A 72,089-nucleotide genomic window follows, 5' to 3' on the forward strand; every position below is an offset into this window, starting at 1 on the left:
TAATCCTATGAAGCCTGCTCTATAATTATCTCCACTGCCTTGCTTAAAAATCTGAAACATACCAAAATGTAGAAATTAATTCCAGTCACATTGTTAGGAAAAGGCAAGACAAAATATAAATGAAAAGTCAAGACCGCCTAAGTTTAGAAACAGTTCTATAAACATTGTGCTTACTCTACTAACTCTAACTGGAGAGATGGCATCGCACTTGCAGCGTGGAGTAATGAAAAATACATAGGATATGAAAAACTTCGCCAAGAAGGCTAAATGACTGCCTAGACAAAGTAGGCCTTCTGTGAACTCACTAAAGCTATTTGAGTGATGATATTTAAAGGATATTCAATCAACACATGAAAAACAATTTTAAATCCCAAATACAAAGAGTAATAGCAAGTATATCATACAACCTTAACACACAAAGAGGAGGCCTTTGTCCACAGGCTCAAATACTGTGACAACCTTGGCTGGTAACCCTATAGCAGAGAAAGGCCCACAGTTATCTTAGTGGGGTATATTCCCTAAGATCAACCCAATCGTTTTACTCTGGTTTGACTTCGCTAAATAAGTGTTTGATTAGTGTGCATATAAAAAGGCTTTGAAGATTTAAGTAATTCAGTAATTTAATAAAAGAAGGATTCTAGATGACTCTTCTTTTCTGTTTATTGAGTATGTTTGTCTCCTACAAATCTACTCTGCTCTCAGCTAACACAAAATCAGGTCTTCAGGCTTGAAGGCCAGGCACAGATAATCACACTCAGAAACTGTGATTACAAAGGCTATGTATCACAAAGGCTATAAGAGCCAACTGGTCAACCTGCATTGGTTTGTTGGGGAGGGGAAAACACCTTCATTCCCATAGACCAACTGTGATTTACCTAAGCAAAGGCCAATAGACCATTAGTACCACATTCCTGGTCTAGACTAGAGCATTGTAAATCTTTAGTCCTTAAAATGGTCTGCCTTCAAATTAAGGTGGATGAAGGTAAGTCTTCACATGAGTATTTATGGTTTCACAAATCAGCTATGGGTCAAGTCAAAGTAGGGACAGGAGAGGGAAAAGGGAGAGAAAGATGGAAGGGTTAACATTGGACAAGATCATTGCACTCGTAACCCCACTTACCAAATTGTAACCTCTTAGGAAAGCTATATAATAATAATAACAATAATATAATAGAGTAGAACTTAGTTCTTGCTAACTACATGGCATTGCACAACTCATTTAAATACTCTGGTCTTTAATTTCTTCATGTAATAAAGCATTGTGGATTAAATATTGACTTCACTCATCTATATGGCCTTATAAGCATTATGATTGAATATGAATTATCCTCCAAAGTCTAGTTGTTTGATCTTCAGCCACTGGTAATGAAAACATTCAGAACCTGATCTACTTTGAGGAAGACAGTCATTGGTAATATATCCTTATTTTCTCTGGCCCCTCTTCATGTAGCTCCTTCTCTCTGTTCCTGATTACTTTGAAGAGATTAGTTCTTTTCTACCACATACTTCTGTCATGTTTTGCTTTGCCACAGTCCAGAGAAATAAAATGAGCCTAACATGGACTGAAACCTCTGAACTGATGAGCCAAAATTGAACTATCCTCTCCTTTAAAGTTGTTTTTTCTAGTATTTTGTCATAGTGATCGGGATCAAAATCTACATGAACCTTTTCTATACATTTTTAGGCTACTCTCCAAATTGAAAGCCTGCCAATGTGAATTTCATATAGTCATAAATATCACTTATACAACACTTGGAATAGTAACTGACATGTGACAAGTATAATGAATTAAATCATTTTATCCTCACAATAATCCTGAACATGAGAAGGGGTATCAAGGTTCAAGAAGTAATGCACCCATTACCTGACAAATGTAACTGTAAGCCCTCTATACATTATCCCGACAATAAAATACAATTTTAAAAAATCCTGAAGTAAACACTGTGATATGTCACCAAAAACTGACCACAGGAACAAGACACTCAGAAACCTAAGACAATATTTGCATCTGACTTTTGTGAACTTAATAGTTCTCTAAAAATTGTTTTAACCAAAAGGAACTGTTTCATCCATTGTTGTAAATTTTATCTGGGGGTTCCCATCTAGAACCACTAGTTGTAGATGGAGAAGGGATAGAAGTTTAACCTGTCACAGGACTAATCCATAGCCCAGCTCCTCATAAGCTGGGCCTAATGCTCTGCCACCCTTGGTCATGGCCCAACTTCTCCCTCTACTAATCCTACTCCTCCTACTCACTTATAGCATTGTTCTTCAAAGCTTGCCTTAGTGAACTACCTTAGACTTGTTTTAGGGAGTACTAAACTTAAGGAATACACTGAATGTTGTTATTATATCCTGATCTTCAACAGGAAAATCATTTGCCTGAGTTTATGTAGCTAGTCAATAATGGAGCTAAGATTTGAAATCAGGCCACCAAGAAAATGTTTTGACTCTAATATTCTGAACAAGAATGTCTCTGAGTAAGTGAATGGACTGTTTGTATCAGATGTGTACTTTAATAGCTGGGCTAGAAGCAAAGTCCAAATCCTGGATATTGGTGGATGCCATGACTTCAAAGAAAGGGTAAGGCTACTTCGTAAAAACAAAAACAAACCAGTGAGACTGTAATCTGGGGCTAATACCCAGGATTGAAGAAATAAGGAGATTGGAAAAAGAGAGGTTGATAGTTCAATTGAAGGTGTACTATGAGCTGCAATCCTTCTCCATGATATACCTCCACTAGATGTCTTCAGTATTATGTACCCAGCTTGTGAAACATTTGGAGTTGTATTCATGTTAAAGTCACAATATCAAAGTACTTTATACTGAGTAACTTTAGCAGCGAAGATTTATCATCATCATTCTTGAGGTTACAAATCTTGGATCAAATTGTTGGAAAGAATTTATTTTTTTTCTGAGAGTTTAAGGAAAGGTTTTTTTACCCATGCCTCCTCTTCTGCCTTCTGGTAGTGTTTGATATTCCTTGGTATACACAAATATCACCCTTATCTCTTCCTTTTCCTTATATGGTTTTCTCCATGCCTCTGTTGATGTCCAAAGTTCTAATTTGTATTAGGAAAATAGTCATGTAAGATAAAGTGTCCACCTTATTCCAGTATGAACGCCTCTTAACTATGCACATCTGAAACAACTTTATTTCCAAATAAAGTTCCAACATAGAGGTTTGCCCAGTGAATTTTGTGATACATCATTCAGTCCATAACTAGTACTTCTTTATGGATTTCTTATGAAAACTTACGAAGAGATTAAAATTAGAAAAGAGACTATGTTACTTGCCATGACTTGGGAAAAGAAATTTTGGAATGGCCTAGAACTTTTTCAACTTGAGAATCCTCAGTAGAGACAAACATACTCACTCATACCTCAAATGAAGCAAACTCAACTGAGACTGAGATATCAGTGTTGTAAAATAAATCAGTGCTATTGCTAATGACCATATGTATATACTACATATGACCTTAAGATATTATAGAATCAATTCCAGCCTCCAAATCTTTCCCTTATAAGAAAAAAAAACAAAGCAAAACAAACATTGTCAACTCTTACGAAATTTCTATTTTATTTAGAAGGAGTATTTCATCTACTTCTTGTATAGGCTTTAATATGTCCAGAACACAACAAATATCCTGTCAAGATACTGATTTCTAGATTTCTGCAGGACAGGTCACTTCATGGCTATATTATTACATATAATGAAAGAAATATAGAAATGTAGTATTGTATAGGATAGAAATTTCTTACCAAATTGACTAAATAGCCAGCTTAATCAGTAATAAACTTGAGAAATATGTACCTTAGTTCCAAAATTGATAAAAAGGAATAATAAGTTTCATATTCATGAAACCTTATGAAAATTAAATATAGTAAAATACTTAAACTCATTGTAATAAGTTCTCGGTAAATGGAAGCTGTACTAATATAAGCACAATATTAACTTCCTTACAGAGCATTAAAATGTTATGCAATTAGAGCAATTAAAAGAGTCAAATTAATTATAACACCTGAAATTAAGTTCAGCAGAACTGTTGAATATAACTTAAGTCATTAGGCTTGAAGATAGATAGATGATAGATGCATAGACACACAGATTCCTAGATACATCATTAGATACATAGATATGGTCTTACTGTGCTTGTAAAAATGGTTATTACTTCCAAATCAACACTAGATACACTATTTAAAAATTAAAACAAATTGAGCCAGCATGGTGGTACATACCTGTAATCCCTGGAGATGGAAACAGGATTGTGAGTTCAAGGCTAGCTAGTCTGAACCAGATATTAATATGTTGTTTAAAAATAACAACTCCAGGGGCTGGGAGTTTGGCCTAGTGGTTAAAGTGCTTGCCTAGCATGCATGAAGACCCGGGTTCGAATCCTCGGTACCACATATAGAAAAAAGCCGAAGTGGTGCAGAGGCTCAAGTGGTAGAGCTCTAGCCTTGAGAAAGTCCAAGGACAGTGCTCAGGCCCTGAGCTCAAGCCCAGGACTGGCAAAAAAAATAAAATAAAATAAAAAAATAAAAAAAAAATAACAACTCCAGGGCTGGGAGTTTAGCCTAATGGTAGATTGCTTGTCTAGCATGCATGAAGACCTGGGTTTGATTCCTTAGTACCACATACATAGCAAAAAGCCAGAAATGGTGCTGTGGCTCAAGTGGTAGAACGCTAGCCTTGAGAAAGCCCAAGCCCTGAGTTCAAGAGCAAGGATTGGCAAAAGAAAAAAAACAACTCCAAGAAATGGCAACAGGAGGGTTTTCTTAGTTGCTTTTTTGTTTTCTTTTTGTCTTTTCTGTTCATTTATCTTTCTTTGGGAGGGTAAAGGGAGGCACCAAAATGAAGGAACAAGGGATAAACAAATTCAGCAGTGTACTCACCAGACATTGTGGAAAGTGAACTGTACAATTTGTGGGTGGGGATAGGATGGGAAAACTGGGAGAATATGAGGAAAGGGGTGACATTGTCTAAAAAGAAATGTGCTTATTGTCTGACTTATGTAACTATAACCCCTCTTTATATCATCTTTATGGTAACAACTTGAAATTAAAAATAAGTTAAATAATTTTCTGATTGAGTGTAATATACACAGAAAATACCCATGGTCTTTCACTTAGGATTTCACAGAGAAGTTTTATATTTTCTATATCTGCTTATTCTCAGGAACACCTTTGATGGAAGGCAGGAATCTATACTTACATCTGTTTATAAAGAATATGACTAGAGCTCAAAGTATTGTACATATATGAGTATATAGCAAAACTAGAAATAGAATGTTCACTTTTCTTTCTCATCTCAGATCTTGGCCTGGTCTTCTAGACTTCTTTTAGGAAAGGAATGTAAATGTGTTTTACCTTGGTCTTTCATGTCTAAACTTAGAATTCTCTTCTTTTACTAAACACAGCTTTCTGTTACCAGTAAAACAAAAATAAGACCGTCTATCAAACTTCTTTCCCTTCTCCCAAAATTATAAAAGAAGTAGTTACAACTTATGAAACCCCCACAACATTTCACCTATTATCTTCCAGAAAGTCTAAACTAGTAGTCTCTTAATTGGGTTAAAGCTGAGTATTCATACCTTTTAGGTATGCTGCATATCAAATCACTCCTAAGCTAAATGGCTTTAATGAACATGTATTATTATTGCTCAGAAGTCACTGGGTCAAATGAGCAGCTCTGACTTCAGCAGAGCTCATTCACACATCTGTGGTCAGCTGTGGGATGGACAACAACTTTGTTGTTTGGGGGTTGAATTTCTCCACATATTTATGCCATGACTAGAAGTAAGCTGGTCAAACTTGACCTCAGTCAGGAAAACTCTTTCTTCTTAGGATCCTTTATTCCCCTCTCCCAGAAGATGCCTCCAGGCTTGTTCTTATAGCAGCAAAAAAGGAGTCTGAGAAAGAAAAGAAAAAGTAGGAAAATCCTTTTATGCTCTAAGTTTATAACCAGCAAGTAGTTCCTTCTTCTGTATTCCTCTGGGCATAGAAAGTCACAAGACCAGCCTAGAGTCATGTTTTGATGTGACAAACAGCAAATTAGGTTAGCCCAATATGGAGAAAGCTGTAGATGTGAGATTATCTTTGCAAACATTCTACTGTAGCCATTGGTATGTGATGGCTGAGAGAAAAGAAAGCTTCTCTTAGCATAGTGATACACAATGTCGTCTTGAGAGCAGGTTAATCAAGCAAGGGATTCATGAATGGATTACAATAATCTACTCATCTCTGCATTCCCAGCATGGGACTATACATCAGGCAAATGCAAGAGATTCTATAAAGAAATTCATGATGGTGGGAAATTGCTGCACTAGAAATCCAAGAGTGAAGCACAATTCAAGCATGCCAACTTCCCTGTGCAACTTAGGTCTGAAGGAGTTCAGTCTGGTTACATTTGTGAGAGACACAGATTGGACATCCTCTTTGTTCTATTTTTCATTTCAAAATATTAAGACTCCAAGAACCTTAGAAATTTTGTCACTCTAACTTTCTCATTATACAGTTGAGAAGACTAAATCTAGAAAAGCCAGTTACCTGGCTTAAAACATGATTAACTGATGGTTAATGTCAGAGAGTTGAACTCAGAGCTCAGGGCTTCTCAGAATTATTTTAACTCAGAGCTCAGCCTTCTCAGTATTATTCTAACACATTGCTGCTCAGACAGGATCTCCTGGGATCTTGATAAAAATGTAAAAATCTCAGACCCTACCTCAAGACTACTGAATCTTACTTAATCTGGATTTTTAACAAGATCCCCAGATAATTCATACTGGAATTGAAGATGGAGAAGACCTGGGTTTCTACTAAATACCTAGCACTGGAAAGTGAAAATAACTTGTATAGTTAGGCATAACATTCCTTTGGATAACTTAACACTGAAGGTGTGTACCTGTCACAATTCATGTACCAAATGACTCTGGAGTGTTGATTCATAGGAAGTGTTGTAAAAACACAAAGAGCAGATCCTTGCTCTCCCAGAATTCTACACACCACGGGGAATCAAAGCCCCTTTCTCCTTTCCCAAACTCCTCACTGCCCTGGTGCCCTCTTTTTGCCCTTTTCTTCCCAGCCTCCTTCAACTCTTCATTTTAGTGATTCCCTGATTGGCTCATGTCTGTTGGTTTAAGAGCAAAGCATTTTATTCATTTGAAATTCTGATTTCAGAATACTGAGTTAAATTATTGAAATTTTTTGGCTTCCATCCAAGTAACTAATATTATAATATCAGCAGGACCCTATAACTCTGAATAAAGAGGATTGAGACACTGAACAGTTTGGGGCATTGTATCTGAACACAGCATATGTTGGTTTTTTTATTTCTTCCTAATGTCCTAGTCTTGTCTCTAAGAGGATAAAAGGGCGGAAAGTCAAGATGCAAAAACAAAATAGAAAGAGATCATATTTGTTCACAAATATTCAGATCTAACACATCTATAATTAAATTTTTTTTCCATTGAGGAGCAAGGGAAAAATTTTCCATAGTAAGAACTTAATATGAAAGAGACAATGAAACAGAAACCTGATAAATTAACTAAAAAAATGCGAGGCCAAGTTTTTACATGAAGCAATTAGATCACAAATCATGGTTACATGTGTGGTGTTATTTTAATTCTCGATACATTATATGACTACTTTTTTTTTGCCAGTCCTGGGGCTTGAACTCAAGGCTAGGGCACTGTCCTTGGCCACTTTTTCCTCAAGGCTAGTACTCTGCCATTTGAGCCACAGTGCCACTTTGACCTTTATACATGCTAGGCGAACATGCTCCCACTAGGCGAAGCTCCCAGCCGTGGCTGCTATTTTAAGTGGTATGTTTGAAAGTATTACACCTTTCTTTCCTTCATACTCCCTCATAGCCCTGAAAAGTTCTAAATTCACTTCATTCTTCTTTGTTCCCTTTGTCTTCTCTCTTCAAAGACATTCGATGATGATTTTGCCTTTCAAAATCAAGACTGCTTGAACTTTAGCAGAGAGAAATGAAATTTCCATCTGACACACAATAGCAGCTCCAACCTCTCTCTGCTCACTTGCTGCAGTCAGAATAGCAACTGTCCAGCATGAACAGCACAACTCCTTGTCACTTTTGAGAAGTGGCAGCTGCTGAACAACAGCACCTAGGAATAAATAATTTCTTAGCAATCCCATGGGTGACAATGCTTATTCCTTATCACCCAGGCTGCACACAGCTGGAACTTGATAAGACACCCAGCAAGAAGATAATGGCTGCTATCAAGCTGTCTAGGTAAAAATAATCATCATCATCTGTTTATGGGGGGAAAGCAGCTGTCCTATTGTTTTGGCTTTCACAAAAATCCTAGAGCAAATCCTCTCTCCCATGCCAGGCCCATCCCTGGTCTTCATGCCAATCCAATCACTTGGGAGATGTAATGATGGGCATTTTATTCATGATCCTTTGAGACAATAGACAAGGATGCACGGAAATTTCCCCTGACAGTAATCAGTGGCAGGATGGACAGAAGAACTGAAGAAGAGACCCTTTTATAGGAAGACCCACAGGCTGAGATGTCTGAAAAAAAATATAGTGAAGTCCACTACCTCTTTTTTTTTTTTAAATCTGCACAATACTTAGGGGAAAAAAAACTCTAAATGATTAGTTGAGTACTCATTCCAGGCTGAAATCTTAACCCCCAAATTTCCAAAGGTAATTCTTAAATTCTCAGATTAGAACTCCTAAGAATACAGGTCACTTCCATATTTCTTGCTTTTCATTAACCATGAACAGAACTGCCAATACTCTCAGCTGATAAAAATCTGTATCCATTTCTTTGAGGCCGAATGGCTCCTGGCCGCAGAATGGTTCTAGCAGGCTGAGAATATGGCCACCAGTTCCCCAGTGTTCATGGAGGAGATCTGAGGATGTAACTTTTCTTTGTTTATCCATCCACCTCTGTGGAAAGGACTAAGCAGACATGCTCTTCCCAGATAATAAACACATGAAGAGAAACAAAGACATCAGTCCCTTTTCCCTCTCCACACAGTACTAAAAATCAGCAAAATCTGCATTTCATTCCCAGACAGGGAAATGCCCTCATCCACAAGAAAATGAATGCTTAGGATCCAGTTTGTCTTCACCTCTTCTGTGGCTTCCTTGGAAGCCACCATCATTCGCAGAGTTCCCTTTCTACTGTGTCCCCCCTTTCATAAGGGTTGGAATTGGCCAAAAAATAACAAAAAGGAGAAAGATCCAGGAACTTTAAATGGAGAACCTATCTTGAAGCGTTTCCTGTGTTTCCTACCTATGTATTCATCCATTCATTATGATAGGGTTATCCCAGAAGCGAAGATACTACTGGCTCTGGTGAATACACTTACTTTTCTTCCTATATTCCAAAGGCCCACCCAGCTGATGGACCTCTCCCACTGTCTGTCTGTCCTGATATAGATATGTCTTTGCCCTAGAGATACTGCTCAAGTACTGCTTTTTCTGCCACTGCCCTCTCCCAGCTTCTCCCACGCCCAAGAGAATTTGTGGGTAACTGTAGATCCTCTTTTATCATTCTATAAAAAGGAGGTTAATGTCTTTTTTACTTTTGATACATCTCTGGAAAGCAATTTAGAAAAGCAAGTATGGAAATGCATTTTGTATCAGATGTATCTGAATGTAGTCCTAGCTCTGATACTGACTCCCTGACTTGGGGGAGGTAGTGGAAGAGGGAAGAGGGGTTAAATTTGCTAGGCAAGCATTCTATTACTCTGTTACACCAAGTTCTGGGGCTCAATTTACCCACATGAGAATTGGGGTTATTTCATACAGTAGGGTTTTTTTTAACACTAAATGAATTAAAGCATTTTGGGGGGAGGAAACACATTTAGCTGACATACAGTAAACCTAGGATAAAATGTTGTCATGTGAATATAATCCTGTGTAATTTTTATAAAAATATACATTGTCCTATAAATCTGCAAGTAAATATACTGCGTGGTAAAAGACAAAAAATATACTTGGACATGATAAATTATACAGGACTCAACATTCCCATAGTGAGACCCAAGGAGGATATTCTTAGGAGTGGATCACAAAGGCTCAATAGTTATATGTATATGATCACATTAAAGGATGTTTATTGAAATGGACTCCAATGGAAACAAGAAGCTTTTTGTTACATTGCTTTTGGTTTGTTGTTGTTGTTGGGGTTTTTCTCTCCTTTTTCACTGTTTATTTCTGTGCTTTTTATTTTGTATGTTCATTTATCTGTTTTGGAGTGGGTAACGAGGTTCACAGAAATGGTGGGACAAAGGATAAACAAACCCAGCAGTGAAAGTTACCAGGCACTGTGTTAAAAATGAACTATCTAGCTTGAAGTGGGAGGTGGGGTTGGGAAAACTAGGAAAAAATGAGAGAAGAGGTGGCACTATTCAAAAAGCAATCTGGGATCCCTCTATACATCACCTTTACAATAACAATACAAATGGGGAAATATGCAAATATATTATAGAGAGAAAGAAAGAAAAAGAGAAAGAGAAAAGGAAGTGTCTCCATAAATATATAAGATAAAATACACCTTGGATTCCCATCGGAAAATGGTTCCCAAGAGACCCCCAACACCCACTGAGGAAAACCTGTCAATGCTCAGGATGCAAAGAGTTCAGTAATCTAAAATTACCGGTTCATCTATACAATAATCACACTTATAGTAAGTCTGAGTATCCATAATTGAAAAAAATTCATGGAGTAGACTATGTTATCATCGCAAAACTACAGTTGTCCACACTAATTCTGCTCAGCCCAACGAGGTATCATTTCCTGATCTTTATGTTCAGTGCTGCTGATGCTTGATTCATTTCTCTCACTGCATCACACAATTTCCACTAAAGACATGCTGCTCTTCAAATATTCCCTTTAATGCTTCGGTTAATCCCATTAACGTATACCTTGTTTTGGGTTAAGGGTACCATTTCCTGTATAGAAGGCAAACTTTCACAAGAAAACAGTAGATCACATGAGGATTTAAACACAGCGCTCCATAGCATTGTTCTCTTCAAACACAAAGCTGTGTAATGTATGTGAAGGAATTCAAAAGATTCAATTTTGGAATTTTTTGCTTTTTTTTTGAAATTTCCTTTTGACTGTGCTTGATCAAAACCATATATAATAAATTTTATAACAAATACATAAGCATATATATACAAAAGTATTAACTAAAATATGATATATACAATGGATAATTCCTTTAAGCTTTAACACAGAAAATAGCAGAAAGCTGGAACATGTACTATTGAATGGGAGGGGGGCTGGGAAGAGGGTTTGAAGGTTTGAAGTCGTGAGAGGGGTCAGATGAATGAATGGAGAGAGGAAAGATGGGTGAATACAATCATAATATTCAATTGTACACATATGAAATTGGAGTAGGGAGAATGATGAGAAGGGTGCTGATCAAGATGCATTGCATTCAAACTGACATGTTGGATTGAAAGCTCTTGTACAACTACTTAGGGATAATAAATAAAGCTAAGAATAAGATGGGCTTAATGTATATGCACTGGCTACACACACAAACACCACAATCCTCATTCACCTACCACCATTCTACCTCTATAAATTGTACTGCTCCCTATTTCTCTGAGATCTCCATATCTGCCCACCTGCAAGAGATACAAGAGAGAGGAGGTATTTGATCACATGAACTTAGGGCTACCTATTTCAGAAGCTTTACTGTGAGTGGTAGCCTCCAAGAAATCACAGGCTTGCCTCTGTAAGTGTACATTTTGGCTCTGTTCCTCTGACATGGACACAAGCAGACGGGAGGCAAAGGGAAGAGCAGAGGCAACAAAGACCATGTCCTGTCCACTTTCCAGAATGAGTCAACAGTAGAATTCAGGAAACAGCAGCTGTGGCCTTTACTTCCTGCTCTCAGTAGTGATTGTAAATTGAAAGGTCTCACACCCTAAGTGTCTGGAGACTTGTGGAAATATCTGGATTCATAGTTGCCCTTTCTTCCCTGCAATAGCAAAGGGGTTAATGTCTGGCCAGTAATCAAAGTCTGGCAGTAATCACCCCATACATAATAGGCATTGTTGTTCTTGAGAGTTTGTCTGTTTTTTCTGGCAGTCTAGAATATTTGGAATGGATTGTAAGGAAAAAGTCAGTCTGCTTTTTTTTTTTAAGTACACATGCGACAAAACATACTGCTGATCACAGAATGCTTGCTTTACTGGATTTCTTTCCAGAACACTGGTTCCATACTATTCAGATCAGATGACTTGTCAACTTAAACTGCATCTACCTCAGAAGGGAATTTATTTATCCATGTATGTAGGGCCTACATAATATAAGAAGGTGGCTGCTTTCTCTCAGATAGAAAGCAACACATTACAACTGTATTATCTGATAAGCAAACCGTGGCATCCTACACATCTGCATAGAAAACCTATCTGAACAACATTATTAATGTGTGCGTTCATCAACTTTCCAGGGTCAATTGCTATCTCAGTATATGTTTGTCATTCCCAGATGGGACCCCAGATGCTTCCATCTAAAACCACACAAACACCTCTTACTAGTAACCAATACAACAAAATCCCATTACAAAACACCACATCGCATTCTAGCAGAAAAGGCTAGATCAGTGGGATATCTTTTTTCTATTCTGTCTTAAGTCAACACTTTTGCAAAAACCGAAACTATAACCTTGATTTTTCAGTAGCAGATTACTATAGAATTAAATTTCTTTCTTTCTTCCTTCCTTCCTTCCTTCCTCCCTTCCTTCCTTCCTCTCTCTCTCTCTCTCTCTCTCGCTCTCTCTCTCTCGCTCTCTCGCTCTCGCTCTCTCACTCTCTCGCTTTCTTAGGCCTTCCTTTCTTCTCCCTTTCCTTCTTTTATTTTCACTTTCTTTTGGAATTTGTATTCAAACTTGGGGACTTTAGCTTCCTAAGGAAGCACTTTATGATCTGAACCATTATACATGTTTCTACATGCTTACTTTGTTCTACCTTGTGATGAACCACTTTGCCAATATTGACTCTCATACACAGGAGGCCTGTAATTTAGAGGGGCGTTAGACTACATATCAAGACCTTTTCTGGAAAACAAAAGGAAAGTTCATGTTCTAGTAAGTAAAGATAAAAAATAAGCAAAGAAATACATATTCCATTGAGTGTGGGGCTTAACTATTGGATGAAAATTGAAACCCAGTGAGGGAATAGATATTGACAAGGAAAAGTTTCTCTTTTATGCAAGTCTTCTATTTTGTCTTCACCAACTAATATATGTAAACTTCAATAGAACTATACTCTCAGATGTATCTAGTAGGTGTCAACACATTCATAGATTACTTTCCAGTATTGTTTGCCTCCTAGGATGTATAAGAAAAGAGATTGAAGAGACTAGCCCATTTACTTCTGTTATAAATACTTTCAGAGCAACTACTCTATGTTAGGTACTGTTTAAAAACAAAAAACTGGGATAATGTAAAGGCTTACAATGTGAATAAACAGATCTTAGAAGCCAAAGAGTATAATGGAGAAAAGACACTCCAGGACAAGGAAATGTACATGTAGAGGAGAACAAGACAGACCATAATTTATGATAGCTAAGAAAAGTGTTCTCTATTGGTAGCAGGCGACTGAAGCTCCACCACCCTGCACATGAAGCAGTGAATTTCAGTTTACTTGTCATTACAGGCAGTGTGACATCATGAAAGGGAACACAGGATGTTTTGTGTCCAGTGTCCTATTTAAGTTTATAGAATGAAATGTTATTCTTTCAAAGTCATTTTTGCCCTTCCCTTTCCTTGCTTGGGAGAAAGGACTTGCTTGAAGGACTGGCAGCTGAAACAATGTAGGGATGGGAGAGGGAAAAGGAAGGAAAAACCATGGGCCAGCATTCACACCACTGCTGTCAGCAGCCCCACCCTCCAAGGTCACACCCCTGCCTTGTGGAGAAACCAGCACAATCAGTTGCCAAACACCCTGCATTTTGCACTAAGTATGCTTTTACTTTTTCAAAAAGTAATGAGATGTGAATATAGTTTGGAATTTTAATCAGATCCAACATGGGAACGAAGTGTTTGCCTTCAAATGTGAAGCTTCAGAGCTTCCAAGCATTCAGAAAAATGTCTTCCATTTAAAGGCTAACTACTGTTTTACATATAAAACTGCCATTCTTCATTGGTTTTCAAGAAAAAAATATGTCAGTAAAATGAAACATTCCTACAAAAATTTCTTAAGAACTATTAATTGTTTCTGAGGGTGCATTTTTTAAAAAATCATTCTTACAAACTAAGAAATATGTTTGTAAGCTTAAGGCAAGGATTAGGGGATTTCAGCTAGTGCATGATGAAAATAGACATAAACTGAAACATATTTTTTCAGTATTATTAGTATTAACTTATGAACTTAAGAGATCTCAATACATTTAAAAATATTACGGAGCTTTAGTGCAAAGAATACTGATATCAATAATTCTGTCAGAAATCCAAAGCAGTTCAAAGTCAAGTCTAATTGTCTGTGAAGAATGTACCTTGTAATTCTCATATTCTGCTACCAACAGCTATTCTGTACTAAGTATTTTATTCAATGTTTGTATGTGATATTCTTTAATAAACTCTTATTCTTTCTTTGAAATATAATTGGTACATATTTTCTACATATAGTTGATTCAATAATCAATTTATTCTATAAATGAAGAGTAAATTTCTTTGAGGTACTATGGAGAAGTCTGAGTCTCAAGGAGTCTGTTCCACTTCTTTTGACTGAGTCAAGCTTGTTCCTATTCAAACTAGTCTACTCAACAATTCTTTGGTTAATAGAGCACACAGAAATTTCTCCTTATAGCCCATCTTTTTCTTTTTGGCTTGGGGGGTCTTGAACTCAGGGCTAAGGCACTGTCTTTGAGCTTCTTTTTGCTCAAGTATAGCATTCTACCCCTTTGAGCTACATTGCCACTTCTTATTTTTGAGTGGTTAATTGGAGAAATGAGTCTCATAAGGACTTTCTTGCCCAGAATGGCTTCAAACTGGGATCTTCAGATCTCAGCCTTCTGAGTAGATAGGATTACAGTCATGAGCCACCGTCTATTTCTTTATACCAAATCTCATGGGAATTCATTGAAATCCACTAGAAAAAAAATAGGAAAAACAAAGTCAGAGCCAGTGGTTGTTGGAAGCTAGGAAGTTAGGGACAATAATTCCTTAACTCTCTTATTCAACTCATCTAAACATAAGCTCATAATACACAATTCTATTATTCAGCATCTAGAACAATAGGAAAATATATTGAAAGGAAGGACAATTATTTAAGAAAGGATTTTCCACATTAAAATATAGAACTCTCACATCATCTTACAGAGTAGGTTTCCTGACACTCTGAAACGCTATTGTTTTCCATCTAACACATGGCAGCCAAACAGGCTGGTTAAACTAAGCATGCTGTCGTGAAGGCAGAAGAAAGATGTATATCAAAGAGGTTAGGCCCCTCTCAAAACAGCTGACCCAAAATAAAGAAACAACTCTCTACATACATAAATTCAATAAATGTATGTTTTTAAATGATATATATCATACGAAAGTCTTTTTAGGTAGTAAGCTTGACTATTTCTATCAGTGGGGATCTCTCCCTGTGATTGCAGCATTCTTGTAATTAGTCTGTGAGTGCAAAATTTGGTTATACTAGAAGAATAGTTTTCAATAGTTTTCAACTTCTATAACTTGGCACCACAGATATATAGTCTTGATGCAGTAGGAATAATCCAGGCATCTGCACTTTAACAAGAGCCTCTCTAAACCAGTCCACCATCCCACATATATAACATGCAAACACCACACACACACACACACACACACACACACACACACACACACACACACACCCCACAGAGAGAGAGAGAGACAACTCTGAATCACATCTATCTCCAAAAAAAAAACCCTCTGAGATAGAGGAAAATGATGGGAAACACCCTCAAATTGAAAGAGATAAAGAAAATAATCCACAAGAAAACTACAAAACAAGATCTCAGTCCTACTTTTTTCAAGATGTGAACTGAAAAAGTATTTCCAGCCTTGCGAAAATACACTGAAGACTAAGCCTCTTTGGTATGATATACTTGGCTTCAAAGTAAAAGGGTGACTGGAAGGAATCAGACATGCTGCCACAGGCCGATAATCCCAGTACCAGAGAGGCTGAGGTAGCAGGATCAAAAGTTCAAGATCAGCCTGGACTACACAGTGAAATATGTCCTTGGAATTTATCTCTTGAAACCATCATTTTGTCTCTGTTTCTGCAATGCCTTTGCCATCCCACAGTTTCTAACACAGAATTTTGGGTAAAGATCAATAATAGATACTTGTATGTAAAATAAGAAACTAAAATGTGACGTCCCTATTGGATGCTTGATACCCACAGCACTTCAGTGCATTGTATTAGTCCATTTTCCATTGCTCTAACAAAATCCCTGAAGCCAAACACTTTGTCAAGACAAGGGGTTGATTTAGCTCACAATTCCGAAGTCTGAAAGCCCAAGATCAGGCAACATCATCTATTCACCCCATGGTGATTAAACTGGTGACAGATCAGCCCAACGTCAATGACCTTTGTGGAAGTGACTGCCAGGTGCAATCAGAAGCCAGAGGGACTCAAAGGCCAAGTTTACTCTTTCATTAACAACTCACTCTCACAGAACTAACTTCCTTTGCAAAACCAACGCTAATACTCATTGGCATAACTCACTCTCACAGAACTAACTTCCTTTGCAAAACCAACGCTAACACTCATTGGCATAATTAACTTGTGTCGAGCCCTACCTTACAGTCTTGAAACTCAAGATTACCTTCTCGAGAGAGCAGGCCTCCAATACTCAATCCTGCAGGAGACATATACAAAACATATGCAAGCCTCAGGTACTGCAGGTGGCTGTAGCAAACCATTGGTGACCTAGTTTAAACAACAGGATAGAAAGATCTCAGTCAAAGTCAAGTAAATTCACATTCTTGTAAAGAGATCTCTTCCTGGCTCACAGATGGTTTCTCACTGTGTACCAACATGGTGATAGGATAGGGCGGGGGAATTCTGGAATCCTTTCCACCTCTTATAAGACACTAAACCCATCATGAGGTCTTACCTTCCAGACCTTATCTTATCTAATTATATCCCAAAGCCCTTACCTCCAGATAAGTCGCAAAAGAGATTTTAACATATGAATGATAAGGGAAAACAAGCATTCAGTTATGGCATGCACAATTCTTCAGAGAGGCCACAAACATCAACCTAACCACTGATGTGTTAGCTCACTGGATCATTTCAAGTGAAAATGTCAATTTATTTAAGAAAATGTGAATCAATCATACTTTCAAATAGAATGACATCTAAGTAGCAGTGATTGTATATAGAGATTCCCTTCTTGAATACTTGTTTGTAAAACACGTCATTTGAAATATGATATAAAAATCAATGTTAATAAAGTCTGTAATAAAACAAAAATAAAAAAATAGAACGATAGTCACATCCTCTTAGTAACTGAGAATTCATAGGAACATAAAATGATAAAGAGCACAGTTCAAGAATTTATTAAGTATTTGATAATAAATGCTTTGTTAGTGACATTAACTACTATCAAGATATAGGTAAGAATGAAAGTTATGTATCCATACACCTATGAATTGTATAACTCTGTCCATGAATTATTTACTTTGCTTCATAAGAATATCTTTTGGAAGATATTCCATATTTCTAACTTCTTGTCTCTCTTGCTGTTCAAACATATTATCAAAAGTGTTATATATGTGTGTGTGTGTATACACTTGAGATATAGTTGTACTTAGGCAGGCCACAGATTTGACAGTTTTCCATTCTTCCTTTATTTCCACTAATGAATACTGAAAGACTGCTGAACTAGGGTTTGTCCTGTTCAACCATCATGGAAAGTATTGAGCCCAGACACACTATCAGAACCGTCCTCTTGGAAACAAGGAGTATGTATAGTGAATAGTAGTCACATTCTAATTATATTAATTCAGACTGCAATTTCATTGAAATGTAAAGGACCTGCTGTTGGGGTGGATGGACAATGGAGGCTGAACATGTCAACAACATGACAAATTCCTCGAGCAGAGTGCCAGATGTATTGTTGCCCAAGATTCTTTTCTAAGCACAAACTCAGGAGGCATGATCCCTGTCAAGTGTGAAGTAAGGAATTGGTTCATTTGTTATCTTTCCAAGTTTCAGGTACATCTGCCAGAAGAGCCTGCCAACAGATGAATTGGTAATTAAAATCATTTCCGTGGTCAGAAGGGGTGATTTAGAAATCATTCCTCTTTTATTTCTTTCTTTCCCTGTGTAGGGGAGAGAATTCTTTGATGAATTTTGATGAGCATTCACCATGGATGGTGCTAGAACTATGTGATTCACTAATGCCTTACTGTTCACGTTAGCATGTGATAAGCTCCTGTACTGGCTTTTTTTCTTTTTTTCTTTTAAGCTTTCCAGAAGTTCTTTCTTTGCTAATGCTGTATCTTCCTTTGTTTGGTAAAAATTCTTTACAAGCACTATTTTGTAACTCAATTTACAAATAAAGATATACCAGGTACTGTGTTTGAGTAAATAATAAAAAAAGGAGGATCAATTTTTCTGGGTTTATTTTACTTCTGATAACTGTGTGTGGGCGTGTGTGTGTGAGTGTGGGGGCGTGTGTGTGTCTGTGTGTCTGTGTAGGTGCACGTGTCTGTAAGTATCTTCTTATAGATACTTCCAGTCAATCATTGTGAAATAATTCTTGGCAAATATGTACCATTTTGTGTTTGTCATAACTGATAGAGGGTATAGCATCAAGACACTCTGATAAAAAGATGGACTAGGAGAGATGATGCTGCAGCAAGGCTTATGGAGTTATGGGGTAGATGGGAAGTGTAGGTATTTTACTTCATCTTTCTATGAACCTGGAACTACTCTAAAAACTGTGTATTTTCAAAAATTATTAACTTAATAAAGATGAAGTAAATTTGAAGTGGGATAAAATGCGGATGGTAACACTGTTCAAAAAGAAATGAATTCATTATCTTTCTCGAGTAACAGTAGTCCTTCCTACACTACCTTTAATTTTTTTTAATTTAGATTTTAAAAAATTCAATCAATCATTCCCCTAACAGAAATGGGATTATCTGCAGTACAGACATTGCCTTTAAGTGCTTTTTTTTCTTTAACATGTAGTGCATTTATAGCACCAGGCATACTGTAGGTAGTTAGTTGACCACCCTCAGGGCCCACTTTGATCCCCTTGCAGTACTGACTGGACTTCCAGAGCTGTTTCAGGAGGGTTGGCACAGCTGGACAGGGTAATAAGGAACAAGGTTGACTGTGTATTCAGTGGCTACCCTTACAGCTACTTTAGAAGCTTTTTTTAAATTCCAGTCTTATACTAAGTTCTTAATTTTAGACTTGATGAACCCACCATATAGGTGGGTCCTTTGGTTACAAGTTAATTATTGAATTCCAGGTAAGTCCAGGTGCAGAGAGAAACTGTGTAAACGCATTATCTCTCACAAAGCCATTTACTCTACCTCTACCCTAACTTTCTTTGATAAAGTCTCAGAAATAACACACACACATACCCTTTCCACCAACTTATTCCAATCCAATCTCCCAATTCCTTTTTTTTTTTTTTTTGCATTGAACCCCTGGCCTACCCAACCTGTCTAAGTTTAAAGAAGAAAACATAAAAAGTGAAGCCCAACCAGGAAAGATTCCATGCACAGAGGAACAATGTGTTCTCGGGGATGATAAGAAGAACTAACCAAGTAAGATTTGTTTCTGGACCGTTTTTCAGTGTCTGGCTTTGGCTCTCTGGGTCTCTGTTGCAAACATCTCTGACCACATTCCAGCTCATGAATGCCTATCAATTCATCATATTCTAATAAAGTCCAATTCTTATTCTTCCTACCTTGCTTCTAATTCTCAAAGGTAACTGTAAAGAAAATAGAAAGTAATTAACATGTCAACATTTCCCTATGAAAAACCATAAACTCAGGGATTATCCTCCCACTAGAAATGTTGGGAGATTTCCTTTTCTGTTGTTGTTGTTGTTGTTGGTATTTTTTCTCTAAGGCTTTATGTCTGGTAAACAGTAACCAGAAACCACCCACAGCACTGACCCAGCAATACACATAACTCCCCTCTGTTCATTACCTTGTTTGCATTTCTTCTCCCTTACTATTTTCCAAATGGAGGGATTCTGTAAATGAAAGTGGTTAAATCTGCCTTTTATAATGGATGGGTTTGTACTCCATTATAATACATCCAAATTTTATATGATATGCAAGAAGCCACAGCAGCAATAAGCTATTTGATCTAATGTGAAAAAAGCATTGTGGAGCCTAACAGCATATTATTCTGTGCAATAAATTAACCAAGCACCATTTGCATAATGAGAGCCTGATTATTCCTTTTACCTTCATGTGGATTGGTGTGGATGGATTATGACCTATTCCTCAGTTAATCGGATTGGTGTGACAACTTTTTCAGCTGTGTTATATTAAGGAAGAGAGAACACGTACTGTTGTTGCATGGTTGTGTTTGGAAAGCTACTTCTTCCCTTTTAATGAGAACTCTTCCCAGAAAGAGCAGCATTTCAGCCTAGGAACTACTGGCCCAAGAGCTAGTCAGATAAGAACAAAGAAATGTTCCTGTTCCACGCTAACCCCTGGTCCATGTGCTTTCCAAAGATTATTACCACTTCCTTGGCTTGCTTTTGCAAAGGATTAATCATTTGGGGGAATTGGAGGAAAACTATGAAGATTTCAATACTCCCTATGTGATCTAAATACAAGATATGCTGTATTGTATATGGAATAAAAACAATTAAGTATGTATTTCATCAGTACAGAAGCAATCTTTCCTTTCTATTTTTTGTTGGTTGTGGGGTTGAAATTAAGGGCCTACACACTGTCCCTGAGTTCTTTTTCTCAAGGCTGGTGTTCTACCACTTGGAGCTACAGCACCACTTCTGATTTTCTAGTATAGTTAATCAGAGATAAGAATCTCATAGACTTTCTAGCCCGCTGGTCTCTAATCAGTGTTTCTTAGATCTCAGCCTTTGGAGTAGCTAAGATTATAGGCATGAGCCTCTAGTACCCAGTTCCATATAGTATTATTTGTGTGTATGTGACACTGGGAGATTTAACCTCCAGGCTACCTTGCTTCCTAGGCTGGAGCCATGCCTCAAACACTGTTTTGGGGGTTTTTTTGGGGGGGGTGTTATGGGGCTTGAGCTCTGGCCTGGACGCTGTCCCTAAGCACTGGGCACTGTCCCTGAGCGCTTCAGCTCAAGGCTACCGCCCTATCCTTGAGCCACAGTCCCACTTCCCATTTTCTAGTGGTTAATTGGAGATAAGAGTTTCATGGCTTTATATTGCCGGGCTGGCTTTGAATCTTGATTCTCAGATCTCAGCCTCCGGGGATTATAGCTAGGATTACAGGTGTGAGCCACTGTGCCCTTGCCAGGCTTTTCACTGGTTATTTTTAGGATATGGTCTTACCCTTTGTCTAGGCACATGTGTTCTGAGCCACATTCTGACTCCCCTTAGGCTTTCTAGACTCACTGAAGTCACAGGCCTGTACCAGACCATCCTGCTACCTTCCTATGAAGAAGGAATCTCTCAGATTTTTCTATCTGGGCTGGTCTGGCACTACAGTCCTTCAAATCTCAGTCCCACCCCCACCTCCCACACATGTTTGATTGACCAGCACAGCAGAGGCCACAACCAGAGTCACAACTAAGACTCCCCATCAAAGGACTCCAGATATATCAAAATACAATCACACATCAGTGTCTGCCACACATTAGCCAGCCACCATTTTTGAGAACTTATCATGAGTCAGTACCCCTATAAAATATGTCTCATCACCCCGGTTTTGCAAATGAACACTAAGTTTGATAGACATTACATAGCCTGTTAGACTCACCCAGCAAGCCAAAGGATTGTGTCTGAATAAATTCAAAACCTATGTGACATGTTATATTCTGTGCTGGGGAAAAAGAAAACCTGTTGGCAACATAATTTCTCTAGTTCTGCATTGTGGTCAAGGGACAATATCACTGGAAATGGTGCCCTCCTAATGGTGACAACAAATGTCCGTAATTATAGAAATGAAGCTATTTCAGCCATAAAGGATAAATAATGTGCTACCAACACTGCCATTTTTTTTTTTTTTTGCCAGTCCTGGGCTTGAGCTCAGGGTTAGTGTTCTACCCTGAGCCACCACACCACTTCTGGCTTTTTCTATGTATGTGATACCGATGAATTGAACCCAGGTCTTTGTGCATGCTAGGCAGGCACTCTACCAGTAGGCCAAACTCCCGGCCCCGCACTGCCACTTTTTTAAATCCATTTGCATTTTTCCCGTTATTAGTCAGCTTGAGGCCATGACATTGATTGTCTCTCTAACAGAATACAAATATGTGCCTAACTGAAACCCTACAAGAAAACCAGGTTTCCATTTTAATGCTACCTACCAATAGCAATGTTAAATTCTACTTTACTTCTTCCAGAGTAGTACTTCGTAGAACCATTGAAGGATAAAGTGAAATAAGAGACGGGCACTGGTAGCTCACATCTGTAATCCTAGTAACTCAGGAGGCTGAGATCTGAGTATTCTGGTTCAAAGCCAACCCAGACAGGAGAATCTGTGCCAGAAGTGGAGCTTGACTGAAAGTGATAGAGTGCTAGCTTCAAGCACAAAAGCTTAGTGACAGTACCCAGACCCTGAGCTCAGGCCCAAGATTGACAAAAAAAAAAAAAAAAGAAAGAAAGCAGAAAAGAAATGAGGGAGAAAGGAAGAAAAGGAGGAAGGGAGGGAAGGAAGGTGGAAAGGAAAAAGGAAGGAAGAAAGGAAGGAAGGAAGGAAGGAAGGAAGGAAGGAAGGAAGGAAGGAAGGAAGGAAGGAAGGGAAGGAAGGCAGGCAGGCGACATAAGCAATGTAACCATTTAATTTATAGCTTTTTTATTTTTATTATTTTTTATTGTTGTTTGTTGTGGGGATTTGAACTCTGGGCTTGGGCACTGTCCTGAGCTCTTCAGCTCAAGGCTACTGCCCTACCCCTGGAGCGATAGCACCACTTCTGGTTTTCTAGTGGTTAATTGGAGATAAGAGTCTCATAGACTTTACTTCTTGGGCTGGCTTTGAACTAAGATCCTCAGATCTCAGCCTCCTTAGTAGCTAGGAGTACAGGTGTGAGCCTCCATGCCCAGCTAAATTTATAGTTTAATAAATTAAGACTCTCTCTCTCTTTCTCTCTCTGTTTCTGTTTCTCTGCCTCTCTGCCTCTGCCTCTGTCTCTGTCTCTCTCTCTGTGTCTCTCTCTAGCTCTCTCTGTCTCTCCGTCTCTCTCTCTCTCTCTCTCTCTCTCTCTCTCTCTCTCTCTCTCTCTCTCTCTCTCACACACACACACACACACACACACACACACACACACACACACACATACACACAATCCTCAGTCACTAAACACTAGTTTTACCATGCATGAAGATAATCTACATTAATTTCACTAGGACAAATGTATTAAAGATAATTAATTTTTTTGAGATATCAATTTTATTTGAGAATATTATTTGATTTCCAAGTTACATGCATGCATGCATGCATATAAGTGACATCTTTAGCTTTTCATTAGTTGGAATCCCTTTCACTGGGTATAAATGAGTATTAACCCTCTTGGTTTGATTTCCACCTTTCCCATATCAAGGAAGAAAACTGAAGAGAAATTGATAGGGTCATGATAGTCAGAGTTAATTCAGAGCTAAGAGTGAGCTGACCACATGTTACATATTCTCCATTTACGAAATGATGCTGACTCGAATGGAGAAAAAAAACGTAATGTTATTGACCTATGTTCAAATATATGATTTTTTTGGGCCAGACCTGGGGCTTGAACTCAGGGCTTGAGCACTGTCCTTGGACACGTTTTTCTCAAGGCTAGCTCTCTGCCACTTGAACCATAGCGCCACTTTTAACTTTTTCTGTGTATGTGATACTGAGGAATCAATCCCAGGTCTTGATGCATGCTAGGCAAACACTTTACTCTAGGCCAAACTTCCAGCTCCAAATATATGATTTGAATATAAATAATGGTTACTTTTGTTTCACTTATCATCAAATAATAAATACTAATAATTTGAAAATGAGTTTTTTCAAGTGGCATTTGGCCTGTTTCACTGTGTTGATATTTACAAAAGCATTACAAAAATAAGCCAAACATAAAACCCTAAGGATATAAATGAGCATTGCTAATTAAAATACATAAAGATAATTTGGTTGCAACCTTTTCTCTTGCATTATTTTCTCTTATAATCTATTATGCAGAACTACACATTTGTTCTGCTTCACCAAAACTAGACAAGGTGATTTAATTCTGAACTTTGGAAGAATAAAGTAAATGAAGGTAAGCAGTATTCTGTCTCTCTTCCAATTTCTCCTTCTTGTTCCTTCAGTTCTTTGCTCAGGTCATGACAGCAAATGCTGCTCATAATTTGAAACAGGTTTGGATTAAGATCAAGGACATATAATTTCAAACCTTTATCTCCTCCCCTCTCCTGACATGAAACTTTCATATTGAGAAGAAAAATAGCCAGAAAAAAGTAATAAAAGGCAAATCCCAAGTTCTTTTAAGAAAAATTTTTGAAGACAAAAATGGGAGGAAAAGATGACTAGTTATTTCATACACAAAAAAAGATTATATGGAAAAGCTCTCCTCTCTCCTGTTATAAGGGATTCCAACTTATAAAGATCCATACAGGTGGGACTGGGAGTTTGGCCTAGTGGTAGAGTGCTTGCCTAGCATGCACGAAGACCCAGGTTCAATGCCTCAATACCACATACATAGAAAAAAGCTGGAAGTGGTGCTGAGGCTCAAGTGGTAGAGCTCTAGCCTTAAGGAAGTCCAAGCACAGTGCTCAGGCTCTGAGCTCAAGCCCAGGACTGGAAAAAAAAAAAGATCCATACAGGTAATATTCCTTTTAGAAATAGTTACAATTTTAAGGGGCCTAAATAAGCTCACTGATAATGAAAATATAATGTGTAATGTTTAATAAATAGCCATGAATTTCAATTTGGGTTCTTGACATTTTCCTTAGTGGAACCTTGGGAATTTTATATATTTTCTTGTTAGAATGAGAATATTACTTGACAAAATGGCAGCTCAGAGAAGTAACAAGAAGTATACAAAGTTGCATGGTAAATTAGCGCCAGACATCTCTTAAGATTCTGAACTGGATGAGCAGAGAAGATGTAAAATGAGCAAATTCAAACATTTTTCCCTTGTGGAGCAGGCTTCTCGGGGACAGAAACTTCACTGTTAAGTATCTGCCCATGGATACATGGCCTAATTGGATGTGGGGCAGTGGATTCTGTATGACACGGAGGTTGTTGCCGATAAATCTGTACCAGGACATGAAAGTGATGTGTAAAATGAGCAGAACAAAGAGGATACCCCAAAGTCAGTACAATGGAAGAGAAGACATTCTTGCAACATCAGGAAAATGGGGGGTGATTGTGGCTCGTGCAGTGAGAAATGAGATGAAGGGGATGCCAGCAAGAATACAACAAAGTTCTTCAAAAAGAGAAGTATGGCCCCAGTAAAAGATGGAGGTAATATCAGATCTGGCAGGGCGTTCTTAGTGTTATTGTGTGATAAGAGGTCCATGCTGCAGCATTTGTTTGGTTTAATCAATGCAGATTCTTTAACACACATTCTCTTTTCCTCCTTTATTCCTTCCTTCCTTCTTTCCTTCCTTTCTTTCAATTTTCTGTGGAACTGGAGTCTGAATTCAGGCCCTGAGCATTCTAGACTAGCTCTTTATTACTTGAGCCATACCCATTTACCCTTTTGTTTATATATTTTTTGGTGTGAGTGTGGGGGGGTATAGGGCTTGAACTTGGCCTGGGCGTTGTCCCTGAGCTCTTCAGTTCAAGGCTACTACCCTATCCTTGAGCTAAGCTCCAATTCTCATTTTTTTTTCTAGAGGTTAATAGGAGATAAGAGTCTCAGTTCTTTTTGTGCCTGGCTGGCTTTGAATCTTGATCCTCAGATCTCAGCCTCCTGAATAGCTAGGACTACAAGCGTGAGCCACCATGCCCAGATTTTATTTATTTTTAATTGCTCTTTTGAAGAAGACTTTTTCTACCCTTGCTGATTTGGGGCTGACTTCAAACTTGTTATCTTTCTCCCTCTGCCTCCCATATAGCTGAGATGATAGGTGTGCCACCAATCCAGGCTGAGTATCAAGGTTTCTGAGTGACTAGCCAGGGTCACTCATCAGAGATGGGAGAGGTCTTTACTCCTGCACACCCCATTCTTCTCACACCCCAGGAGCATTCACATCTCAACAAATTACAAAGCATGTTGCAGATCTTTAGGCTTGGTTTAAGTAAAATATCTTCACAAGCCCCACTTGAAAAACAAAGAAAGCTGAGGATCAAGGAGACACTTTGTTAAAATAATGAAAAAAAAGAGGAAAAGAGATCTACAAGGGACTCCTGGAAGATAAAGTAGAGAAGAAAGCTATTCTGGAGAATTTAACAGCTGGAGTAAAGTGAAAGGAAGTAGGTTGAGTATAGGGCAGAACCAGGGATGGAACTGTTGCCTGTAGGAGGCCAAATGAGAAAAGGCAGGCAGGCAGAACAAAGACTGTGCTGTGGTGCTGAAGAGGTTATGGGAGACATTGACAGGTGGTTCTTGTGGAGTACACATACACAAGTCTTCTTATGCTGACACTCAGAAGTAAAGGGAACAACAGCACATACACAGCATCTTTTGGAGTGGACCTATAAGGCAGGGATGCCAATGGCTCATGCCTATAAGCCTAGCTATTCAGGAGGCTGAGATCTGAGGACCAAGGTTCAGAGTCAGCTCTCGCAGACAAGTCTCATGAGACTATTAAACACCAAAACAACCGGAAGTGAAGCTATGGCTCAAGTGCTAGGAAAGGTCAGAGACAGTGCCCAACCCCTGATTTAGACCCTAGAACTAGCATGTGCACACACACTTATCTGTAAATGGAAAAAGAGAAGCTGTGGTAGGATAAGACATAGGACTTCTTATACATTTTTAGGTGAACATAAAAAAGAGGACCTCACACGTTGCCACGAATGTGATCTACCACTGAACTACATCCTTACCCCTATTTTGTTTTGATTTTCTAAAGAGAAGACAATTTATGGTATTTTTAATGATGATAATGACCCTAGGAAAAGAATAGGTAATCTGGGAGTATTCCGACCAACATACAGATGCTGAAGCTGAATGCATCAGCTGTGACTGAGTGATCAGTGAGTTGAGAAAGGAATTTCATCAAAAAGAAGTCATTTCTGGGGCCAGGAGTTTGGCCTAGTGGTAGAGTGCTTGCCTAGCATGCACGAAGACCCAGGTTTGATTCCTCTGTACCACATACATAGAAAAAAGCCAGAAGTGGTGCTGTGGCTCAAGTGGTAGAGCCCTAACCTTGAGAAAATCCAGGGACAGTGCTCAGGCTCTGAGCTCATGCCCAGGACTGGCAAAAAAAAAAGTCATTTCTGATGATGATATATAAATTACCAGAGAAATGCCATTTTAGAGACTGCAGAGTCAGAAACATGCTGCAGTCCCAGCCTTATCTCTCCATTAGCTCTGTTCCCCTCTACCTCTGGCTGCTTTATCTAAAAACAGCAAGAAATACACTGGTCTTGATAAATGGTGTGAAAGGTTCTTCCTATTCCTCACCAGCATTCCTTATTCTCTTCCCAGCTCTAGTTTGTCCCATTTATACTTTGAATATTCTAGAATGCTCAGTATTTGAGTTCTCCATTGTCTTGCTTGTTACCTCTCTCTCCAGAGAACATTCAATGCCAAGCACACATAAGTGAGCATTTTCATCCAGCTTTGTCTCCACCCTCAGCATTATAATACATGGCACATGCTAAGTCTGCAACAAATAACTGAGTGAATCCATTCATTAAAGCTTAAGATACTACAGAGAAGGCTCTCCATTTCATCATGCTAGACATCTGGAGGCAGAGCAATGATGGGGAGGAGAAGCTGACCTACTACACGTTAGATACCAACAGTTCCCCACCCTCTGCTGTGGCAAGCATGATATTATCCAGACCTCACCAAATGTTCACAAAGGGACAAAACCATCCTGAATTTCAAATCTTGGTAACAGACTAAGTGCTAAAAAAAATAGTATATTTAATATCATTACAAGGAGAAAGAAATGCAAAATGAAAGTAGCACCTAATCACCAAATTCTCACACAGGTCCTGCTTGGTTTCATGTGGCAAAATATACCACTTCTATGAAAGTACTGGCTTCACAGAAAACTGACATTTTCTTACTATTTTACCCAGGAGTATATTTAGAAGAAAACAGCTCATGGATCAAGAAAGTATCTGAATTAGTTCTTCTCTTGTTGCTTAAAATAAGATGGTTTTTCTTTCTTGTCACCTTTTGGGATCTACAAAAATAATGAAAATAAGCCTTCCTCTCCATCTAATGTTGTATCATCACATAACAAGTGCTAAGCTGGGCACCAAGCAGTAGGTGATTCACACCTATAACACTAACTACTTAGGAGGCTGAGATCTGAGGATTATGATTTGAAGCCAGCCTAAGGTGGGGAGACAGTTGAAACTCATCTCCAGTTAATCAGAGGAAAAGCTGGAAATGGTGTTGTGGCTCAATTGGTAGAGTGCTAGCTTAGAGCAAAAGCTCAGGGATAGCGTGCAGAAGTCAAGCCCCAGGACTGGAAAAAAAAAATGATACGTACATTATGGACATTCACTTATTCAGAGTTAATTCTCATTTGGCCTGCCCATCCAAAAGTAAAGCCAAAAGAAGGGATTTGTTGCAAGCTAGCCCTTTTGCTTTCCCATCTCTGAGCTACAGGCGTACTTCACACTGTTTCCATTGTGCTACAACAGACCTCGCTATTAGCAAGGTCCTGTCCATAACACTAGCTTCGAGATAAACTCTCTGCTAGTCAGTGAAAGAATTGGCCTGCCACCTCACTTATTGATCTATATGCCATTTCTCTCTCCTGCTCTCCAGCAGAGTGAAATGGCAACTAGGTTATCATGTCAGAGTCTGTGTTGCTCGAATTCTCTGAAGGCATTGAGATTCCCACAGGCCAAGTATTCTGAGAGTTGATTGAACCATCTGCCCTCTGATGCCAAGGCCTTCATGGAGGCTTTCCAGGCTACAAAGTGCTGGTCGCTGTAATACTCCACAGATAAAGGCAGGCAGAACAAATAGACACAGCCAACTGACCCAAAATGGACTGCCCTATTAATAGGAAGAGAAGCCTTGCTTTCTCAGGACAAGAGATCAGAAGTTAGCAACATAATCACCTGCCTACTTGTATCAGAGCCAAGATATCCACCAACATCCTAGAGTTCTTGTCTCCAAATCAAGCTGAGGAGGAAAGGGATGTAGAGCACAAAACACTTGAGGGTAGCCTTAGGTGAGACAACTTCTGCTAGCTGGGCCCAGAGTTTTCCTGTGACCTGGCATCTCTGCTCATCTCCAGCCACCTCTTGTACCAAACTCATCCTTGCAGAATGAACTCCCTGTAGCTGCTCCTCACCCCCAGGTGTCATAGCCTCTTTGCATATTTCTTTCCCTTAGCCACATTCCAGCCTCTTGCTCTCATTTGCTTTGTTCTCAGTGTGAATGGAATTTTTCTTCCAGGGAACCCTCCTTGAACTGCCCAAGTAGATCTCTGCCACCTTCCACACACTTCACACGTTCCTGTAGTTACTGTGAAACTTGCCTTAAAGAATGCATACATGTTTAATAACCAGTAGCTAATATTTATTACTTAAGCTTCACTCTTCACTCAAGCATGTAAGGATTAGTCCATGATTTCTACCACACAAGAAATGGAACCCAGAGACATGAAAGAGATTTGAAAGAAAAGAATGAAGTCAAGAGTCTAGATAATAACTGCTTGACTCTAAAACACAACCTCCTTCACTAGAGCAACCTGATTGCCTGTGAAATAAAGGAAGAAAAGGAAGAGGGAGATGAAATGGGAGTGATGAAAAGAGGAGAAGAGAGAGGGAGGAAGGGAGGGTGGGAAAGAGGAAGGGTAGGACAAAGAGAGAGAAAGGGGGAGTTGGAGAATGGTAGGGGGTGGAAGGGATAGAGGGAATCAAAACCAGATGAAGGAAGAAGGATTAGGATTGTTTTTTCCCTCCAATACTGGCTCCTAATCCTTGTAAAATTCTTCAGGTACTGGTATGCTTTTTACATAGCATCCAAGATTCTGCTGGGACTGGGATGACTTTTGGAAGGCAAAGATTCTGGTATAAAGATGGTGCTACCACTCAACGGATATTGTGGCACAGGGAGACTGCAGCTCTGCCCTGCTGTCCTGCTTGCACAGCAGCTACCATTGACAGATCTAGAAGGTATCCATTTTATTCTCATTCTGGCCTGGCCTTCCATTTCAGCTCAGTTCCTGGTTATCTATCCTATCTGTGTGACTCACTGTCCCAGTGGAACTGATGAATCACATTTCCTGGGCCAAGTACATAAGCAAATGAAGGTTAAGGATCAATGTAGACTCATAAATGGTGGCATCAAAGTGGCATAAGTGGTGGTAAATTAGCTCCTTGAGCCCAGTCCCCAAATCTGATCCAATTTAAACACTTCAGTGTGTATGGAAAATTTGCAAAGCCAAATCAATGTCATCTCTATTGTCTTTCAATATGAGAAAAAAAATAATAGGAAGGAAGGGAGGAAGGAAGGAAGGGAGGGAGGGAGGGAGGGAGGGAGGGAAATACTTCCTCAGGACAGGAAGAATTGTTTAAGTGGTTGAGTATCATCTGAGTACACCTGAGGCCATGAGTTCAAACCTTAGTACCACCAAAACAAAGCTTCACCATCCATGACCCCACCTGGAAAAATCAGATTCTATGTGAACCATGTTTCTTTACTGACATTTCTTGGATTATCTCTGGTAAGAAACCTTCCATGTCAGCCAACTCACCTCCAGCAGAGACAATCCTTATTTCTTGTAACCTACACTCTGGTGTGAAAATCTACACCCAAACCATGAGAAATGGACAGATGGGCAAGAGAAAAGGTCCTCCTGCAGGAAAGAAGTGATTGAAAGCTTTAGTGTGTGATGTGCTTATCTTGGCGAGCACATCTAAAATGTTGGCTATCATAAGCAAAATGTTAACAATTTCCCCAAAGACAAGGTTTACTAAGTGGATGGAGTGGCTACATCCTGCATGGCCACCTCCCTTCACACGCATCTGTCCTGCAAAAATAAAGGAGAGGCAAAGGCTAACAGAAACCTCCTCATCTTGATGGCTACTACATACACACATAGCCTTTTTCTTTGTGACAATCTGTGAATAAAAGAATGCTCATTGTATTCAGCGAGCATTGAAACTTGAGAACTGGGGAGGGATTAGGAAATGAGATCCTCTTTTCTCATTTATGCTGAAGGAACCATGGGCTGGAGAAGGTGATGACTTCCTGGGCATCACTCAATGTCCTCCCTCTGCCCCTCCCTTCAAAACACACTGCAAGGAGCCTGGTCTATTCCTTAAGAGTGCTACTTTACCAAAGATGCTTTAAAATTCTTTCTTTATTTCATCCTTCCTTCCTTCCTTTTTTCTTTCTTTCTTTCCCCTTCTCTCTCTCTCTCTCCCTCTCTCTCTCTCTCTCTCTCTCTCTCTCTCTCTCTCTCTCTCTCTCTCTCTCTCTCGCACACACACACACACACACCCCACACACACACATAAAGGCAAACAGTATCTATTACATCTATTACACTTATGCATTACTTAAAGGCTTGTTCCTTAAATGACAATTATCCAGTCTGAGAAATGTGTTGTTAGGTGATATATTTTTTCCTTTGTTCTTGTCTGGTTTGTTTATTCATTCATCCATCCATCCACGTATTTGCCCTATTAGGGCTTGAATTCAAGGCCCTTGCTTGCTAGGCTCTACCATTTGAGACCTACCTCTAGCCCTTTTACCTTTGGTTCTTTTTGTCTGGAGATAGTTTTGTACTTTGCCTAGTATTGGTATGGACTGTAATCTTCCTGCAGGCACCTCCTGCCTAGCTGAGATTTTTTTGAAGTGTGCTCCACCATGCCCAATTAGTTAAGATGTATCTCATTCACTGTGTTTTTGTTGTTGTGGTTTTGGAGTGTGTGTGTGTGTGTGTGTGTGTGTGTGTGTGTGTGTGTGTGTGTGTGTGTGTGTTGCTGATCTTAGGGCTTGAACTCAGGGCCTGGGGCTGTCCCTAAGCCTCTTTGTGCTTAAGGCTAGTGTTCTACCACTACAGCCAGAGCATCCCTTCTGTTTTTTTTCTGAATTATTTACTACAGACAAGAGTCTCAAAGACTTCCCTATCTGGGCTGGCTTCTAATTGTGATGCTCTGAACTCTTGAGGCACCACCAGCTTGCAGCTTTCATTAACTTTTTGTATGTTCTTACACTGACCTCAAACCGTTTGGATAGTGATTTTAAATAGCTAGGGTTGCAGGTGTGCATATCCTGTCCACTGTGAAATGAGTTTGTCATGATAACATTCCAAAGCATACAAACTCAAACAGCTGTGGTGTCGTAGGGCAGTGTAATCTATGGTACTAAACACAGGCCATGGGTGGCTGACGTGTAATCGTATAGCACTGACTGTGTACAGTAATCTCACTTTCCATTACTAGTGTTAGGAGACAAACAGGCAAAAAAAAATCTATTCTTTGTTAATTCAACCACGACAAAGGCTTTTAGACAAAGCACAGTTGTTTACTAAAGATACTTTGCTTGTGTTCATAGGATTGTTTGACTTCATACAGTTGACTATTTAAACATAAATGCTCAAGTTAAGGACCAGAACTTTTTCAAGGACTCAAAATAAATATTATCACACTTTATCTTTGGCAAGAAAACTTCCCCCCTCCACCCAAGGTGACATTCATCTACATTCTGTACTGTGGTTATTCAAGAATTTTTTCCTTTACAACTTAAATTTCAGATTCTTAAATAGTATAAGCTCTGCTATAATTGATAAAAAAAATATAAGGGCAACTTGAAAACAAAATGGACACTGAGTGGCAAGGCAGAATTTTCTAAGGAATTGTCCTCACTCTGAAGACATTTACATCTGAGATGTTTACCATCTCCCTTTCAATCACAAGGCTTGAAGAAGCAAGAAGACGATAAATCTGTAGCCTTCTCCACCTGATGTGGGGCCCTTGTCCTGCTGTGGGTTACTGCTGTGAAATGTGACCAATAGTTTATTTTATGAGTTCTGATCTTTACATGTAAATAGAAAAGACAGAGTGAATTATCTTGCAGGTTTCTTGCAGGGAAAAAACCCAGGAATTTATTTCTCTTTTTTAAAATATGATTAGCACCCAAATCCAAGTAAAATAATCAGCATGTGTTCTAGGGACAGAGAGGTCTAATGTGATAATAATATTCAGAGCAAAGGAGATGATGGAAAATGAAAAAATACCCATCAATCACAAGTATATTAGTACACTGATTATGTGTGTACACATTCATGTATTACAGGAGTGTTTATACACAAATCAAATGTGTACACGTGTGTGCATACATGATGTGTTGACACATGAATCACCTGTGTATCTGTACATAAAGTATATAAGCAATAGAAAAATGGTTTTAAGGAGTGCATAGAAATCAAGCCATCCTGAAAAACTGGCATTTTATCTCAATGAACAGGTTCCCAGTGGCTAAAAACATGACCACATAAATATAATTTTCTGTAATGAAGTATTATTGTTTATATGCTTCAGTTTTCTTTGCTCTCCAAGAGCAATAAAAGTGATTGGATTAAACTAGACAAAAGGAGAGATAAACAGGGAAACAAAAACAATATACTTAGGAGGTAGAAAGCTAAGGGGATTAAGGTGCAAGAGCAGCCCAAGCTGCTCATCACCATCTTAATAGTAAGTCATGGGTCATGGTCCATGTCTACAATCCCAGCTCAATGTGATTTTATATGTAGGAACAAAGATGAAAGACTTTATCTGAAAAATTACTATAATAAAAGGCATTAAAGGGTGTGGTTCAAGTGATAGTCTGTCTACGTATCAAGCACAAGATCCTGAGTTTCAACCTCAATACCTCCAAATAATAATATACATATAAAAATAAAGGGAGGGAGGGAGGAAGGGAGGGAGGGAGGGAACAAAGATCAAATCAATTTTCCTTTTGAAACTGTAAGCAGTTGTAAATAAGTTTGTTAACAGGGACATTATGAGAAAAATGTGTGCATTTCTTTGTGTGTGTGTGTGTGTCTGTCTGTCTGTCTGTCTGTGTGTACAGAAATATGAGCAAGGCAGCAGACTGAACACATATTCTTTCTACTTCCTGTACCTCTGATATGATCAAATAAACCAACACCTTCACAGTCATACTAGAAAACACAGAAGGAAGAATGATGTCAATCACAAAATGGTGACCTAATCATGAAAAATATAGAGCAGACAGGTGAGACAAGATGAGGCAAACATGCATAGCTCGGAAGGGGTTTGGAGGCCAAAGTGGTTATGGGAATTTCATGTGGGAGGAAGTCAAGGGGAAATTCTCACTGATTAATCTTCACAGTGTCTTAGAGAAAACACACACACACACACACACACACACACACGCGCGCGCGCACACCTCTTCTGTGCTGAGCCAGACAGCAGGGACTGCCAACAGGCAAAAACAGATGACTATGGGGATTCAGAGACCAAAGCAAGGCAACTCATAGTCACAGATTCCTAGTGATACCCTTGAGAGAATGAAGGAAAGAAGAGAGAAAGGAAAGAAGGGAGGGAGAAAGGAAAAGTGGGGAGGTTATGTGGAAGAAAAGAAGGAAAGGAGAAGTGGAGGGAGAGAAATAAAGAGAGGGAAAGAGGGAGGGAAGAAAGAAAGGACAGAGGGAAACAAATGCCTGTGACTTCAAAGCACAGAAGAAACACAGAAGGGTTCCAGTCCACTGGAGAATCAGCCGGGCAGCTGAGGATAAAGGATGGAGCTAAAGAACACTGGACTCAGAGGCACCTCTGAACAAGAATCCATCAGGTGTCTAAAGATCCTCCCCAGACCAAAAGCCAGGCTACCGTCCTGAAGAAGGCAGGACAAGATTTGGAGACATGAATGAAAGAACTCTGTGCTCTAGGGACATGGAGCCCAGCTGACAAGACTATGAGAACATCCCAAGTCCCTGGGAAACCTCTAACATAGGCTCCCAGGATGTGTGTCCCCGCCTCACAGAGGCCAGGATACTAAAGACATCCTTTCTGAAGAAATGATCCTGTCCCAGAGAAAAGCCTGGTGATAAGGGGGCCTCTAACCTGTTCACCCATGTCCTTAAGTAAGTCATTTACAGTGGAGGTATTGTGAGTGTCGAGGATCTCCTCTGACAGAATGCTCCTGACGCTGGGTTTTTAATATCACCTTGCAGATCTCCAATAAATAATTCTTCCTATTTTCTTTTCTTTTTTTGTGCTTGTACTGGGATCGAAAGTCAAGAGCTTCTCAACTCACACATTTTACTAGACCCACATCCCAGCCCTTTTTGTTCCCATTGCCCAATAGGCTATCATACTTTTTCCCATATCAGTCTCAGACCTTGATCCTCCTATTTCTGCCCTGGATGTCTCTGGTATTACAGATGTATCATGCCCTCCTGTGTTCCACTTTCTATTTGTCATCATCAGGAAGCCCCCGCAGTCATTCACAGAACATACCATCTGCTATTTAGAGCGTGGTGCTTAAAGGTAAATAGGAGAAGCCAAACATCTTCAAAATTTGAAGGATTCTCCCAAAATGGAAGGCAAAGACAAAATAGCAAAAAATATACAACAAATGCTGTGTGACAAAGGGACTATTTAGAAAGCAGAAGAACACTTTAAAGTTCACTTTAGGACTAGTGAGTATAGTTCGGTACTTACCTACCATGTGAAAGGTCATAAATTTGATCTGCAGTATAAAAGAAGAATAGAAAGGATGAATGGAAGAAAGGGGAAAATTTTTAAAAAAAGAATGGGAGGGGAGGAGGCGGCAGGGAAGGAGGGAAAGAAGGCAATAGAGAGAAAGTTTTAAGCTTTCAAATATTTAAAAGATAATTTAACCATGAAACAGTGAACTAAAAATGGACTATTTTTTTAAATCAGCTTAAATGAATTCTTTCTGCAGAAAGAAGCATTTTTTAAGTATATGCAATTAGAAGCACAAGACCACAGAAAAGCATAAAAATTAGATGAAGAAAAAAAACAGAAGGGAAAAATAAGAACTAATTCATGTCAGAGATCTCAATTATTGTCTCATAAACAAATAAATTGAAAGGAAATCAATCCGTTCATATAAGAAAAGCTATCACAAATGGAAATAACGCAGATCAAGACCTTCCAAATGGCAGCCATTGTTCCCAGAGTGATTTAATGAAATGTATTGAAATGTGAGTGTTGCTGATAAAGAAGTTCTGAATGCTTATTGAAAAACGGTTAGCCAAGAGCTCAACTACTCCATGGTAAAATAATTAGTAACTGAATCTCCCTGCAATAGGGGATTTATTCAGTCATGTGACCACTTCATGTCACTTCTCAACCAGTTGGGGTGAAAAGATATTTTCTTGAGGCTCAAAGAATAGGGCCTAGATAAAAGAACAAAGATTAGTGCCTCTTCCTGAACTCCAGACATCAGATATCTGAGAGCTTATGACTACCCAAGCCACAAATTGGTTTGTCTCACACCTAAAATTCATTTCTCTATCTGTCCAATCTTCACCTCAGAGATCTTGAATCATATTAGAGAGACATTGTCAACAACAGAAGCTCAATTGTTTCCAAACATTACTGAAAACTTACCCTTTGAACATAAAATGTGATGGAAACAGGATTGCCACTTTACAAGGGCAGAGGAACACAGGGGGACGACTGAAAGTTTTTTGAGTGTAAATTTTTTTAAATATATAAAAATGCATCATATTATAAGTGTTAAAACTAGCTTCTATCATTACAATCCCTTGGTCGATCCTGTTTGATTTGTACACCCTCCCTTTACATCTTTAGATGATTTCAAAGCCAAAGCAGTGTGTATAGAAAAGAGAATTCATGTTTGATGTGCTTCTGCTTCACTGACTAGTTTTCAGTTCATAAGGTGTGTCCTGAGCTTCCTCCGAAGTTCGCAGTCTTGAGATGTGGAAGGTTCTTTTGGCTGTGTGCAGGTGTGTACATGTTTGTGTAGGTTTTAATACCACTATCGAAGTTTAAACATCAAAAAAAAAAGTTTGAACTTCATCGATGTCCTTCAGTTTATCTCAGTAACTGAGGGTCAAAGTTGCCATCTTCTTATGAAAGACTTCCTCATTGGCTCCAAAGTATTTTAGAAACAATCCCAAAAGTAACGAATAGCACTATACTTTGGTTTGACAAATAATACCAGATTCCTGTTACATGATTCTGCTCCACATCTGTAAACAGTTCTCTTCCAAGGAGCCCTGCCTGCTTTCTTTTCTTGGGGAACTGTATTGAGAGACCCCAATCTGGCTGCTGAATTTTGAATCCAGTGAACAAACATAAAAATACACATCTCGGGCTGGGAGTTTGGCCTAGTGGTAGAGTGCTTGGCTAGTATGCACAAAGGCCCGGGTTCGATTCCTTGGTACCACATATGTAGAAAAAAAAAAGCCAGAAGTGGTGCTGAGGCTCAAGTGATAGAGCTCTAGCCTTGAGAAAATCCAAGGACAGTGCTCAGGCCCTGAGCTCAAGCCCAGGACTGGCAAAAAAAAAAAAAAGCACATCTCACCTGCCTGCTATTCACTTATTTCTAAAGATCCTCTGAGAATAATTGGAGGATCTGCATGTTATATTAAAACACATTACTACTACTATTCCTAACTACAATAAACCCAAACTGCAAGGCTTTTACCTGATCTTTTTGATCCAACATCTGATCTTTCTTTTATGCCAAAACTCCATTTCCACATGCCAGTATATGTTCTGTTTTGCTCTATTTACACACAACAGTTCAAAAAGATAGAAGAGGAAGGGAGGGAGGGAGGAAAGGAGGGGGAGCCAGAAAAGAAAGAAAAGGAAAAGGGGGAAGAAGTTAATCAGGAGGAGAGAAAGGAAGTGAAAGAAGAGAGGAAGAAAAGGTAAAGGAACAAAAATGGTAACAGTATTATGAATGATAAGATTAGAAGAAACAATTTAATTTCTTTTTAATTGCCACATAACAGGCATACATATTGTGACATACCATGTGGATATTTCAATAATGTGATCAAATTAGCATAATTAGCATATCTTCCTTGAATCATTTACGATTTTATTGTGGTAACAATATTCAAAACTATCTCTTCCATTTCTTAGTTCTTGTAAATAATTCTAAAGTAAACATGAAATATACGCATCTCTTTGACACACTGATTTTTTTTTCTTTGTAATCTAAGTCATGGCATTGCTGGATCAAATGGTACTTACAAACTGTTTTCCCTACAGGCTATACTAATTTGTATCCCAGCCAACAGTGATTAATCCTTTTTTTGTTTGTTTGGGGTTTTTTGCTGTGAGTCCTAGGACTTGAACGCAGGACCTGAGCATTGTTCTTGAGCACTTTTCCTCAAGACTAGCACTCTGCCACTTGAGCCACAGCACCACTTTCGGCTTTTTCTGCATATGTAGTATGGAGCTATGGAACTTGGGGCTTCAGTGCATACTAGATAAGCATCTACCATTAGGCCACACCCCTGACCCTAATCATTGTTTGTTTTTACAGATAATATCTATAGGCTATCACCTGCTATAATTTTTCTCTATGAAAATGCCACTAATTTGAGATTCAGTTTCATTTGTGTCATTTTGCTTTCAATTTTTAAAGATCACTTTGTTTGATGGATCATTTTTTATACTCACATTAAACATGTACATGCTAAATTCAGAATTAAAATGAAATGCATTCAGACACCTTGAACATCTGATTCTGGCTCTTTCATTTTTTATTCTCTCATAAATAAATTTTGTGTGTTTTTTGGGGTTTTTTTTCTTAGATTAATATTGGCCATTATATATATTTTCCCACTTGAATTTTCTCTGTGTATGTGCTGGTAGTAGAAGTTGAACACAGGGCTTCCCTGATTGGCTTTTTGGCTCAAGGCTGACACTATTACTTGAGCAACATCTTTACTTCTAGCTATTGGATGGTTAACTAGAGATAAGTGTCTCTTGGATTTGTCTGTGTGGAATAGCTTTGAACCATGATCCTCAGATCTCAGTCTTCAGAATTGCTAGGATTGCAGACACAAGCCACACTAGACTTCTGCAGCTTTTTATACCTAACAATAAACCATAGCAATTGTTCCATAAGCCCTCTGACTTTTTTAGAAGTATGCTACTTCTTAGCCCAGGTGAGAAATTTTGGCAATAAAATAGGACCATTAGTAGGCTGCTGCTGGATAAAGAAAGATTTAATCAAAATGTACTATTAAAAATATGCAGATCAGGGCTTTGTAGTAAACTTTCATCAAATGACTCACCAAGTTCAGCACTGTGCTCAGGAAAATTAGAGTAGGTGGCTTTGCTTTGGAGAGGCAAACACAGTGTACAATTTTACCATGTAAAAAGCTTCTGCTACTACAATTTTCCTTTGCTTTGCCTTTTTGAAAAGTAATGTTCCTTCCTATTTTAGCGATACCATTTGCATTCCTATTATTCATCCTGATCTGTGATTTCCATTTTTATCTTCCCTTTGTCTCTTGTTTTCCTTTCAGCCTTTCTCCTTTCCTTTCTCTTGGCCTTTCTCTTTATCTTGCCCTTAAGTGGAGAGGCTTCTTGCCATGGGAACCATGCCATGACATTTCAAGCCATCATGCCAGGCCTTGTCCCAGTTTAATGATCTAAGTTGCTTGAATCTTCGCCAGCAAAGCCAGGACATCCCACACACATTTGCTATGGGAACACCTTCGTGACTAATGATCTCTCAAATTCAGGCATTTGAAAATGGGAGCTAGAAATGGTTTTCATTTTTTTTTAAAGCAATCTGTGCTTAAAAGAAGAAAATAAATTCCCCCCAAAAGTTACAAGTGACCATGTAATTTTGCAAAGCTTATTGGAATAGTAGACTCCTGCAACCCCAGATCCCAAGGTAAGTGCTTAAGGGGAGTCAGGGTTTGCTTCCAGTCAGCTGTGGGTTTCATTGAACCTCCTCTGCTCTAGCCATCGGCATGTTGATGGCTTCAGCTGTCTAGGTTGGGCCTACTTACTTTCCCTCACAGCAGAGACAGAGATGATTTGGATGCAGAACATGATCAAAGTGCAGCCAGATTACCAGATCACAGAGTTGCTAGCAAATGACATAGTTGTGTCTATACCCACCAAGCCATTGTGAGCCTTTGCTCCACTTCTGACCTTAGTCTAAAGACACTGGGTTGATTTCCCACAGAAATTTGTCTTTCATTCTTTTGATGTATCTATTTGGTGGGGGTAGGGGTATTTAGGGATTAAATCCAGGGCCTCCTGCTTGCTAAGCAAGTACTTTGCCAATTAAGACACACTGTGAATACCCCTGATTTTGAGACAGTGTCCTACAATTTGACAGAGCCTGTCCTCAGACTTCTATCCTCCTCCTCCTTCTATCTCTTGAGTATCTGGAATTACAGGTCTGTACCATTGTATTCTGCTTGTTTTTGAAAGAGGGTCTTTGTAGATTTTTTGCCTGTACTAACCTTGAACTTCAAATTCTACTCCTTGTACTTGAGTTATTGGGAGGGTTTTTGTCATGATCTATCAGCTCTGCATCTCCCTTTCATTCTAAGCACCTGGAACACACATCATTTCCTCTATGAAGATCTCGACACCCAGAGTGCTGAGACTTCCTCCTTGGCCAAATTTCTTAGGAAGTGATCATTTTGAGGGAGAACAAGACGTTTTGCTCATACTTTCCCCATCACCTGGCTTTGTCCCTGCCAAGGGTTGGCTTTATTCTACACCTGGAGGTTAATTAAGTGACTTAATGAGTAAATGGGCAGGCCATTTACTCTGCTGTGAGGGAAAGTAAGTAGGCCCAACCTAGACAGCTGAAGCCATCAACATGCCGATGGCTAGAGCAGGCCACATTAAAGTCTCTGGATTCAGATTCCCTCTGCTTCCTGTCTCTCATTGGATGCAACAATGGGCACCTGATGCTAGTTAGAAACAAGAGTTTTGTTTGTTTTTCTTTTATTTTAAGGAGACACAGTAGGCTGTGACACTGCTCTTTCAAGAACTTAAACTTTCAGATTCATACAACCATCCAGGAGTCCTCTTCACTCCATTTTAGGTTTTCCTATATAATGCCCACTGCTATCCCCATCAGCCCAGTCTTTCTGCTAGTGTATGAGATCTACCCTGAGGTCAGGTCTACAGAACCCAATGAATGAGTGGCAAAAGTTGCTAATATAATGGGTGCCCAGTGGCTCCTGCCTATTCAAGAGGCTGAGATCTGAGGATCAATATTCAAAACTAACCCACACAGGAAAGTCTGTGAAACTCTTACCTCCAGTTAACTTCCAAAAAGTTAACTCCAAAAATCCAGAAATAGAGCCGTGACTCAGATGGTAGTCTAGCCCTATCTAGCTCAGTGACAGTACCTACACCCTGGATTCAAGTTGCAGAACTGATATGTGCCCATGCATACACACACACACACACACCCATTGTTAATATGATTTATTCATCCCAGTAAGGGATGACTACATTCATTTAAATTATAGATGATCAGACCTTGTTCATAAGTAATTCCTGTTCAGTATGCCTGGATGTGGCAAAGAATGTCTCTTTTCTGTTTAAAGCATTTTCTTGAACTCTCTTGAGCTCTTTAAAAACAGCTAAAAGCACTTTTTTACAGCGATATAATGAGTTTTGCAACTACCCAATGAGAATCATGACCACAGGGCATACATGAAACCCTCTAACAAAAGACATTAAAAACCCACTGCATATGCCCATCTTCCAGATGTCAAGGCAGTGATTTTATAATTTAGTGAAGAAAACATATTCCATTCTATGTGACCACACCGTGAGAATCCCCTCATGAAATCAACTAATTCAGAGTCAACTCCTTGACCACAGAATGATATGTTATTCCTTATTACAGGCCCAACTCATCTCAACCTCCAGGCTGGCCTCTGACAGATTATCTTCCTTGTCAAACTCCTTAGTGCTGAGATTACAGATGCATATCACCACTGCTGACTTCCTAAAACATTTCTACCTTTGCAATTGATGTCATTTTCACAAGAAGCTAATCAATACAAAGCGATTTTTCAGCCTTCCTAACCCTACTGAACAGTCAAACTAAGAAGATAGGTGGCTGCATTAACAATCACTTTTTTTCACGCCTTTCCACAAATAGGGTGCTTCTTTTCCCAACTCTTTGGAAGTTCAAGGTTCAATGGAGTAGCTTTCTCCTATCCTGAGGATGTGGTGTTTTTTCAGGGAGACTGGGATCACTTCCTTCCAATTCACTTATACCCTCTGGATTCCCAGTGAAAGTTTAGTTTGCCAAATATCCACTCAACATTAAAGACCTAATTCTAGAGAAGATGGAAAGATTATTAGCAAAGCAACTGCAAGGCCCCATCCTTAACCATAACAGTGACAGTGGCAGTAGAAGATGTAGGTCATTTCCTCATATCACCAAGCAGCATCTTGATGAAAAATGAGCTGGGTCGGTTACAGTCTGAGCAGGGGCTGCTATCAACCACATCACAACCAGTAAAGAACAGGATGTTGTGAGTACAGTGTGCTAGAGTCAAAACCATACTTTCCAGGCTAGTTACTTCGCTTGCTTCCATTTTCAAGAGTGAACTCTGGTGGTCTATAAAATGTAAGCGAGTCTTACCAAGAGAGGGATGGGGCATAACAACAGATTTTATTCACATTTTATTAATGAAAAGACAGTTCCCACTGGATCAATAAAATCAATATTTTATTCCCAAGTCTGTCCTTCGGTAGCTGATGCTAGCCCCAAGTCTCTGGCCAGATACACATCAAATAAACTAGAATTTCCTCAGAGTCTGAGACTGAAAAATGAAACCTCAGTGAATTGGAATTCTTGTTGTTAAATACTGTCTGGTACTCAGCACCACAGAGTCATCAATAGAGGCACTGATAAAGAAATTGAACATGATCTGGGTGATGTTGCCCCTGCCTCTAACCTAGTTACCCCGGAAGCTGAGATCTGAGGACCATGGATCAAAGCAGCCCAGGCTTAAAAGTCCATGAGACTCTCATCTCTGATTAACCACCAAAAAAGCGTGAAGTGCCTCAAAAAGGTAGAGCATTCGCCTTGAGTGGAAAAATTCAAGTAAGAATATGAGGCCCTAAATTCAAACCCCAGAAGTGACATGGAAGAAAGGGAGGAAAGAAGGAAGGGAAGAAGAAGGGAAGGAAGGAAGGAAGGAAGGAAGGAAGGAAGGAAGGAAGGAAGGAAGGAAGGAAGGAAGGAAGGAAGGGAAGATCCAAAGGTGAATACAGTCATACAGTTTATCTCCCTCCACAGGATAGCTATGTTTATTGAGCACACATTTTTGATTAAGTATACATTTTGATACCCACTGTGCCCCTTTGTAAATTATAGCTAAAAAGTATGAAACATCAAGATGTAGAGAAGGGCATTAAAGGAATAGAGCAGTGACTGAGGCTATACAAAGTACACTGTAAGCATCTATGCAATTATACAGTGAAACTTCCTTGTATTTTTAATCTTGCTAATAAATAATTATAACAACAGTATATACATGCACCAGCTGTCACCCAGCATCAAAGGCTAGTTGAACCATGCTGTTTGAGCATGAAGCAGTAGAATCAAACATGCCTGGGTTTGCCTATGGATATTCCATGACTTACAGAGGGATTTTTACATAAGTCATTTAACCTTTGTAAGCCTGCTCACTTTCTTTGAAAAAAAAGAAAAAGGTTTTCATAGACTATACAAGGCCCTGCCCACAAGAAGGAAGGGGAAAAAAGAGGACACAAAGAGGTGGGGGAGGGAAGGAAAAGACGGGGAATTTTGAATTGCCATAAGGATTTCCACAGAAGGGACTGTTGCTATTGATGTCAAGCTCAAAAGTATCTCAAGACTGGTTTTCCTTGGTTGTCATGGATGCTTTGAGCATGCTTGACTTTGTTATGACTTGTCTGAATATTTGAAATAATTTTTTCTATAATTCCTGTTAAAAGTCCACTGAAGCTATTTCAGTTTAACCCAGTGAAATCTCACTCCTAACAGTGGTTCTTCATTCTTAGACCTCTTCTTCCCAGGATTTCATCACCACTGAAGAAAAGAACATAATATAAAATATAAAAACCCAGGTTTTCTTTTTAACATACTTGAAAGTAAAGGATGATAACTCTTTAAAATTTTTCAAGAAACTTTTATGGTATCTATTTCTTTTTATAAAATCAACTGTTATTTAGGGGCTGGGAGTTTTGCCTAGTGGTCAAGTGCTTGCCTAGCAGGCACAAACACGGGGGTTCAATTCCTCAGTACCACATACATAGAAAAAGCTGGAAGTGGTCCTATGGCTAAGAAACCCCAAGGAAAGTACTCAGTCCCTCAATTCAAGCTCCAGAACTGGCAACAAAAAAAGAAAGAAAGAAATGTGAGAAGATATATAAAAACAAAAACATGAGGAGAAGAGGAAAATAAAGAAGGAAGTCAGGGGATGAGGAAAGGGAGGAAAGGAGAAAAGTTTACAGAGACAGCCAGAGAAGCTGTTATGAGTCTCTTCATGTTCAGCCTTTCCTTTACATATGGAATAGTTTTCCAAAAATGAAATTGTATTATCCTATGATTTTCCAGCTCTACTACTGTATATATCTAAATTACTAAATATTATTTCTACTAAGTTCTTTATGTTAAGGCTATGGAACTGGAGTCATGGTTCGTTTTTCTTAGCAATCCCAAACCTTCAGTTCAATCCCTACTCCTGAAAAATACATATATTCACATATTAAGTGGTCTGAACGTTTGAGTGATAAACAAGTATTTTTTAAAATTCCTTGAGCGCACATGAAGATGTTGGGCCTAATAGTGTTTTGGGGAAATGGTTTACAACTTTCATTGAGTTCTACAAAGATTTCTCCAAACTAATATAAAAAGCCATTGCCATTCATGTCCATTTGAAATGAAAGGAACCTGGAAGAGAAAGATGCAGATTGAGTTCATGGTTGATTTAATCAAATTCTCCTTGTCGGTCACTTAGGTGCATTCCATTGTTGGGCTATGTGGTGTGGACCTAACTGTCAATTTGATAACATTATCCATATAACTTTTCCATGATACTGGCAGAGATCACTCTCCATGGAACTTATAAAGGGCAGTGACAAATTGTCAGAGCTCAGAACAGGTGACTTCTTACCCAAACACCACAACTTAAAGCTGCAACGAGGGTGGTTGGCCAGAATTGTCCCTGCCAGTGCAGCGGGCTTGGGGGAGGAGCAGCTGCTTCTGTGTTCCTGGGGCTGTGTTACTGATGCTCTGGGCTGGAGTTGCACAGCCTCTATTTACTTTTTTTTTTTTTTTTTTTTTGCACAGACACGTGAACAAGCCCAGGCAGAACACAACAACACGTTCACACCCTGAGCATCTGATGACTCAATTCAGGGAAGAACGATTCTGAGAGTTGAGGCTCTGCCAGTGGGAAATTCACACAGATGAAGGAACAGACCTTGTGCTGATGGTTTCATGAGTGTGGGGGAGAGGGAAATGAGCAAGGTAGGGATATGGCAAGAATGTCACTGACATGTACGAAAAGACTTACATGAGCATTTGAAAACACAAGAGTGTAGAAGCAAAGCTGACGTCTGATTTCAGATGTACTTCCATCCAGAGATGCCCTTAAGGAATCTTACTGGAACAATTTTAGTTACTCCCAAATAAACACTGACTGGCTGTGGGTGTGTTTACAAAAGCTTAGCTGGTCTGGGAGAGCCAGGACGAGGTGGATCTTAAGAGAACAAAGCCAGAGCACACTAACCACCCCATCTTCAAGGCCTGTGGCCATGAGCTGGTCACTGTTTATGTGCTGCATGTGGAAAGCAGCTTCAAGGTCATGGTAAACTGGAATCCTTCACATCCCAAGAAACAAATTACCAAGAGGTTATTGGCCATGTGTAATGTGCAACTGAGCACATTAAGAATTTAACTTTTGCAATTGTGCATGGGTTTGATTTAGCCTCTTAAATTATGTTCTTACGATTTCAGATTTCCATGCAGATAAACTACAGTGGACACAAGTCCTTACAAAAATCAACTCAAGAAGTATCAGGAAGGAGGCGTCTCCCCTGCCCTTAGGTCTGGTGCTTTACTGACAAGTATTTTCCTCAGTCACGATGTTATTCAATCACCCTAGATGATGTTCTTTATAAAAAAAAAAAAACACAAACAAACACAAAACAAATGGAAATTTTTTTTTGTTTTACAAAAATGCTATCCTCTAGATATGGACAGAAAGAAACACTCACGCAACACAGGATAAGCTAGTTTCTCTCTCTCTCTCTCTCTCTCTCTCCCTCTCAGTGGATTCAAATTCCATCACTTTTTTTTCCCAATGTAATGCCAATGAGACCAGACATCCAGATAAGCAGTCAATGGCCATTGAACAAATCAAATGTGAGAGGGGCCAAAAAGCCTGTCTGCCAACATGCTGAAGGCTGCCACCACTGAAGTCAGTCTGGTGAATGGGGCATTGCATTTCAAAATGCTCCAGTCACAAATACTAATGCAGGCCTAGTACAGGGTCCAGGCCATCATAGCCATTCAATGTTTATTGAATGAATAAAAGAATGATTGTTGCCTGTGAAGGATAATAAGCTGTGATTATATTGGTTAGGTTCTATGCCAAAAGTATCTAAGTATCTGGAACACATTAACTCATTTACTCACACTACATGTGGTTATGAAGTAAGTTCTCACTTTGGCCATCTGCCAATGTGCCCATGCCAGCTCTTAAAGAAATGGACCCCTGGAAAAGACGGTATGGGGTAGAGATGATGGGCCTGGAAAGATCCTGAGGTTTGGCAGAGGGAAAAGAAATCCGACAGGTTAACTCTTTCATGGGCAGCCAACAGTGAGTGGAAGCTAATACCACATCTCCAGGCAGTATTGATGAATAGTTAATCCTATAAATCCAGGAATTTGATTCTTTCCTCTCCTATTTTTGAGATGTATGACTTAGAGCAGTGGGTCTTATTTCTATCTGTCTTAGAAGCTGTCATCTTGAAAGAAGCATAAGAATAACTCTCTTCAGGTTGTTTTCAGGATTAAACCAATGAGTCAAAGTGGTGCTCCAAGCCAGATACTAGTGGATCACATTTGTAACCCTAGCTACTCAGAAAGCTGAGATCTGAGGATCACAGTTCAAAGCCAGCCTTAGCAAGAGAGTTTCTGAGACTCTTATCTTCTATTAACCACCAAAAAAATGCCAGAACTGGAGCTGTGACTCAAGTGGTTGAGCCTAGCCTTGAGTGTGAAAAGCTAACAGGCTAATTTCCTAATAAAGTACTACAGATAATGAGGTGGTCAAAATGCATTAAATACAACAACTGAACAACATAGCTTCCATCTTGCCTATCACATTAGCCAATAGCTAGGCACCATCTGATAATATACCTAATACACTGGCCACCCAGTATACTATAGACTATCAATCTGTATTCTTAAGGTCCTATTACCATGTTGGAGACAAGCCACATGGTTGCTACCAAGTATCAAAGATGCAACTGACAGGAAGATGCAACTTCCAACTGTGAGGGGTGATCTCTACTGGACATGCATCACTTCCTAACTATTGTCACAAACTTATCACATGGAAGCATCATGAAGTCTAGGAAAATCTACATCCATAAGCCCATCCAATAGTGATGACTCTGCTCAGGAAGTGAGTGCTCACATAGTGCTGGTTTTGGTTCCTTCCATCAATGTCCTCACCATTTACTTTCTGTGCAGTTAGATATTGGAGGTGGGAAAGATTTTTCTTGGGCTAAACAACAGAAGGTTAATTGCCTGCCTCCACAGCTACTGAACCACAGATTAGTGCAGATGTCTAGGAAAGGGGCAAATGGTGCTCATCACAGTTTCAGCTCCTACCAGGGGCAGATGACTGACTCTCTGCCTGCCCAGGCCACTCACAATCCTTCTACCTTAGCCTTTCCTAAGGGCTGGAAATACAGAGATATACCTCCACATTGGGTATATTACCTTCCTTCCTCTCCTTTCTTTTCTTTATACCTTTTCCCCTTTCTCTTTTTTCTCTCCCTTTCTGCCCCCATCTCTCTTTCTTCCCCCTTCTATCTTCCCTTCCTTTCTTCTTTTCCACCTATTTTCCAGATACTGGGACTTGAACCTAGAGTTTCCATCATACTAAGTAAGCACTCTACTACTTGAATTGTTCTCCAGGCCTTTTCTGTCTGCATTTTTTGAGACGGAGTCTCCCTACATTTGCCTTGATTGATTCAAATTCAGGATTCTCTACCTCTCCAATAGCTGTGATATCAGCTCTATGTCATCACACACAGCCCACAATTTTTAATTTAACAGCAATGACAAAAAAAAAGAAAAGAGAAAGAAAAAGAAATCTGGAACTTAGAGCTGAGGCTGATAGGACATCCCAGCACTAGGGTGGCTGAGGCAGATGGATTGTGTGTTTAAAACCAGCCAGGGCCACATAGGGAAACCCTATCTCAAAATAAACCAACCAACCAACCAACAGTCTGAGGCCAGATAGAACAATAAGAGAACAAGAAGGAGACAGAGGAGTTGCAAGTATGGCTCAAGTGGCAGAGTACATCTCTAGCAAGCATGAGGCTTTGACTAGGTCCACACAAAAAAATATAGGAACTCAGGGGTGCATGCCAAAATTCATGTTCCACAGTATGGAGTTCAGCTGCAAAAGCACAACAGGATTTAGATGGCTGTTGTCAGCTCTGCATTCCACCCAACCAACCCCTTTGAATAGAAAGCCAGTCCATACCCACACCACTGTCTGGGGGGAAACTGTTGACAAAAGGCTGCAGGTGGTGATTAAGGTCAACTAAAAAGAAGATGAGAGGAATTTGCCTGTGAAAGCAGGCTAAAGACAATCACTGAATTAGCAATGCTTACCCTCTGGACCATTCTGGGCATCAGCCTAGCATCACAAAACTTTACGTGTACCTCAATTCCTCCAAGGCCCTTGGGTGAGGGGTGAGACTAACCAGACTTTCCTCCCAAGTCAGGAAAACAGAAGGACTAATTCAGTGTTGGGGAAAGGCTTTGCAAGGATGGGGGACAGGGAGAGAACACAAGTTTGGGGTTCTTTTCCTCTGAATTCTGAAGTCTGACAATTTTATGTAAGAAATACTGATCTGTTTTTATTTAAGTCTACTTTGTCTAATGCATCCAACTTCCAAACTAGTGGTGTTATTTTTTAGGACAGAAATGTGTAAAATGTTCATGACACATGAGATATGGTTAATTTATTTCCTATCCTTATACCTTCTCCATGTATACCATAGGTAAGTGATATAACGACCTCCACCACTGTTGGCTGCATTGAGTTGTGTGTGTGTGTGTGTGTGTGTGTGTGTGTGTGTGTGTGTGTGTGTATGAAAGAGACAGACAGACATCCACATATCTCAGCCATACCCTTTCCAGCCCCCACATCAGGGAAATGGAAGTTCTGGGTACTAGCTCTGAGTAGAAGACCGCCTGCTCATTGACAGAATACCAGCCATTCTGCTGTGTGTAAGGAATCTCATGGCTGCTTCGGCCACAAGCAGGTTATGAAAGTGAACAAGGCGATTTTGTCCTTGATGGAAAGTACTGTCCGTGGCCAGTGAGTGGCACATCGAACACTATTTACATTTTCACAAACAACCAAGAATAAAGCAATATAAATACTCCTTCAAATCCTTTTTTCCATTTTGAAGCTGTTCAAAATCATCAGACTATACAAGAATATAAATCAAGTAGAAATAATTTTAAAAAGTTATAAATTATTCAACCCATCTTAAGTAAACCCCTTAATATTGTAGAGTTAAAAGAAATCTCATTTTCAATCCTAGCAAAGGAGTTGCAATTATCATAGTAACTAATAAGTAGGTACATGAAGGGTTGTCATGTAATCTATTTCTTGTGTCTTTTATTATGTGAGAGAAAATACTATCTGTGAGTATTTATTATTGAGATTTGCATATTATATAACCCTGTGAAGCATATAGTATTATAATCTGCATTTTATAGATAAATAAATGACTTGAAATTCACTAATTTGTCTCAAGCCAGAAATATAATAATATGGATGATTCCTGTTTCTCATCCAAGATTTTTTTTTTCTACATTGAAATGGTATTCTTGGGTGGGAAATGTGGTCTACTGGTAGAGTGCTTTCCTCGCATGCACAAAGCCCTGAGTTCGATTCCTTGGTATCACATACATAGAAAAAGCTGAAAGTGGTAGAATGCTAGCACTTGAGAGAGCTCAAGGACAGTGCCCAGGCCCTGTGTTCAAGCTCTAGGATAGGAAAAAAAGAAATGGAAATCTTACTCCATGCCCTCATGTTTCTGCACAAAGGGTAAATAATAAAGATTGGATTTATGTGTTCAGGCTATTTGCCCAAGTTAGCCCAAAGATCAAATAGCATAGTTCAACTGGGCAATAATCCTATCTAGCTACTCGGAAGGTTGTGATCTAAGTATCAAGGTTCAAAGCCAGCCTGAGCATGAAAATATGTGAGATCTTTATGATCAATTAACCAGAAGAAAATCTAGAAGTGAAGGTATGGCTCATGTGGTAGAGGGTTAACCTTGATCAAAACACATAAGAGAGAATCGAGGACATGAGTTCAAGCCCTAGCATTGTACCAAAACAATAGATAGATAGATAGATAGATAGATAGATAGATAGATAGATAGATAGATAAGATAGATAGATAGATAGATAGATAGATAGATAGATAGATAGATAGATAGATAGATAGATGATAGACAGATAGATATAGTTCAATCTAAGAAAGCAGCAAACTTTCATCCAATAATCATTGTAGGGTCATTGTATAAACAGGGGTATGGCTCAGAGTAGAATACTAGCCTTACAAGTAAGAGGCCCTGAAATTTAAAACCCCAATACCACAAAAGTTTAAAAAAATCATATGAAGAGGCTGGGCATGATGGCACATACTTGTAATCCCAAAGGCACAGGAAGTATGAACAGGAGAATCATGGGTTGAGATTACCCCAAGCGAACGAGTTAGCAAGACCTCATCTCAAAAAAAAATCAAAGAGAAGAAGAAGAAGAAGAAGAAGAAGAAGAAGAAGAAGAAGAAGAAGAAGAAGAAGAGGAGGAGGAGGAGGAGGAGGAGGAGGAGGAGGAGGAGGAGGAGGAGGAGGAGGAGGAGGAGGAGGAGGAGGAGGAGGAGGAGGAGGAGAGACAACGACGACGACGACAAAGAGGAGGAGGAGGAGGAAGAGGAGGAGGAGGAAGGGGGGAGGAAGAGGAGGAAGAGGGGGAAGAGGGGGAGGAGGAAGAGGGAAGAAAAAAAGGAAATAAGATGAATGAGGAGGAGAAAGAAGAAAGAAAGAGAAAGAGAAAAGGAAGGAAGGGAAAGAAAAGATGGCTGGGAGTGTGGCCTAGTGGTAGAATGCTCATCTAGCATGCATGAAGCCCTGGGTTCAATTCCCTGGTACCACATACACAGAAAAGGCCAGAAATGGTGCTATGTCTCAAGGGGTAGAGCTCTAGCCTTGAGAAAGCCCAAGAACAGTGCCCAAGCCCTGAGTTCAAGCCCCAGGACTGGCAAAGAGAAAGAGAGAAAAAGAACAAGAAAGAAAGAAAGAAAGAAAGAAAGAAAGAAAGAAAGAAAGAAAGAAAGAAAGAAAGAAAGAAAGAAAGAAAGAAAGAAAGAAAGAAAGAAAAAAAAGAAAAGAAAAGCAAAAAATGTGGGTGTGTTAGCATTTGCCTGTTATTCTAGCCACAGCTACATAGAAGGCCTGGAAGCAAAAATAGTGGATCAGGGTTCTAGCTGGCCAGGATAAAAATGCAAGACATTACCTCAAAAACAACTGAAGTAAAAAGGCTGGGTTTGTGACTCAGTGGAATACACTTGCCTAGAAAGTTTAACTACCTCAATCCCAGGAACCCCTCCTCCCTGCCAATAGAGATAGATAGACAGACAGACAGACAATGAAAAGCCACTTATCCATAATAAATTTACTTTTTTTCACTTTTGCATCCAACCAATATTTACTGAGAAGTTATAAGGAAGTGTGAGGCCAGGCTAGAACCTGAATCTAGAGAAGTGACCATCTACATTGTTCCTTTCCTTTTTCATGACCAAGTTGTATCCCATTGTGCCCCATTCTTCCTGAGATTTGAGACCAATGGCATTGTGACTATCTGTACCACATGTTGATTCCTGGCTCTGTTTTGTCCCTCAACAAGGAACTCTGTGAAATCATATTTCCACATCTCCTGAGTTTTTTCCTTATCTATAGTTCACCTCTTCTTCCCTCAAAATCCCATTATTAACCTTACAACTGTATGTAATCATTCCTTTGAAGCTCTTATTTTCCATAATTCTACCCAGTCTCATTTGTGGGCACAATTCAGATTTGTAATAACTAGCAAATCACCTAGGGCCTGGATTGGATTGAAACTTTTGGACTACCAATTACTTGCCCTTCAGCTTTTCTAATGTACTTAACTGTCCTGTGACTATTTCTTCATCTCTATGAAAATTAAGTCATTGATTTAATTAGTCAATATGATGACACTGAGAGGAACTAAATGAGTAATTTATCCAATGCAGTATATCGAATGTCATTTGTTTTGTATTGCTATTCCAAAATGCCTGAGACTAGGCAGTTAATAAAGTATGAAGATAAATGTCTTACAGTTCTGGAGGCTGGAAAGAAGACTACATTTGGCAAGTACCTTCCAGCTGCATCATTACATGATGGAAGAGGGGAAAAAGGAAGAGAGCATGCATGCATACAGAGCAAGGAGAGGTTCAAACTCATCGTCTAGAGCCTGCTTCTGTGATTACTAACCTACTCTCTCCGTAAAAATATTAGCCGGTCTTAAAGACAAAATGCTCCAATTTCGTCATTTCTTAAGAGTACCATTTCTCAATACATGAACCTTGAGAGACAGTATAGCAATGCATTCTCTATTTATATGTAGCAAATTATCCCAAAATACTTATTTTCACACAGATTTCTGAGTCAAAAACCTGGCCATAACTTGGTCAATACCCCAAGAAGCTACCATGAAATGGCCATCATGACTGCAGTTACCTTGAGGTTCAAGGCTTACCTGGGCAAAGAAGCCCTTGGAAATTCACTCATGAGATTGTGGATGGGCTTCCAGTGCTCCCTGGATATTGTTAGGAGCCATCGTTCCCTTGCAATGATGGTTTCTTCATTGACCCATCCAGTGGAAGCAGTCACTGCTCCCCAGAGCCCAGACAGAAGGAAAAAAGATGAAGAGCACATCTGAAGTCACAGTCTTTGTAACCTAAAGCGACACCAAAGGATGATATTCTTAGGAGAGGATCACAAAGGCTCAATAGCTATTTGCATCTGAGCATATAAAATGATATTTGTCAAAGTGAACTCCAAGAAATGGAAACAACAGGGTCTTCATTTTACTTTTGTGATTTTTTTTAATTTTGATTTTGTTTTCCCCCATGCCATTGTTTTTTATTTCTGTACTTTTTATTTATTTATTTTTCTCGCCTGAGCATTGTCCTTGGACTTTCTCAAGGCTGAAGCTCTACCACTTGAACCTCAGTACCACTTGTGCCTTTTTTCTATATATGTGGTACTGAGGTATAGAACCCAGGTCTTCGTGCATGCTAGGCAAGCACTCTACCACTAAGCTAAACTCCCAGCCTATTTCTGTACTTTTTGTCTTGTATGTAAGTTTATCTATTTGGGGAGGGTAAGGAGAAACACAGAAATAGTGGGCAAAGGGTGAACTAATTTTTAATTCAGCAGTGATATCATTAGACACTATGTTGAAATTGAACTATACAACTTGGTGGGACAGGGAGTTGGGAGGGGAAAATTTGGGAGAAAATGAGGGAAAGGGTGACACTGCTGAAAAAGAAATGTATTCATTACCTGTAGTCATTACCTGGCTTATGTAACTGTAATCTCTCTGTACATCACCTATACAATACACTTACATACATATATACATACATTAAAAAGAAAGGACAACGCATCACTTCTGTTCTACATTGTTAGAAGGGAATTGTGTAATCTGCTTGCCTTAGGAGGGAGTGATGTTGTAGTGTGTGAATGCTGCGTGGAGGATGGGAGAGTCGGAGCTCATCTTAGAAGCTGACTTCCACATAGAGAGAAAGCAGTACCCATGCATTTGTTAACTCTGTTGGTTACCCCTTGCAGCTAACATATCTCAATCACCTGAGTTAGACAACTTCAGAGAGAACAAGTGTTCTTCTGTTGGAAAAATAAACACAGCTGACCTCTGAGCCACCCAATCCACACTTCTTTTTTGCTTCCCTGTGGAAGTTTCTGTTTCTTTGTTGTTTTATTTTTGCTACTCTTCCTTATACACATACACACACATACATATACACACACACACACGCACACACACACGTACACGCACACACGCTTCCATTCATTGTTTTCCATACTTTTTCCTTTCCTAGAAAATGGCAACAATTTCTTCCCTATTCATGCCTGGGAATGGAATGTACTTCCAGAGGCAAATATAAGAATTTCACGTGATTATAAATAGAATCCATCAATTCCAAGAGGGAGTGTTGAAATTGAAACATTGACAGGTAATTATCAAAAGTACCTTAGAAAAGCAAGTTTCTGTGGCCAATAGCTGCAATTTATTATTATTATTGTTGCTAGCCTCCCTTGTGGTCTCCATTTATGATTCCAGTAATCTTGTCTCTTTTGATGAATCTGCCTTTTGTTTTCAATTAAGGTGTCAATGCGTTAGACAAAAGGCCTGCTGAGTCCAGCAAAACTCAGAGTCACCTAACAAAGGAACAGTCAGACTTTACACCTAATCCTTGTTGGATGAAAATACCTACATAAAAAAAGTTTTCTCTTTCTCTCTTACACACACACACACACACACACACACACACACACACACACACTCACATACAAATTGTTCTCGACAGTCCTAGAGATTACATTAGGAATCTTTCAACCAGATTAAAGTGGAAGATGTCAGGGTTGGTAGTTCTAGATCACATTTAATGGGAACTAACAACCTTCTGCTCCTATGGCCATCTTTATGTCAATTTTACAATGTTCCTGATGAATCACGAAACAGATCTTCAAGGAGTGAAATTCTCTTCCAAAAATGTTCAAGCCCTTCCCCTGAATTGTGCATAATGTTCCTTACAGCATTATTTATCCCAGACTCTATGCTTCAAAGCCTGAGTAGTTACTTTGTCAAACTTTCTGTGAGTTGAGGAGGGTTAGGGAGAGGCAGAATCAGTAGGAGCCTGGGAGAGATACTTCCTAAGAACAAACCAGAAGCAGTGCAGTATGCTTACGCCAGCATTTCAATAGGTTCTCAAGAACCAGCCTATCCCTTTTGACATGTGTGGGTTTTTATCAGCCTAACATCCTGGGCTAGTGACAGAGTCTTGGAGAGTTCTCAAGACTAATAACCTGTCACTATAATCTACTCAGTGAGGAAGGAGGAATGGAATTTTCCCAGTGGTCAAGGCCAGATGACTGTAAAACATTGTTTGTTATAAACTTCATAAAACCTTTAAAAATTAGAAGAAAATGTCAATGTAAATTAAACTTCCTCCATTCCCAACAGTGGGAAATTACTCATCCCAAATGTTCCCAGAAAGAAAAGGGACTTTAAACTGGGGTGGGGGATGGGGCGAGGCACTCAGATTTTAAAAAGAAGTAAGTCAGGCATCCAGAACATACATTTTTCAGATAATTAGCAAAAGTTACACTTCACTTACCAGAAATCAAAACATAAAGATTTTGCTATCAAACCATAGACAGTTATGGAGTATTATTCAGAGCACTTTGAAACTAAACCAGTGCCTAGAGAAAACATGGAAGTGAAAATAGATTTTACAAAGAAACTATTTTCTCCAGTCCTGTCCTATGTACTCAAGAAAAGCAAATGTTTCCAAATAAAACCCATACTAGACATTGGATCCATTGTAATACCCCAGCTTTGTGTCCTAGAAAGGTGTTCCGTCAATGCACTTCAACCAGACATTCCCAAAGCTTCTCTTTTGACTGAACATTGTCACAAGAAAGAAAGAAAGAAAGAAAGAAAGAAAGAAAGAAAGAAAGAAAGAAAGAAAGAAAGAAAGAAAGAAAATTACTCTTGGTCTCTATCCAGGAAGGCTCACTTCTCCATGAAAGTGACATTCATGTTAAGAAACTATGCTATTCCAAGCTCTACACAGCACACGGTACAGGTACAGCATCAAGTCCAAAATGCTAAGGGACTAACACTAGCAAATTTAAATGGTCTTTACAGGGTACTTCACATTTAAACTGAATCTCAAATGTGGAGAACTTTGTACATGTTTTAGAGAGGAAGAATATGCTTAGGCTGGAGTAGAGAGTGTTTGGGGAATGGATGCAGGGGATCCAGGGTGAGCAGGAAACACATTAGTTTAATCCCACTTCAACATTATATTTGACCTCTACTGTACATGCAACAGGATGCCATCAAGGAATCTTAAAGAGGAAAGGTTTAAGTTCCATTAAATAATTCAGACAGTATCACAGAGAGTGGATATAAAGGTCCAGTTACCATCAGCATTTGGCCTGGCCATCCAGGATGCTCTCTGATAAGCAAACCATGGGGGTTGCACAAGCTAGACCCTAGATAGTCTTGGAGAGTTCTCAAGATTAATAACCTGTCACTATAATACAGTCAGTAAGAAATGGAATTTTCCCAGTGGTCAAGGCCAAATGACTGTTTGTTATGAACTTCATAAAAATCTTTAAAAATTAGGAGAAAATGTCAATGTAAATTAAACTTCCTCCATTCTCAACAGAGGAAAACATGTTCATCCTAAATGTCAAATATCCCCTCTTTAGTCATGTCTATTGAATTTGCCTTTATCTCCTGCTCATCATTCATTCACTTAACAAATATTTATATGTATTGAGGCCTTAATAAAAATTGACACTGAGATAGGGGCTGACCCTGGGAAAGCTGATGGTCTAGCAGGGCAGACAAACTAGTTTTCATAGGATTTCAGTGATGTATAATGAGCAAGATAATGGGAAGTTATGAAAGAAGGGAGTTATATGGATGTCCTTGAGCAAATAACAGATCGTGGCCTAAAAGATAAGTAAGATTTAGCCAAAGAGGATATGTTGGAAGGAGGAGGAGGGAAAGGAAGAGGGAGAAAACAAAGGAGAAGAAGGAAGAGGAAAAGAGATAAGTGGAGGAGGTGGAAGAGGAGGAAAAGGAGGAGGAGGAAAAGGAGGCGGCAAAGGGAGAGGAAGAGGAGGAAGAAGAGAAGGAAGAAGAGGAGGAGGAGGAGAAGAAATAGGAGGAAAAGACAGTCATAGCCCAGAAAGTGGGAAGCAAGGAAAGTACAGCATCAAGGAGCAAGTGAGAGGCCCTCCATGCCTGGAGGAGCCATGAACATGAAGCAAGCAGCTCCAGTTGTCCTATAGAAATATTCTAAAGCTTGATGATTTCACCAGCAATGGTGTCATTTCTCTGGCAATCAAACTCGAATACAGGTTGGTGACACTTCAGAAAAGGTATTCTCCTTTGGGGAAACTAAGGCACTCAGGATTATTCTAATTTTTGATCGTAGCAGCTCAATAAGCAATTTATTGAATATCTAAATTCAGATACTACATAAAAATCCTAACCGAAAAGTAGTTTAGACTGGTTCTTGTAATAAAGGAGAGAATTGCAGAATTGCCATGAAGAATTAGCTGTATTTATTTGGAGCTTTGGAAATTGTAGATAGCTGAGCTTCCCTGCCATAGGTTGAGAGAGAAAGAGTCCTACATGCTAAAGGTTCTCTGGGTCTGGATATGCAGTGGCCAAAGAAACAGGGAAGGAATTTCTATAATATTTAATGGCGACTCTGGAAGCTGAGGCTACCCCTGAGAGCAAGAAAATTATGCAGCTGTGAGAGCCAGCTAGGAGGCTGAACAACAAGAAAAAGGATTAATGATTGTCCAGAACCAAGCACGTGGGATAGAACCAGAACCAGGAAGTCAATGATAAGCAAATGATCTCAAGAAACACTGAAGATCAAGAAGTAGACACTCCACGCTGATCCTACATACTTTCCGTAATCTGAAGACGTTTCCGCATAGCTAACATGAGTAGCTAACATGCTCTTGCAAGTTATTTCTCCATTAATCATCCCCTTACCCGGTATAGAGTGAAACTCTTGACTTCCACCTACCCTTACTCTTTTCCTATTTCAATAAACAGACCCATTCACTCTAGTTCTTCCAGAAATGAACCCTTGTTGATTCCTCTTTTCCCCTACTTCTGATCCATCAACATATCATCTGACTGTGCTCTGAAATATGGCCAGATTCTATCTCTTAACCATTACCTCACTCTAATCCATGGCCTATCTCTTGTTCTGACTACAGCAACCATGTGTTTATTGGCTCAATCTTCTGCTCCTGCCTCCATCATATATTTTCACAGCAGCCAGAGTGAATATATTCATATTACTCCTAAAGAACTAAACCTCAGACACAATTTAGAACTTCAGGTACAATTCCCTATGTCCCTTTGTCCCTGTGTTATCACAGAAAACATATGAAAATAGCCAAAATTCCTTTAAAAGGTTGTACACATTGCATGGTAGCAAAGAGCTGGCATTTAATGCTTTCATTGGGATGGTTTTGAAGGATGCTCGGTAGGAACATCAAATGCTGTTGTTGTTTAAAACTGAAACATAAAACTAAGACAGGGCAACCTAGTTGGTAGCCTGTTACCTAATAAGCTCCTAATTTGATTTTCAGTTAGGACTTAGAGAGAAGACAACAAACAAATGTATGACAACATAATTGTAGTTTAAATAATTGTCTTTTATTTTCCCTACCAGTGTGTATTCCTGGTCTCACTAGTTCCTCCAGTTTCCTGTTGAAGAATCATCTACTCCTTATGTGTGTATCTCAATAGGATACTAATTAAGATCCCTTACTCCCCACTGGGGAAGTTAAAGGTCCCTAGAGGTTCCTATGCCAGGTTATTTTTCTCACTAACTCAATACAAGCTTGAGGCATCCAAAGAGAATTAGTAAGAATTTGGTTATGCTGGGAAATAACAATGTTAGAATGCATCCAGTCTTCTACACTAGGTGGTCGGATGGCATCATCCCAATAGCTGCTCTCCTTACCCTGTTCCTAAAATGTTTTTTCTGGACTGCTATCCATTCTGCATGTACCCTTCTGTCCAATCAATAAACTGTCTTTTGTCTCTATATTAGCTCCTGTCCATTTCTATTACTTAGAGACAAAATCACTAAACATGTTTGTCTTTAAATTAAAAATAAATAGAAAAGTAAATAATAAAGATGCAGTATAGCCAGGCTCTATTGGCTCAGGCCTATAATCTAGCCTACTCAGGAGGCTGAGATCTGAAGTTCATGGTTCATGGAAGTAGCCCTGTGGTTCAAAGTAGTAAAGCTCTAGCCTTGAGCACAAAGGCTCAGAAACAGTGCTGAGGCTCTGAGTTCAGATCCCGTGACTGGGGAAAAAAAAATGTAGTCTAGGGAAAAAATAAAGATGTAGTCTAGGAAGTGGTGCTGTGGCACAAGAGGTAGGGCAGTAGCCTTGAGCTGAAGAGCTCAGGGACAATGCCCAGGCCCAGAGTTCAAGTCCCATGGCCAGAAAAAAAAAATGTAGTCTAGAGATACTTTTTTTAAAGTGGGAGTGGAGATTGGTATGACAGACATGTGGCCATAAGAAACTTGTATGAAATGTGTGGCTTCATCTCCAGCCATCTATGGATTCTCCCAGAAAAGCACCCTGCACCACACTCCAACTTCACACAGTTAGTAGGTGAATAACATTGCCTTGACACACAAGTTATGAGTTATGGATTACGAGAGTCTTCCAAAACAAGACATGGCCTAGAGTTTTATATGCACTTGAGGCATTTATTAAATGACTCTCCATGCCATTCCATGTCCATACCAAGATGGACAAGTATTCAGGTCACTGTTCCTTGGATCTTCTTATATAATGAAGTCAGTGCATGGTGGGTAGTTGATAATAAAACATGTTTGATACCATACAGATATTTGGACAAGGCATCAGGGAATCTAGGAGAGAAACAAAATGACTGGTCCTGTGTAAAGATTCTAAATACTATACAACATGTCAAAGACCTAGCACTCCCTATACTAGCTAGAACATAGTTACATATAAACTACGAGGACAGACTTTGCAAACAGAAAGACTATTTAATGAGAAAATACTCAAAGCAGGACACTATTACTCCTAATGGCAAAAGAAAAAAAAAACAAACATTAATTGTCTTGCCTTAATTCTATTTCTTTAAAAATGCATCTAGAGCCAGGAGTTTGGCCTGGTGGTAGAGTGCTTGCCTAGCATTCACGAAGGACCGGGTTCGATTCCTTGGTATTACATACATAGGAAAAAGCCAGAAGTGGTGCTGAGGCTCAAGTGGTAGAGCACTAGCCTTGAGAAAGTCCAAGGACAGTGCTCAGGCCCTGAGCTCAAGCCCAGGACTGGCCAAGAAAAAAAAATGCATCTAAGCCGGGCATGTGGGTTCACGCCTATAATCCTAGAAACTCAGGAGTCTGAGCTCTGAGGATTATGGTTCAAAGCCAGCCCACGATTCAAAGCCAGCCTGGGCACTAAAATCCATAAGACTCCAATTACCCCTAGAAAACAGGAAGTGGGGCTGTGACTCAAGGGGCAGGGTGGTAGCCTTGAGCCAAAGAGCTCAAGGAAAATACCCAGGCCCAGGGGTAGATAGTAGCCTTGAGCTGAAAAGCTCAGGGAGAGTGCCCAGGTCCACAGTTCAAGCCCCATGACCTAAAAAAACAAACAAACAAATGCATCTAAACTGTATTGATAAAATCATCATTTAATATTAAAGTCATTTGAAACATATAGTGATGTTCTTACAATACATTTTAATAAAATTAAAGAAATTCAGTCAAGAATGTTCACACCTCTGACCTCAGTAATTCTAGCACTTCAGAGATTACAGCAGGAGAATCATGAATTAGAGGCCAACTTGGGCTACAAAACAAGTTCCATATTGGTCTGAGCTAGATAGCAAGATCTGTGTCTCCAATAAAAAGATGAACTTGCTCGGTATCAAAGGTACTAAGAAAACAATGTCCATGTCTCATGTCTACTCAGGAAGTTGAGATCTGGAGGACTGAGGTTTGAGGGGAAAAAAAAGTCCATGAGACTCTACCTCCATTTAACCAGCAAAATGCTGAATGAGAGGCATAGATCAATGATAGGGCATGAATCATGAGCAAGTAAGATCAATGAGAGAACAATGAATGCCCTGAATTCAACTGCTGGTATAAGCAAAATAAAACAAACCAAGCAAAAAAAAAAAAAGGCAGTAAGAGATTACTTAAAATTTCACACCCAGATTCCATCTTTTGAACATACCCTGGGTAAACTTCCCCTAGCTGTATCTTTACATCTGTCTATACCTACTACAGTTTGCTTTCTCACAAGACAAGACACCTGCCCACAGTGTTATGTTAGCAGAGCTGGTGACTCATGTTAACATGTTTACATCTGACCTGAAGCCTTCTACAGAATGTATTTTAACCCCTACAAAGAATAATGACACTTCCTATTGATAGAAACTTTAAAAATTGACAGAACAGCAACAAAACCCTAACTCGTATGGCCAGGGGTTCTAATTTAGTAGTTTTATTGTGGGGTCTCACAAAAATAAATCCTTCTATAGACAAGGCTTTTAAAAATGTTCTCCTAGGGGCTGGGACCATGGCTTAGTGGTAGAGTGCTGGCCTATCATGCACAAAGCCCTGGGCTCAATGCCTCAATTACCACATACACAGCAAATGCCAGGCATGATTCTGTGGCTCAAGTGGCAGAGCACTAGCCTTGAGAAAGCCCAAGGACAATGCCCAGGCTCTGAGTTCAAGCCCCAGGACTGGCAGAAAAAAAAATGTTCTATCTTAGAAGTTACAAATATTGGAGGACATATTTGTAAAATGATGAGATAAAATAGACATTATACATTATTCCCCAATGTCTCTAAATAAGCTTTAAACAAAAATCAAGCCCAAGGGCTAGGAGTTAGACCTAGTGGAAGAGTGCTTGCCTAGCATGCACAAAGACCCGGGTTCGATTCCTCAGCACCACACACATAGAAAAAAGAAAAAAGCTGGAAATGGTGCTGTAGCTCAAGGGTAGAGCTCTATCCTTGAGAAAAGTCCAAGGACAGTGCTCAGGCCCTGAGTTCAAGCCTGGCAAAAATAATCAAGCCCAAGTGTAAGTACCTAAGTATTTGAAGGTAGAACACAAGGGACATTTTGTGGGTCTATGTTGTCTTCTTCCTTTGTCTCTGCTCTTTCAGGGTCACCTTTAAACCTCATATGAGCAACTAAGCAACAATGACAGAGAATAGGTCTGAAAATCACACCAGTTGGGTGGATCCAGCCAATGACTAACAGTGAGATCCTAGATCAGGTTACCAAATGTCTCTGAACTTCAGTGTCCTCATCTGAAAAAAAAAAAAAAAAAAAAAAGGTAAAACTCATTCCCTTATTGCAGGACTCTTGGGATTTCTGCAATGGCACATAAGCACCTCATCTGACTCACAGAAGATGTTTGATGATTAGGAGCTATGAGTATTCTTGGAGTCATGCTTTTGCTGACAGTAGCAACATACCCAACATTGCCCTTCTCCCAAAATAACACGTTTCAAAAGGATCCCTCCTTTTCCTTTCCAAACCCCATGATTCCCAAACAAACTAATATGCTTATGTACTCTTTGACAGTAGCAGGTGACAGCTTTTTGCTACCACCTGAGCGGATGCTGGGAGAACAGACACTCGAGGGTATATGAAAGAACTCTGGGGTTCTGTCCCAACAGGTGTTCTACAATAAAGGATAGTGCCACATAGTTAAAATATTACACTCCCAGGTGTCTGCGAGCACAGAGGCTTTAAAGGAAGGGTGACAAGAGTTTGGCCTCAAGTCTCACCACACATACATAAGCACTCAGTGGGCCATGGGAAGTACTGGAGAGGTTATGAGAAGGACTATCACTTCCTGTTTCTGAATTCCTCGTGTTTTTAGGCAGGAACCCTAACCCCATTTGGTAAACATCACCATTCTCAGAACTGAACACTGAGAAGGCTAAGAAACTCTTAGTAAGCAGCCAGAGTGGCATTTTTCAATGTGAACTCGGGATTCTTACAAATTCTATTGTTAGATAGAACCAGAAATAGGATTTTTTGGGGGGAGGGGAGTGGGGGAGTGTCAGCCATAGGACTTGAATTCAGGGCCTGGGCACAGACCCTGAGATATGTGTGTGTGTGTGTGTGTGTGTGTGTGTGTGTGTGTGTGTGTGCCAGTCCTGAGGCTAGAACTCAGGGCCTGAGCACTATCCTTGGGCATTCTCAAGGCTAGAGCTCTACCACTTCAGTCACAGCACAACTTTTGTCTTTTTTTCTATGTATGTGGTACCGAGGATTCGAACCTGGGTCTTTGTGCATGGTAGGCAAACACTCTACCACTAGGCAAAACTCCTGGCGCAGACCCTGAGATTTTTGCTTAAGGCTAGTGCTTTACCACTTTGAGCCACAGCTCCATTTCCAAGATTTTTGGTGGTTAATTAGAGAGAAGAGTGTTAAAGCCTTTCCTGCCCAGGCTGTCTCTGAACTGTGATCCTCAGACCTCTGCCTCCTGAGTAGCAAGGATTACAGATATGTACTACCAGCACCCAGCAGAAATGGACACTCTTAAAGAAGCGTCCTGATGCATTCCGACACTGAGAAATCACTGAACTTGCCCAAATGTCATCATTTCAAAGTTAAAGTCTGAAAAGCATGAAGAATGCAAATGGTTTCTCTAAGCCATCAGTTTCTCTTAACATCAGTACTATTGGTGTTTTAGACCACATAATAATTGTGGTAGTCGGTGCTGTCCTGTGTCATTCATGATGCTCTGTAGCATCCCAGCCTCCACCCAGCAGATACCACCAGCAGCCCTAGACGTGATCATCAAAACGATCTCCAGGACTGGACCTGACGAAAAAGTTACCCTTCATCGACCATCATGTCTGAAGTCAGGAGACAGGCAGAATGGGTGGTAGACTGATGTACAATGGTCCTGATTCTCAGGCCAGACATAGCCCCCACATCTCCTGGCTCCTTTTCTTGTATCATAAGAAGTAGGACAAAGAGAACACGACCGCGAAGGCCTCAGGGAGACAGTGATTATCAGCTCAGGCCACATCACTGCTTTTTCCCCTAGAGACCTGGAACATGGTCCTGGCTTTTTTCCATGACTCCATGTGCAGTTAGTTATCCTGGCTTCCTTCTCCACCTGTTTAACCTTAATCATCTAGGAGAATTGGCAAGATTTGGGTTGGCAACATCGCAGAATCCAACACAGGAAGATGCAATCCAACCGACATTTTTTTTAACTGAGATCAAGTTCAAGGTGCACTTGTAGAAATCCAAGAGTGTCATAGTCTAAACTGAATGTCATGCCAGGAAGAAAATATTTCTTTAATCCTCACAACCGGCGAGGAATTTCTTCTACAATTATCTTTTACCAAGGAAAACCAATGGTCTCCTCATTGCCTGGTTATTGAAGCTTTTCTGTGAGCTCCCTGACTGACTGACTCACCATGTTTGAAATTCTCATTTTCTGTAGCCTTCCAGTATCCTTTCCAAGCATCTCTTTTCCTGGCCCTGTATTTCAGTGGCTCCTATAAATGCTGTATTTTCTAAGCAGTTTTTTTTCACTTTTTGCTTTTTCTACACTCTCCTTTATACTCTTTCAGAATTCTAACATTTAAAGACCACCTTGCACTAGTTTGATCAACATTTTTTCATTGATTCACCAACTTTGTTCAACTCATGGTCCAAGGTCCAAAAAACACCTTACAAAAAGAGAGAAGCCCCATTCCTACCTCCTTCCTCATTCAGAGATAGTCTGTGTTGTCTTATTTCCTGCTTAAACTTCCTTTCAATTCTCCATCATGTCTGTATCTCCCAACTGACATATATTGAATGCAGCCCTGTAGAGTTCATCATCCTAATTCAATCACTTATTAATAACAATAAAAAAGCAGTTTCTATAATGGAATGATTCTACAATGCCAGGCATTTTTACCTAACACTGTTGTACATACAGTGGTATTGACTGGAGGAGATTATTTTTCTCTTTATTTTTTCACTAATGATGCACTTGAGGCACAGAGATGATGAGTAATCTGCCCAAGGCCACATAATTAGTAAATGACATTAGTACAGGAACTTAGTTTCCCCAATTCTCTAGATATTCTACAAAGCACACCACACTGTCAGATTTCTTTGAATGCCCTTCACAGAGCTGGAGAATAGTTAGGGGACAGTGAGGCGTGGTAATGTGAATAAATGAACATGGATTTGTGAGGGCTTTTTGGTTTTGCTTTTAAGAAATCTGATTACCATATATTAGTTGTATGAGAGATGGATTTGGTTTAGTATTCCCTTTAAGTAGTTGTACGAAGGAATATGACCTCAACTTATCAGTTTACGAACACAGTGCCTCTTGGCCAATGTCAAGATCATTCTCTCTCCACCTTGTCCTCCCCTTGAAGTTCCACAGATGTGTACAGTGTACAGACCAAAGTCACCTTAAGCATCTGCTTTGGAATGAAGCAGGTGTCTGGTTCTTAGAGATCCTCTTACTGCTTATTTGACTTTGGGCAAATTCCCCCAAATTCCCTTCATATTCTCATTGTAAAATCACCCCTGCAAAATAATCTATGAAGCTATTTATCTAGCATGGTGGCTATGAGGATTAACTGAAATGATAAATCCCTTGGAAAAAGGACCAGGCATCTAACAGGCATTCAGCCCAACAAAGCAGCCTCTCTTCTCCTTTTGGTGATCAGATCATTTCAGAAGTTTGCCATTCATCTTATTATTGCTCGTATGAATTCCTAAGCTTGATCATGAGAAATCACCTTCAGAAGGGCCTTTCAAGCACCTTTAAGTATATTGGGGCAGATAAAGTGTGGCTGGGAGAGAAAAGAGAGGTGCCATTGCAAGAAAAGAGAAATCCTGTGTAGAAATCGAGTAACAGGAGGCAGTATAGCTTCTTTTGTTAGAAAAGCCTTTCCCAGGCACATCCCTTGAAGCCTTTTGTAAGAAAAGCATTTCTTAAAATTTGTTTTTATTGTTAAGGTGATGTACAGAGGAGTTACAGTGACATAGGTCAGGTAATGAGTGCACTCATATGGAATTGCTTCTGAGGCAAAAAAGAAAAAAAAGAACTGTCTTATCAACATGCTATTGATTTTTTTTCCAGAAGGAATCTAGAGACCTCATTCAGGAAGCCCTGCAAACAAGCTCAAAGCCCACTCTTCTTGCCATATCCTGGCTACCATCTCCAAAACATGACATGCCTAGAAAAGAAAAACATATTTATTCACTTTTTTACTAGGCCCTTGCATTAATCTTGTAGAGCTACAATTCTATTCATCCGGATTTATTTATTTAAATTTGTGTTGATTTACTTTTAGTACTGGTATTTGAACTCATAGCATCACGTTTTTCACTTGTTTTTTATTCCCTAATGGCTGAAGTGCTACCACTTGAGCTTTCTTTAATATACATTAAAGAAAGGTGGATTTTAGGGCTTGAACTCTGGGCCTGGGTGCTGTCCTTGAGCTCTTCAGCTCAAGGCTAACATTTGAACCACAGCACCACTTCTGGTTTTCTGGTGGTTAATTAGATAAGGGTCTCAACGACTCAGGCTGTCTTTGAACTTTGATTTCCAGATCTCAGGCTCTTGAGTAACTAGGATTACAGGTGTGAGCCACTGGTGAGCCCTACATACAGCCTTTTGAAATCTAGGTATGAAGTTCAGTAGCAAAATTCTTGCCAAGCATGGCCTATTACAGTCAAATAGCATGTACATCATCACAGATTTGAACTGGCTTTTTATGTCTTCAACAAATATTTACTGAGGCTTCAATAAACATTTACTAAGGAACTCCTATGTGCTACTATGTCTGATTCTAAATTTAATGCCCTTTCCACTACCCAAGCCTTTCGAAGAGAATAGAGAGTTTCCTGTCCTTATGAAAGGAGTTAGACCAAAATATGAGATTCTTTCCTGAGTAGGAGGGTAGACAGGGACCCACATATCCCGTTAGTGTCCATGTCAACACTATATTCTTCAAAACAGGGCTCTATCATCTAGAAATGGCATTTTTGGGCAAGTGTGTGCAAAACATATATGTATATAACATACATATACATGTGTGTGCACCTGTGTGTGAAGAACTTTGCTTGACTGTTTAATAAAACTTTACTACAGTGACTCACGCCTATAATCCTAGCTATGAAGGAAGCTGAGGCTCATGATTTGAAGCCAGGCTAGGCAGGAAAGTTCCTGAGAATCTTATTTCTTATACACCACCAAAAAGCCAGAAGTGGAGTTGTGATTCAAATGCCAGAGAGCTAACCTTGAACACGAAAGCTCAGGGACAGTGCCCAGGTCCTGAGTTCAAGCCCCAAGAGAAGCACAAATGAAAAATAAATAAAAAGTAAGAAACTTCACTACCGTAATGCAGTTTAAAACACAGAGCATTTACTTACAGATGATAAAAATATAATTAAAATTCCAAAGAGGGCCCGCAGTTTGGCCTCGTGGTAGAGTGCTTACCTAGCATGCACGAAGACCGGGGTTTGATTCCTCAGCACCACATAGACAGAAACAGCTGGAAGTGGTGCTGTGACTCAAGTGGTAAAGCACTAGCCTTGAGAAAGCCCAAGGACAGCACTTCCTCCCTCAGTTCAAGCCCCAGGACTGGCAAAAAGAAATTAAATGTAAAAGAGCATTCATTTAGTAGAAAGTTAAAAAGAGGTATAGACTGATGTTGGAAACTCACTGAAAGAGAAACCTCTCCAGCTCTAACAGTTCCTCGTGTGTCGATGGCGCCTTGTAATGTAAGTAATGCGCTTTCAGCCCTCTTTATGCTGAGATCAGGAATGCCATGACTATTATGGCTATTTCTCATGAGCAGCAGCACAGTCACATGGTAAAAGTCATTCTTTCTAGACAAGTGTCCAGTCTTCCTCATTACCACTTCACAGATCAGAATCGGAGCCGGTTCCTTCTGCTCTCTCCAGTACACAATGGGCCTTGTCAGGATGAACCGGTCTTCAGAGCACCAAGGCTTAAAAGACCAAGCTTGACTTCTTGCTCACATGCTACATCAGCTGTGGCCGTGACCCACTTTACCCTTGCTCCAGAGCATTCGCCCACCCCACCCCAGACGACAGAGAAGCCTCTGTGTAAAACATTGGCAGTGAAGTGGCTGGGTGAAAATGCCCAGCCAGGCTCTGTTAGAAGCTGGGAGAACCAAGATGAGTACTCTCAGATCACTAGACAAGGCAAGTCGTATGCCCACAGACAATAAGGCAGGTGTATTCGTCTGTCACAAGCAGGGACCCCAAAGAGGAGTCAGAATGTTTCCATTCAAGATCACTGGCTGCAGCATTACAAAGTATTTGTGAGTTGCCCTTCACTGAACCATACTAGAGGTGGTGAATAAATGTGGTTATGATCAAGAAATAATTCTGATATGATTAGCCAAGCAGTCACCTGAAAGAATATACAAATCAAGTTATTAACTAATTTTCATATTCAAAGAGGAACACGTCTCAGTTACAACGGATTAAAGAATAAACCTGCACTTGCAAAAGAGCAACTTTCACTCTGGGAACAAACTTTCTATTTCTGGCAAGAGAACTGGATAGCTATAAGGAAGTTCTCCTGAAAATGGGCGTCGGGTGTCATATTTGAATGTGTAGTGAGTAAACATTGGCAGAAACCCCCTTTGCCACGTGATTTCAAAACAAACACCCATCAGCAGGGAACTACCAGCTGTGCAAGTAGGAAAAAAAAAACTTACTTAGACTCTCTTCGTCTCAGAAGCAAAAATCCCTGCTAGGAACAACACCCTGAAAATGTAGGGCATGAATAAGTTCTCACAAACATTCAAGTACAAAACCCCACCCGTGGAAAGTCCTCTGGCAAGGCCCTTTAAACAATGATCAGAGGAAGGCAGAAGTCCTAAAATCCATCAGACTTTTACAGAATTTTGTCTTCCCTTAATTCAAGGGGTAATGGGGTGGGGGGGGGGCCAGGGAGGAGATGAATATTTAGGAGGAGTTAAAGCAGTTGATTTATAATGCTGGCTGATGTATATAATAGCTCTTACAATAGTAATATCCTATGATTCCATAAGCTTGTGTGATGTGAAATATATCTATTTTCTTAAGGACAGGAAACAATGAAAAAAGATGTGTTGTATGTAACAAACTTTCACAGCAAATAGCTTCTTCTCTACTCTACTTCCAAAATAATAATAATAATAATGAAACTCTTGGGACTATAAAGTTGTCTTGGGCTGGGCAATCTGCGTATGCAATTTGATTCCTTAACATTTTTTGGTACTGGGTCAGGACTTGATTTGTAGAAATGACCCTTCTTCAGAGCAGTGAGGGGGAAGTCAGCAGGAATGGAGGTAAAGCTTTCTTTCCCTTGGACTTTTCATAAAGGTCACCGAAGGGAAAAGCCATAAAGAAGCTACATAATACTATCATTAATGAGGATGAGACACACTGTCCTAGGATAAGAGAGAATTGTTGCTGTACATCAATCACATTGCTTTGTCTTGTTTATTTTCCTCTTGACTTTAAAGAGAATTCAACTGAAGCAAACTTGGATTTATAGGAAATGTTTCCAAAGAAGGCGGTTGTGCATTTGCTTTGTGCATTTGCTTTGTGCATGAGTGTTAACAATAATTTAGTTGGCATTGCTAGCAGATCTCCACCACAGAGAGTCAAGCTTCTAGTCCATATACACTAAAATTGAATCTCTGCTACCAAAAAAAAAAATGACACAGGGTATTTCCACCAAAAGGAAAGAAAATGACTGTGGTAGCTGTTGTGCTTTGCTTTGTGTTGTTTGCTTGTAGCACAGACTGCTCTCAAACTCATGATCCACCAGAGTGTAGGAATTACAGCTGTGTATCACCACACATACCTTCTTTCTTGCCTTTTCTAGTAACCAGTGAAGTTTCTCACTGCCAGTTCCAGCTACTTATCAGAGAAAAGGTATCTGTAGATGTGTGTAACTCGCAATCTAACTGAACACAAATAAGTTCCCCTAAAGGCTAATAGTAATAAGCAATACAAGAGACATCCAGTGGAAAGACCATTACTTTTGAGAAAAGGACATGAGGTCTGAGGGTCATAGGCCCAAAATACTCCAGGGAGAGCATGGATATCTTGGAATCTTCTTCCTCACCATAAATGAGCCAAATCTCTCACTTATGAATCCAATAGCCCTTATAGTCAGTAAGTAAAAGTTACTAAAACTAAATGCACATACATGTTTCAATACATGTGTATATGGAACTGCTATATACACACACTGATACGCATGTAGGTCTGTATTTTGCATATATATGTTAGAGATAAATAACACATGAAATCAATTCTATTTTCTATGCTTCCTTTAGTGTTTGGATCTAGAAGTATTCTGTGATAGTAATATCTATTTTAAGAGGATATCATTCACAAAGCTGTGACTACTCAACTACTCAAGGTTGGTAAAAACAATCTAAGTCCAGCAAATCTAACTTCCTATCAGCCACTTTTTTACTCACAGGTTCAGTGAGGAATCACTAACCATCTTCTGCCCAATGGCAAATCCTAGTTTGTAAGCACGCCTCACAGCCCCTGGATATCTGACTCTGTCAACCTAGTGTATTTTGGTCTCTCACTCTGAGATTGGATAGGAAAACAAAAAAAAAGCATTAGCCTTTCTGTGACAATGCTATGGAGTGAGATTTACACTGTCGCTGAGAAAATTGGAGTTTCCAGATCACAGCAATTCTAGCAAACCCGAAGTCTCCTGGAAAAGTAAGCCTTCACTTAGCATCTTACCCCAGCCATCTGGAAAGCAGTTGTTCTCTAGAAAATTGCTAGTTGTCTGTCTTCCTAACTAATCTATAAGAAGAGAAACCAGGTAGCTAGTTGTGGAGTGCACGCCTGTAATCTCAGCATTTTAGAAGCTGAGGCAGGAAAAACCATAGGTTCAAGGCTGGACTGGCCTACAAAGCAAAATCCTGGAGAGAGAAGAGGAGGAAATAAAGAGAAATGGAGAAAGAGAAAGAAGGAGAGAGGGCAAAGAGGAAAGAGAGATGCCTGGCACAGGGCATGTATCTCCCTGGGAGAGTCACAATATTAAAACAGAGGTTGGGTTCAGGTAAAGCTGCAGAAAGTTATTAATGGATGTACGAAGTAAACATCACTGAGAAAATCTGGAGCGTTTGCTGTGGATTGGGATCCTGAATGTGTAAATATACAGACTAAGAAAGAACTTGAGTGTATCACAGCCCTGTCTGTTGGAAGTGCCAAACCATCACCTCGCACACGTGTGCTTTTTTGCAGACTTCTGGCTTGTACTTTCCTTCCTTATCCTGGCAGCCGCCAGCAGCATTTTTTGGCAAGCTCTAGTAGGGAAAGCCTGGAAAAGTTTCCAGTCACTCCCTTTGGTTAATTATTAGCAGTGCTGGTAAAAGCCACTGGTGGGACTGTTGGAAACAGCCAGCTGAAAAGATCTTTTCAGAGTTCATTTGTTTGGGCATTCGAGGACCTTTGTCCTAGGTGTGGTGTAACCACAGGAGGCAGAGAGCTGAGACCCTGAGCTGAGAAATGATTTGCCTTCCTTCCTCAGGGAGTAGTGGCTGGAATGATTGCTTTAAGAGAGACACAAGATACAGTGCCATTCTTGCAAATAGTCTTCATAACAGTCCAGAATCTGTGTTATCTTTCCTCTCTCATCTCTCTCAACCC

The sequence above is a fragment of the Megascapheus bottae genome, chromosome 2, assembly GCF_031878675.1.
Source record: "Megascapheus bottae isolate mThoBot1 chromosome 2, mThoBot2.hap1, whole genome shotgun sequence".
Taxonomy (NCBI): domain Eukaryota; kingdom Metazoa; phylum Chordata; class Mammalia; order Rodentia; family Geomyidae; genus Megascapheus; species Megascapheus bottae.